General features: G+C 32.6%; 2 protein-coding genes across 10 annotated transcripts; both read left to right on the forward strand.

Annotated features, from left to right (window-relative positions):
* The first annotated feature begins 2,285 nt into the window (after nt 1-2,285).
* On the forward strand, nt 2,286-29,549 carry LOC148607685 (uncharacterized). 5 transcript variants are annotated; one of them, XM_088544527.1, is made up of 15 exons: nt 2,286-2,781; nt 6,367-6,426; nt 7,003-10,201; nt 13,588-13,780; nt 14,773-14,878; nt 15,551-15,871; nt 16,073-16,363; nt 16,646-16,942; nt 17,357-17,791; nt 18,237-18,371; nt 19,031-19,070; nt 19,326-24,236; nt 27,671-27,715; nt 28,373-28,711; nt 29,434-29,549. In XM_088544527.1, the coding sequence occupies exons 5-12, from the start codon at nt 14,827-14,829 to the stop codon at nt 19,741-19,743; spliced, it is 1,989 nt and encodes a 662-aa protein (XP_088400653.1). In that variant the 5' UTR covers nt 2,286-2,781; nt 6,367-6,426; nt 7,003-10,201; nt 13,588-13,780; nt 14,773-14,826; the 3' UTR covers nt 19,744-24,236; nt 27,671-27,715; nt 28,373-28,711; nt 29,434-29,549. The 5 variants fall into 5 exon arrangements, with proteins under 5 accessions (XP_088400653.1, XP_088400658.1, XP_088400654.1 ...); XM_088544532.1 differs by having other exon boundaries at nt 13,588-14,878; nt 28,417-28,711; XM_088544528.1 differs by lacking the exon at nt 13,588-13,780.
* A 6,459-nt stretch (nt 29,550-36,008) lies between these two features.
* On the forward strand, nt 36,009-48,604 carry LOC148607686 (uncharacterized). 5 transcript variants are annotated; one of them, XM_088545922.1, is made up of 7 exons: nt 36,010-36,187; nt 38,990-39,201; nt 40,238-40,312; nt 40,688-41,026; nt 42,472-42,596; nt 45,579-45,756; nt 46,446-48,604. In XM_088545922.1, exons 3-7 carry the CDS (start codon nt 40,246-40,248, stop codon nt 46,655-46,657), a joined length of 921 nt encoding a protein of 306 aa, XP_088402048.1. In that variant the 5' UTR covers nt 36,010-36,187; nt 38,990-39,201; nt 40,238-40,245; the 3' UTR covers nt 46,658-48,604. The 5 variants fall into 5 exon arrangements, 4 of the variants coding, with proteins under 4 accessions (XP_088402048.1, XP_088402051.1, XP_088402047.1 ...); XM_088545925.1 differs by having other exon boundaries at nt 38,990-39,064; XR_015915302.1 differs by lacking the exon at nt 38,990-39,201 and having other exon boundaries at nt 36,009-36,187; nt 45,579-45,830; nt 46,446-46,573.
* The last annotated feature ends 3,527 nt before the right edge of the window (nt 48,605-52,131 follow it).

Consider the following 52,131-nt stretch of genomic DNA (forward strand, 5'->3'; position numbering starts at 1 on the left):
GACTACGCAAACTGTCTGGCTGTCCCAAAGCAATCATAGGTGGTTCGGGAAAGACTTCTAACATACCACCCCTGCCTTAAAAACAGCCACAACACCATTCGTGAGCACTGGGCCTCTGTCGAGAGAAACTCAACATTATCCAAAGTCTTTCCCGAATCACCTATGATTGCTTTCAGACAGCCAGACAGTTTGCGTAGTCTAGTTGTGAGGGCTGAAATATCTAAGCCCAACTTGACTCCAGGCGAGTGTCGCTCCTGTGGTGACAAAAGGTGTAAATGTTGCAACCAAATGCACCACTCGTCATCATTCACCAGCACAGTCACGGGGAAACGCTACAAAATATTTTGCAACATGCACTGCAAGAGTGCTAATGTAATATATTTGCTCCACTGTCCCATTTGTGGCCTTCAATATGCTGGTGAATCTAAACAGCCTTTTCACAAGCGCTTGAACGGACACAGGAGCGACCTAACAAAAAAGCCTTCCCTCCCAGTCAGTCAACACTTCAGATTACTTAACCACTGCCTCGATGATTTCAAAAAAATGAAAATCTTCATCGTGGAACAAAACACGATCTGGAGCAATCTACAGAGAGTGAAGAGGAAGGGATTTTGGATAAAAGAACTCCGTGTTTTACACCCACACGGAATTAATAAAAAACATTAAGTTCTTCCTATTTTGTACAGTTTCTTAAAACATTGTTTGTAAATATTTTTATTTTTATAGTTCAGTATTCAAGATCAACACACAACGTGTGTCTATAGCACAATGTTCAAGATCTTTGTTACTGTCGGTAAAATATTTTATACGTCACAGGTATTCACCTGATTAGGTAGTGAGTTGTGTTCACAGACCATTTACTTTCATACATACTCAGTTTATTTAAGGCACTGAAGAAAGTCATTTGTTGACTGAAAATTTTGCCCATTATATACTTTATTATAGTGTGTTAACATCTTTATCGGTATCGTTCTACAATCCTTTAGACTTATATAACTATGTTTGTTTGTGCTGCATCGTCATGACCGGACGATCCGATACCCATTAAGTTTGCTGGTTGGCAGATTCCTTTAGACTTTATATATATTTTTATATAGCCTAGCTGGCTGAGTGGTCTAGGGCGCTGGACTTTGTGCAGGCGGTGTTGCCATAGATGTCATAGCGGTACGAGTTCGAGTCCCGCGGAGGGAACGACCAAAAATTTGCATCGCAAATTTGACAGTTCTAACATCGTTGGGAATTTTTCAGACCTTTCTATACGTTTATATATCTTCCCTGTATCAATTTGATCCGATGGAGCAGTGTAGCAAATAGAGTCGTCACATTCTGAGACGTTGTATATATATATATATACAACGTCTCAGAATGTGACGACTCTATTTGCTACACTGCTTTATCGGATCAAATTGATACAGGGAAGATAACGTAAACTTGTAGAAGGGTCTGAAAAATTCTAGGGCGCTGGACTTAGTGCAGGCGGTGTTGCCATAGATGGCACAGCGGTACGAGTTCATTACATAATGTGTAGAAGCCTAAGTGTTAAAAATGTTAAGTTGCTTAGTAGTTGTCATAAATCTTTCGTTTGATATTGGTGTGTTTTAACATTATTATTTATAAAATCCTTGACGTTTTTGAAATTCATCATCTATAAATTTGTAACATGTGTTTTCATATTTTCGAAATTATTTGAAATAAATGTGTTTTGGGTTGGACGTTTATAAATCATATCCATATAACTTAATTTGAGATAAATACTGTGATCTGATTGGTTAAATATGTTTGTATATATCAATGGATAAAAAAAAGTATTGACACGCCCCTATTCAGTTAAATTCAAGGCTACTTTTCTCATGTTTAAAGATAAAAATATGTTTTGAAATCAATTGATTAGATAATTTTTGTTATTTTTCAATTTTTTTATTATTGCCAATTTGTAAATGCAAATAAAAACCGCTTTTTCTGTGTTGGCCAATATATAGTATATTTTGTTATTATTCATATAGTCAGTGTTCTAAAGCAAATTACATTTGTCCCCTTTAAACTACATATATCCGTTTTACCTTGTTTTATCAAAAAATTAATGAAATGTGATCTCGTTATAATACATAACAAATCAGATGTTATTTAATAAAGCAATGTCTTGCAAAACAATTGGCAACATCAGCCTATGGAAGAGTCTTAAATAAATCAGACAAAACATAGCATTATCAATATTGTTTCATGTTGACAAATTCTACACAATCTAGAAACAAAACAAAAAACAAAAACAAAAAAAAACAACAAACAAAAACAAAAACAAACAAACAAACAAATAAAACAAACAAAAAAACAACAACAACAAGAACACTTAGTGATTGTTTGTGATTGTAAGCATAAGTTCGTGAAGATATTTGGAACGATTTTGATTCAAAAATATTCATTTTAATTCATCGAAACACACTCAATAGGATCTTTGTGGCCTTTTAATCGATAAGGTATATGTATGTATAACACAAAAAGCTAGTTGCATTGTTAATATGTTCCCGTTGCTGAATGCACTTTTTAGTTCAAGCCATCATAATTAAATTTCCTGGAATAGTTAAAACAATGTTTTTGCCGGATAAATGGCGCCACAGAACTGAAAATCTATGTTTGTTTAACTTTTATACGACTGTTTTATTTCCTTACTCTGTGATATGATTCAAACAATTACCAATTATTTATATGACGGAAATACTACATCCCGGAAAAAAAAATTGGAATTTTAAACAAATGGTGGATGCATTGAAAATTTGAAGTTTGGTATGTTATGATATCTTATTATTTTACAAACTACTGTTTGATACCCTTTGAATACTCTGATAGAACTAAACAGTGCTTTATTTTGGGTTCCTAAATCGAAATTGTTGGTTATAACTACTTCATTTACGCAACTGTAAGTTTTAAACCATAAACTTCCTGCGTATTTTGTTCTATTGCAGCTGTCGGGAGGTTAATACTTGAAACACATGTACAGCTGACCAATTTTTGCTCAGGACTTCGAGGTTAATTAACCCTGATGTCTCGAAGTCAACTTATTAGTCGTAAAACTAATTGACAAACTCCCCTTACTCCAATCCCATTGTACCTTGGATGACTCGAACTCGGGTTAATCGAAACCTCGGATAACTCGAGGTAATCAATCAGTCTCCTCGACAGGACTTCGGGGTTAATTAACCCTGATGTCTCGAAGTCAAATAGTCGGAACAATGATTGTTTATTACAAACCATGCCGGAAGTGTGTGCTTTAACAACAATTAGCTTGGCTTTTAACATTAATATTTGTTGACCCTTTTTGGATTAATTTGTGTATTTAATTAATTTAAAATTGCTCGTGTATTAAAAAGAAACAATTATTTTAAATTACACGTCGGCATTAACACTAACAGTGATATCAGATATTATGATATTGTGATATAATTTAAAAGCAAAATACAGATGAGTTGTAATAGTATCTGACCTATCAATGAAACAATAAACAGACGATAGTAAAGTCATGTAGTGTATTTCAACGACTACATTCGTTTCGCTAGTGCATTTGAAATCTTATCTTAACAACGTATAGCACATGGTTTGACGATATCCTGATTGGGAGTCAAACAAAGCAGCATGTTATGAACTATGACGTTTTCGATGCATAAAAAAATATTAAAAAAAATTCACTAACACATTCGGTGCCGTTCAGTATTTCAAATATGGTATACAACATACAAAAAAAAAATTCCTCCGATGTGAAACGCAAGACATTACGAAGTACCGTGTAAAGTAAAGTATATGTACATGTACAACCACAACGAATGATGTAAATGCAGAAACAAGTATTGACCAAACTACTGGTATTTCCGGTTTATACTCGACCTCGGATTACTCGAACCTCGGATTCCTGGAATATTTTTGATGGTACCTTCGATTTCGACTTAACGAGGTTCCACTCTATTTATATGGTGGGCATATGTGTATCTTGCAAAAAGAAAAAAAAGCCTTATCACGCTCTCAATAAAGTATGAATTTTGGATGGTAAAATCAAATTATTGACAAAAATATATGACATGCACATTGACTTTTCATTCCGTATTGTCTACTTTCATTTCATCTGTGGCAACATCCCGTCAGAACTTGAGATTTTAGCTACTATATTATGCCAGAACTGTTCTCCATACTCAGTTAACATACCGACTCAATACATTATACATTGTTATTACTAAAGCAAAATAGTACACCTAGATACTGGTATGTAGTAGATTCTTCATGCTTTTTAAAAATATTTTCCAAATCATCTTCCAAATATACTGCAGAAAATGTTTCCAAAATGCTGGAATTTTAGTCGACAACATATTTGTCCACTGTGGTGGTTACGTTTTTTTTAACAAACGGTCGGCATTCCATGGGAACAAATTGTACTTCTCTACTCCCTGACTTTACTTTCACCAGTAGCAGCACCCTCTCTGCACCTGCCCATGAGTTTTCATATCACAAATAATACGCTATTCCAGAGCTTACTGTTACTACGTAGATTTTTTGTACCGCGATAGACTTCTTACAATTAGTTTCTTGAACAGGGTAACATTGCTTAAAGATTCATATTATCACTACACAATTATATCATGAACTCTTGGGTCGTTACGGTAGATTCAGCTGCACCATTAGAACTTATTTTGTACAATGAATCTGTCATTGCGTATCGGTGCACCTGGTCCATGCTCTCAGTTCTGTGTGGAGTCCGGGTTGCTCATGTAGTTTTGTTACTTTGTACGTATTATTTTGGTCAGTTTTTATGTTCTTTGTTGTGTGCCTGTGTGTTTTCTGTTTACCATGTCTGGTCTCTTCCTTGGAAAGTATGTTTTTATTTCCGCTAGAATTTTGGTTCGATTGATTACTCTATTCAAAACAAGTAAATAAAAATACGATTGCAGTCTATTGATTCATTGAAATTGTAGTCATCTGAAGGTTCTGCGGCTTCTGAGCTAGTTTCTAAATTCCAGTTGAATTTTTTTTAGTTCTGTATTTGCACTCCGCTTTTTCCTAATTTCTATTTTATCTCTATCTGAACTCATCTGGAATTTAATTTTCCATTATATTTTCATATGGAATATCAATTTTTCTACGTTTATTTTCAAGAAATATATCAGTTTCACTTAAGCAGGACTAGATATTTTTGTGTTTGTAGCACATTTGAAAGAGTAATCAAGGGAACTAATGTTTATTGAAATTGATTTATTTAGATACATTGGTTTACGACAATTGTGGTTGTTAGATTGTTTGGTTGCGAAAATTCCCTCTTTCTGTCATTTTTATTATTTTTACAAGATGGTGATAAAGTATCACTATCATATATCTGTGTTTAAAAATTTACATTTTTCCATTAGAAGTAAATGATTTCTATTTAATGAAATTTAATAATATTTTTACAACTTTTTGCTATAACGTATTGCTGTTGACAATACATGTTTTATTTCTAGCATTAATGGCATGTAGCCTTGTATTTATATCATTACTTTTTGTCAACCTGGCTGCCAACCCTATTTATGAGCTTGTTTCTCATTCATTGCCTACTTTTGACTTTTTATGAGCAACTCTGTGGGTGTTTCTAGAAAAGCAGAGGACGCTTACTCTAGCGGTGCACCTGGTCTATGCTCCCATTGTTTAGTGGAGTCCGAGTTGCTCCTTTGCTTTTGTTAGTTTGTATGTATGATTTTAGTTACTTTATGATCTTTTTTGTGTATGTCTGTTTTCATTGTCTGGTCTTTGTCCCTGGATTACATTATTTGAATTACTGCTATAACCTTGGTAGCCATGATTACTCTTTGATATAACAGAATGGTGACTTATCTATAGGTCACTATGAAAAGTTTCAAAGATGTTGTAAATATCTGAACAAGTAAGACACATATACGCCAAAGTTTACGAAAGATCACCATCAAATACTTTACTAAGAATGTGGGAAAAAAACATTGACCTGGAACATCATGTATGTCATAAAGGTTATATTTGATTTTCACTATCAGGTATTAGATTTATTTTCAATAATATTTCTATAGTGACAATGTGGTTTGATTCTATTTCAATAGGTGCTATGTTTAGTGCCGGTTTGTTATCACTTTTGGATTATCATCAATTGTCTTTTCTTGTGATAAGGATACAATAAAGTAAAAGTAGTTTAGCTCATTACATTTTAGGATTTGACTACTTCCACATCAGAAATTTTGTGATTGCCTGATTTGTTGTGTTAAGGCAGGGGGTAGGGATATGGGAGGTTTCGTAGTAGAAAAGGTTGGTAAGATAGAATAAATTCGAAAAGAGAAGACATTGCACAAGAATTAAATGTAGCAATATGATTTTTTTATGTAGAGGAAGACTGAGTTTTTCATATGCTAACGAGACAATGACTATGGCTTTATTATTGTGTGGGTGAGTATTTATGTAAGGTGGGATAAATAAAAATAATGTTAGAGAAAGAATGCTAATCCCGGGCTCATATTTTCCTTTAAGTTATTTGCTAGACTTAAGACCATTTAACCGCAAATTATTAGTTATGTTTTTTATAAGCTTCATACATGTAATAATTGTCCGATGTAAGCTACAGGTTTTTAACTACGTGGATTTGTGGGGAATGAATCTTGTGATCTGTTGTATCGTTGCTTTTCACCGCTGAGAACACAAACAGTAGTGCCACAGCGACACTCCTTATGCCAATAATGACAGAACTAGTAGGAACCATTTATACAGACTGTGTAAATACTTTACTCTCGCCGTGTACATATCTAACATTTCCATCTATTGTAGTCCATTCTTTTCCTATGATAAAATAAATTTTGATTTTTTCGACGGTAAGGACGTTTAAAACCTCAAACAACTCAGTTTATATATGAAGAACCTGTATGTTAACTATGGGGAACATCTCTCTTTCCTCGACTCAATATTTAATGCTTTTTAAAAGTAACTTGGCAGAGCAGTAGTTATACTGTATTTTAATCTTTATTGTAGGCAGTTTATTTCGGAAAACATCCTCTATATTTGATGATCTCCACAGTGGTATCTTGTTCATTTGCATTTTGGTTACCGTTTCCAAATTCCATTGTTTTCTCCAACGGTTGTTATATAAATTCCAGACTATGTAAGGTTTAAAACATGTAGTTTTGTGTAAGTATTACATAAGTCATGTCAAATGTTAATGCGCTATTAGAACGATGCTTATTTTACTGCCTGATGGAACGTAATTTTAGATTATTATATACAAAGACTTCAATGTATCCATTTTTGGAATTTTCAATTATGTTTTACAATTTTAAAACAGAGAAAGTTACAAGTGTATGTTAATTTCCTCCCAACGATTTAAACGTACTTTTAAAAGGATATTATTAACAAAGTTATTTTGTGAACGTTTTTTTTTTTTTTGTTGTTGTTGTTTCACTGGGATATGATAAATAATATGTGTTCAATGTGATCATTGATGCACGCGTTAAATTATAAAAGATAGTATTTTTGTCCGATATAATAATGACATTATTAACGCTACGAATTTAAAAATTATTTTCGATTTCTTTCACTTTCCATATCTACTTATATTAAGTCTACTATACTTTCGTTAGTACATAAAAAGTCAACACATGGACGGGTTGTGTTATTACTTCCTTTATTTCGTGACCTGCGTTTGATAAAAAGTCGCACCCTTATCACGGTTTTGAAACAGTATAACTCTATTATGTATACTTAAATTTCACAATTTTATAATGTAGTTTGAATCTCAAGAAGTTCTTTTTTATTGGACCATTTGTTACTTTGTCTTTAGAGCTTCATTATTTCATTATTTCAGCTAGACTCTTATATGATTATTCTTGCAATGTGACGGATAAAAGCATGCTTGCTTACCCTTCTATGGCAGCTAAGTACGTTGTCTGTGTGCAGGTCTGTTTTGAGGAACCTTGTTTAGTAATGAATTTTAAAACTGAGTTTGAACTGTTGGAATGGCATGGTTCTAGATACATTGACCAAGGAAGTCTACTTCGCCCAGATTTAAACAGTATGATCAAAACGAAGTAATTGTTACCAGTATAACGGTGTCTCAATTCAGAAGTTACACATATACAGTATTACAATGCATATCTTTAATAGCCCTATGTTTATATGACAATTAATTGTAAATTTGTGTAAGAAACAGGTAAAATGGGAAAAATCAGAAACATATATGTCAAAACCCACTGTGTCAAAACCACACCAATCTGACAATATAATTGCACGCAAGGATGCTTTCTGTATTTAAAAAAAAAACAAAAACAAAAAACAAAAAACAAAAAAAAAAAACAAAAAACAAAAAACAAAAACAAAAAACAAAAAAATAAAAACTCTGCATCCAATAGAATGTTTGAAAAAAAAATGAAATATTTGACAGAGATATCTGTCCTTGAAAAGTTTATTTCAGTGCATTTCAATGCATTATAACGCTATTTACCAAAGTCATATGGATGATACGGAAAATCGTGTCTTCCTTTATTCATGTTGTGCTAATAGTTAAAGTTAACCTTAAAAAAATAGTTTGTTTTGTCATACCATGATTCTTACAGACACTGTTACTTTCTTAATACGGTACCTTCATACCTTTAAGTTACTTCTCTATATAATTCAGTTTTGAATTAATATGTTCTTATAATTTGATAGTTATATATTTAAAACATTAGGATTAAAGAATAATAATAAAAAAATATATAAAAAATAATTGAAAGTGTAAAATGAAATATATAATTGCAGACACTACACGATGCGAGGACATCATTTGTATTTGTTTTAAATATATTTATTTTTTTTTAAACCATCGACTTCGAATGAAATATGGGAATATAGTACACGGGGCTTGATCACATAGATTGCCATCTAAACCGTCTGATTTCAGAAGGGTTTTGCAAATAATCAGTATTATTCTTTGTTTATTTCTATATAATGCCAGTTATAGAACTAAATCAAACAAACAAAACATAAAACAAAATAACAATAACAACAAAAACAAACAAAAAATCAAAAGAAACCTAAAATAAAAAAGAAAAGAGAAATAAAAAACAACGAAAAAAAAATAATAAAAAAAGACACACATGTGAAGTTAGTAACGTTGACGTATTGCCAATTAAACTGTCGAATTATTTGTTCTCTTTATAATCGCGAACAATTAAACCGGTTTGACAGTACGTGACATGCTATTGTAATGCTCTAATACTGTTACGACAATTATGTCTACTTTCTAATTCTATTTTATACATATAAATACAGGTCTGGTAAACGACAAAACAATTTTCTTTTAAGACTTAAAATGATTTATTGAAGTTAGTGATCTTAGGAAATAGTCATTGATTGTTTAAACGGTAGAATAACTCAAACAATAATGACCCAAAGACTATAACATTCATAATATCAAATAAACTTAAGTACTTAAGTACAATTCTAATAATCATTGGCTTTTTACAAAGAATACCGAAAGTAAACACTGCATTTTCTTATTGTGTCAAACACATAACAAAACTTCCTTAACTACCAGTTTAGATTGACAAGAACAAGCTCGTATAAATTAGAGGTTATAAAGTTAATGTTTGCAAAACCAAAAAGCAATATCCAAAGATGTAATTTTCCTAAAATGTTTATCTATTATAAAGGAATATTCAAAGTAAATAATTCACCCTTGGTAGTTTCCATATCTTACAATCATTAATAGAAATACGCATTCCAGTGATTTCCAGTTTGGTCTATATAATCAACCAAAAGTTTCGAGCATATTTATTTGGTCATAGCAAAAACATTGATTTGAATTCACTCGTAAATTTACTGGGTACCGTCATAACCTTATCAGAGTGCAGAATGAATAGAGCACATTTCCTGAGAGTAATACTAGTGATGAAAATATGAAAAGTAAAAATGTTAATTGAATATTTGTGCTGCAGCCCTTTCGAAAATGCATTCTGAAATAAACAAAAAAGTACATACAGTTTGGTATTTTTGCCACTGCTACTTTTATAGGAATTTCCAAAAAGCAACACATTTTGATTTGTTTTATTATTAGTTTTCCTTATGTTTACTTAGATAAAGATATTCCTATTCGTTTGAAATGTTTCTGATGAGAAATTACTTCTTACTCTTTATAGAGAGCCTTTACTGAGGCAACCAATCAGAACAGAATAACGGTTGAGTTGAACTAAGTGAGGTATGTTTTACCTACTTTGTTGGAGTGAAACACTGACTACATTAATATAACTTTTGGATAGGAACCTTACTGTATGGGCAATATCACAGTAGTTATTGAAGTTCGGTTAAATGGTTCGGAAATTATACGAAAGTGGTGCTAATGAATTTAGATACTTAAATTCCATATGCTGGAGCAGCCGAAATGTTACCACATAGGAAAAGATACTTTGCCATGTCGTTGCATTTTTCAGACAGATAAAAGAGTAGTTAAGGGAACCAAGATTCTAGCGGAAAACAAAAAGATATAATCCAAGAACAAAGACCAGACATGGAAACAAGAAACGCACGACAAAGAGCATAAAATAACCAAAAAATTACGTATATAGCAACAAATGAGCAACTCGGAATCCCCCCTCCCCCCAAAAAAAAAAAGTAAGCATAGACCAGGTGCACCGGAAAGTCTAGCGAGTTCCTCTTAACAATTCAAGTCTTGATTCGACGAAAGACCTAAGGAAAACTATAACATGTTGAACAAATCTGTTTTCATGGTGCAGATGCATATACCATAACGATCTATGATGACGACTATAAAACTTCTGTACTCATGACTTCAATCTTCCTTGTGTTTCTATGGCCACGATTTTGTATTTTTGTCTTTATATTTCACTATGACTTTTTAATTTTAACTTCTTTGGTTTTCGGCGGATTTTCCATCGTGTTGCTTTCTCGGACAAGCATTCGTACTTACTCGTATTTACGAATTTAAAATGTGGACTGCATACAATCATAGAATTGTCACATATTTGTTTCCTGTTAGTTTCAATAAAACATTAAATTACAAAGGAAATTATTCACCTATTACTTATGCTGTATTTCCGGTTGTGCTTTATTGATTTTTACAACGAAACAATCATGAATCCTGTATTTAAAATATAATGTCTGAAAAATTCCCAACGGTGTTAGAACTGTCAAATTTGCGATTCTCGTACCGCTGTGACATCTATGGCAACACCGCCGGCACAAAGTCCAGCGCCCTAGACCACTCGGCCAGCTAGACTATATAAAAAATAGTTCATTTCAGATGTTATTGTGTAGGATAAAGAATCAAATTAATGATGCATGTCACAACAAATCAATATTATACAAACGTCTCAGAAAGTGACGACTCTTTTCGCTACACTGTTCCATCGGATCAAATTGATACAGGAAAGATATGTAAACGTATAGAAATTCCCAACGATGTTAGAACTGTCAAATTTACGATGCAAATTTTTGGTCGTTCCCTCCGCGGCACTCGAACTCGTACCGCTGTGACAAATATGGCAACACCGCCTGCACTACGTCCAGCGCCCTAGACCACTCGGCCAGCTAGGCTATATTAAAATATAGCTTTCGCTGAACGGGTGATTCCTCCTCGTAGGATTAATCTAGAACTGTAACTTAGTACACGATGTATGGTAGTACGGGACAGTTCATCTAGGTGTTATTATGTAGGATAGAGGATCAAATTAATGATGCATGTCACAACAAATCAATATTAAACAACGTCTCAGAATGTGACGACTCTATTCTCTACACTGCTCCATCGAATCAAATTGAGGAGGAATCACCCGGCCAGCGAAAGCTATATTTTTATATAGCCTAGCTGGCCGAGTGGTCTAGGGCGCTGGACTTAGTTCAGGCGGTGTTGCCATAGATGTCACAGCGGTACGAGTTCGAGTCCTGCGGAGGGAACGACAAAAATTTGCTTCGCAAATTTGACAGTTCAAACATCGTTGGGAATTTTTCAGACCCTTCTATAAGTTTACGTTATCTTCCCTGTATCAATTTGATCCGATGAAGCAGTGTAGAGAATAGAGTCGTCACATTCTGAGACGTTGTATATATATATATATATATCAAGTCATTACATAATGTGTATTAGCGCCACATGTCTAAGTCGTTACTTCGTTTTAGGTTCCGTTGGTTGATAGAAGCTTACGGTTTAAAAATGTTAAGTTGCTTAGTAGCTATCATAAGTCGTTCGTTTGATATTAGTGTGTTTTATTATTATTATCATAAAATCCTTGACGTTTTTGAAATTCAACATCTACAAATTTGTAACATGTGTTTTCCTATTTTCGAAATTATTTGAAAAAATGTGTTTTGAATTGAACATTTATAAATCATATTCATGTAACTTAATTTGAGATGAATACTGTAATCTGATTGGTTAAAATATTTTTTGTATATATCAATGGATGAAAAAATATTGACACGCCCCTATTCAGTTAAATTCAGGGCTACTTTTCTCATGTTTAAAGATAAAAATATGTTTTGAAATTAATTTATAAGAATTGGCAATAAAAAATATGCAGATGGAAAATGTATGTTATTTTTCAATAGACAAAATGTTTTATTATTGCCAATTCTTAAATTCAAAAAACCGCTTTTTCTGTATGTACCACAAATATATAACAACAAAATGATACTATATATATCATTTTGTTATTAATCATCATGTAGTCAGCGTTTTAAAACAAGTAGCATTTGTTCCCTTTAAACTACATACGTCTGTTTTACCTTGTTATATCAATAACTTAATGAAATGTGATATCGTCATAATACATAACAAATCAGATGTTATTTAATAAAACAATATCTTGCAAACATGGCAACATCAGCCTATGGAAGAGTCTTAAATAAATCAGATAAAACATAGAATTATCAATAACTTTTTTTATGTTGGTAAATTCTACACAATCTAGAAACAAACAAACAAACAAACAAAAAACAACAACAACAAGAAGAACACTTAGTGATTGTTTGTGATTGTAAGCACAAGTTCGTGAAGATATTTGGAACGATTTTGCTTTAAAAATATTCATTTTAATTCATCGAAACACACTCAATAGGATCTTTATGGCCTTTTGATTAATAAAGTATATTTATGTATAACACAAAAAGCTAGTTGCATTGTTGATATGTTCCCGTTGCTGAATGCACTTTTTTTATAATTCAAGCCATCATAATTAAATTTCCTGGAATAGTTAAAACAATGTTTTTGTCCGATAAATGGCGCCACAGAACTGAAAATCTGTGTTTTACTTTTATTCGACTGTTTTATTTCCTTACTCAGTGATATGATTCAAACAATTACCAATTATTTATATGACGGAAATAATATATAGCGGAAAAAAAATTGGAAAATTAAACAAATGGTGAATACATTGACAATTTGAAGTTTGGTATGTTATGATATCTTATTATTTTACAGACTACTGTTTGATACCCTTTGAATACTCTGGTAGAACTAAACAGTGCTTTATTTGGGTTCCTAAATCGAAATTGTTGGTTATAACTACTTCATTTATGCAATTTTATGTTTTGAACCATAAACTTCCTGAGTATTTTGTTCTATTGCAGCTGTCGGGAGGTTAATACTTGAAACACATGTACAGCTGACCAATTTTTGCTCAGGACTTCGAGGTTAATTCACCCTGATGTCTCGAAGTCAACTAATTAGTCGTAAAACTAATCGACAAACTCCCCTTACTCCAATACAATTGTACCTTGGATGACTCGAACTCGGGTTAATCGAAACCTCGGATAACTCGAGGTAATCAATCAGTCTTCTAGATGGACTACGAGATTGATTAACCCTGATGTCTCGAAGTCAACTAATTATTCGGAAAACTGATTGATTATTACACACCATGATCGAAGTGTGCTTTAACAAAATTAACTTGACTTTTAAAATTAATATTTGTTGACCTTTTTTTTGATTAATTTGTGTATTTAATTAATTTAAAATTGCTCGTTTATTATAAAGAAACGATTTTGTTCAATTACACGTCGGCATTAACACTAACAGTGATATCGGGTATTATGATATTTTGATATAATTTAAACACAAAATACAGATGAGTTGTAATAGTGTCTGACTTTTTAATGAAATATTAAACAGACGATAGTAAAGTCATGTAGTGTATTTCAACGACTACATTCGTTTCGCTAGTGAACTTGAAAATTTATCTTAACAGTGTATAGCACATGGTTTGATGATATTCCTGATTGGGATTCAAACAAAGCAGCATGTTATGCACTATGACGTTTTCGATGTAGAAAAAAATTTTAAAAAAAGAATTTCACTAACACATTCGGTGCCGTCCAGTATTTCAAACATGGTATACAACATACAAAAAAAATCTTCCGATATGAAACGCAAGACATAACGAAGTACCGTGTAAAGTAAAGTACATGTACAACCACAACGAATGATGTAAATGCAGAAACAATTATTGACCAAACTACGGGTATTTCCGGTTTATACTCGACCTTGGATTACTCGAACCTCGGATTCCCAGAACATTTTTGATGGTCCCTTCGACTTCGACTTAACGAGGTTCCACTCTATTTATATGGTTGGCATATGTGTATTTTGTAAAAAGAAAAAAGCCTTATCACGCTCTCAATAAAGTATAAATTTTAACTAATATAGCAAAAATAAATTGACATATTTAGGTACGTTACCTGAATACCTTCTGAATTAATAACATCGTATTAAGCTAGCACTATCAAATTTCTCAGTACTCATTATGTTTAATTTAGGATATTCGTTAGCAAACCCATAAGTATTGAAAATCAACTTATTACACAACAGAAATGTCTTTTACTGCATGTACAATAATCCTGATGGTACACGTTCATTGCCTGGGTAAGTATAAATAAATATTCAAATACAAATACTTGTAAATTATTAATTAATTTTCATTTGTTACGAGGATTATATATATTGTAAGGTTTTCTACCAATTTTACCACACAACTTTGATTTCCGGTTCTTTTAAATAAAAGAAACCCCGATACTGCAAACGTAGTTTATGAATTCGAAAATGGATGTTATTGTAATTAAAATAAAGTGACATTAATTTGATGGAACTGGCAAACTATTTTTTTAATTGGCAACAAAATGAATGTTAAACCTCAATCAAAATATAAGTATTCATATGTTGCTTTTTTTCGATTAGACGTGGAACTACGTTATTTCATTAATTGCTTATTGCGTATTACTGTTTCTATTATATATTATAATCTGAGAGAGAGAGAGAGAGAGAGAGAGAGAGAGAGAGAGAGAGAGAGAGAGAGTTGTCCTTGGCTTTGGCTTTTTATGCTTGGAAATATACATTAAAAAGCCAACCTAAATACTGATATGTTTATACCTTCAACCAAACTCATGTACAGTGCTGTGGCATTTATTGATTTATAGTTTGTGTTGCTTCTTTTAGTTTATTTTAATAATGTTTGATTTTTATCACGGCTATGTTTATTGGATGTTTCGGTATTACTAGTTTTGTAGCTAGAATCAATTTCTATCTACTTTTAAACAGCACAGGCATCCGCAACACAGCATAAACGTATACATGTATATGGGCGAGTAGGTGAAGATGTCACGCTTTATTGTCAGGATAACTCACATGTTGGTTCATCAAAATGGCAAGGACCACCTTCATTTTCCTTTTATACATATGGTACAGATATTTCAACTAGTATTCAGAATTATGACAAGCTGTCTTTAGTTGGAGACAGTAGTAGAGGGGAGTACAACCTACATATTAGAAATTACACTATAGACTTTGAAGGCGATTATCGATGTATTACATTTATTGATAATGTACCTCTCATCACCAGCTATGTTTTAGTAACCGCAGGTAAGCTAAAATTAACACTTAGATCTAGTGAGTATAAAGTCCTTCGGTCTAAAACGTTAAGCATTTTACAATAAAAGTAATTTCAGTAGAGCAATACTTGTTTAATACTCCTGATATTCTGGCATTTCAGTTATGCCCATTGCATATGTGTGTCATCATTTATCATGGTGACTTGGAGGCTTGATATCTTAACTATTTCAGAAAGACCTGCAGTAGTCAAAGCTAGAACACGTCCGATTTGCTACACATCATTGAAGAGACTGGCAAAAGTATCAATAAACGTAAAGAGTTACCAAATTCCGATTGTTCTATGGTCCGATAGTTCAGGCGGAAAGCTTGGCATTTGGAGCGTTAAAACTACAAGTGAAAGGGATATTTTTCGCTTGGAATCATATATCATACCTTTAGAGTTCAAACACTTTGGACCTTACTCTTTAAGGGTCAGAAACGATGCAGGAAGTCTAGGTATTACCTTAAGACTTCATGACAAAGGTAAGCTAGAGATATTCTGTTTAAAAGTTTTGATAGGTCAAAATATAGTCAACTTCTGTAACTATGAAAACAAAAAATTATAATCGTACGATTCTACTACCTTCTATCAATCGGTTTCTATCGATTCTAAGTTCGGTGTTTTCGTCACATATAAAATGTTTGCCTTGTAGCATACGTTTCATTTCGTGTTAACCAATTTTTTTTTCATTTTGCCTTTGATTTTGTTTAATCATATCTTTTGACTCATATCATGCCTGACTTATTGATTATCTCATTTTTAAGGTCCTTCAAGATTTGCTGAAACAAAAGTCACCCCCCAGGACCATATGTGCAATATGTCGTCTGAAATCAGATTCAGGTGCATAGTACAAAACGTGAATGACAGTGGTCATGGAATATTCTGGTATCACTACTATAAGAAAACTCTCCTACGTATATTGAGCGCTACGCCTGACGGAACAAGAAATGGATATCTGTTGACTATACCAAAATGTCATCATGAAGATATGGGACAATATAGGTGCTCAGGAAATAATATTGATTTACACAGGTCTGGGTGCGCTAGCGTATCCGTTAAAGGTACTAAATATGTTGGAATTTTTTTTAGGGCTTGCGATTGTGTTCTTGTTACTCCGATGTTTTCATGAGCTTAATATGATTTTCAATGTTATAGGCCAAGTTGATATTTAAAATATTTTTACTGTATTTACAAATAACAAATACAAAAAATAAAATATGTTCATTTGCTGTCCTATTATCACTTTTTGTTAAAACTCGTATATGGTTATCTTTAGATAGTTAAACCCACGTTTTTGGCGACAGCTGAAAGGCCTAAGATATATAACAATTTATTGACACAATAACTTAAATCAATGAATATCACATGAGTATTCAAAGGAAAGCTGTTGAGACTACATTATTTACACAAAGCACCATTACAAATTCATATTTCATTTTCAGACAAACATTTTAATTTCTTGTGGTATTTTGTAGGTCTTCCGATTATCACTAAATCAGCATATGCCTATAAAAGGCCATACATCATTCTGAGGGTTTTGTTTTATGCCGATCCTTCTATTACGAGCAATGTTTGGTATTACAATGACAACGAGAAGGAATATATTACGCAAGAGAGTTCTCATGTTTTTCAAGTTAACGAAACTAATGTTATTGTTACAACCCAAATGTACCAAAAGCAAATTTACGTAAATGGATTTCAAGTTCAACTAAAAGTTGACATTTCAAAATTTCCGTCTAAAGGCAAATTTATTTGTCATTTACGAAATGATTTCGGTGCCACTGAAACTTCTTTTGATGTGAAAAATTATCGAGTGAACATGAATTCTGTGTCGAATAATGACACCATGCATACACCACATGTCAACGTCACTGAAATTTATAATGAACCCTGTGGAAGAAATGATGTTGGTAAGATACTGTTTTAGTTTATTACTAATTTAGTTTAACACTATTATATATGTGTTGATAATGTAGAGTCATCTAATGGATTTAGTATTATTAAAACGAACATTTAAGTTAATATCAACAAAGAATTTTTCTTAAAAGTTATTCAACTGTCAGAAGGAGAAAAAATATACATAAATATCGATATTTTGTACAAATGCCCATAAACTGTTTACTGAAATTAGATATTTTAAATTTGTTTTATTATTTCCTTCCCAAATTAAGTCTTCTTGATGCCAATCTCAAAAATGAAATTTAATTTGTGAGTGTGTGTGTGTGTTTTTTTTTGTTTTTTTTTTTGTTCTTGTTTTTTTTTTTTTGTTGGCATGTTTGTTGTTTCAAATTAAACTATTTCAAGTTCCTAGGATATAATTTATATCTATTTTACTCATTGGCGGTTTCGTTTCAGGTAACAAAAGAATTGCATTTTACATGTACGCAGCTCTAGGTTTGGTTGTAACGCTGGTATGTGTTACGATTGTATTGACTGTATTCAAATTTTGTAGTAAAACATATAGGATAAATAAAGAACACAATCGTAAAGGTATGTATGTTTTATTACATTTCGATTTAGTTAATAATGGATGGCCATTTGATGTAAAATGGGTGTTGACCTGATTGATTGTTACAGAAAGCCCTTATAAAATAACACAAAGGTTTCAATCAGTCATTCGTGATTTCTCTGTACCTGGAAAGCATCATGGCGGATGTCTTGCAAGAAGCAAGCTCATCCTATCACATATGAGTTAAGCCTAGTTGTTACTAAGGTTAGTGTTTACTTACCATCATTGAATATAATAGTAATTTAATTTGAGAAAAGCTTTCTGATTGGATTAAAAAATTTGTCAATTTCTTATAGAAAGTATGTAATGTGACTATGGCGTTATCAACATTTTTGATGATATACTCAATTCTGATATTAGAATTTAATTGACTGTCACTCTATTCGGTCGATTTAAAATAACCTCAATGAAATAAGATCTAGTGTCTACGACCATCTCACATTGAAAGCACAGGTTCTCGTCTGATCACCGAGGTCAAGCAACGTCGAGCCCGGTTAGTACTTGTTTTGTAAATGATTTTTACATTTGATAAGCCATTTAATAATTCTTGTACGCCTAAAATAAAAAGAAATGTGTCTAAAGTAAAACATTTCACGTATTGCTACATTACATTTACAAAGAACTTAATTTAAAATTTTAGATTTACAAGCGCAAAGAAGCAGTTGTATAGAAACAAACAGGTACAAACTCTATCTTTGTTTTTTTTATATTACAACGTTTATGTTCTTACCAATATAACATCACATGCAATTTGAATATATCATTTGAATGTTTGAAACGTTTTGTAATTTTTGATCAAATGTCTTTGCATTGTACATAATTTATTTCAATTAGTTTCAAGTTATTTTAACGGGAAATACAAAAATATTTACAAAACAGTCATTTCTAAACTAAAACATCAAATAATTGATATATAAAAATGTTATCCTTTAAAGGTTCAGACCTGGTATGGTTTCTAATGTGTCCGAAGTTCAAGATCACAAAAAACAATTGACGACGGTACCGGTATTTGTTCATGAAGAAGATTACTCTGCCATCGACGATTCAATATTAAGTTCTTCATCCAGCATCAAACATTCTGATGTTGGATCTCGCTATGAAACAATTGAATATGAATATGAAGGTCTTCAGCAAAGCAACTTAGAACCGTGGCCAATCGAAATGAATTCATACACAGCAATAGGGAATGATGAAGTCTACAGTACAAAATATGCCACAAGCATGATTAAATCATCAAGCGCTCCAATACAGACTTGTTATATGGCAAAGACTAATTGTAACAGTGACGTCTTGTTTGCGTCTAGAAACAACGCTATCAAATATAAAGGTTCTCGAAATAGAAAAACCATTTAAGCGGAAGTATAACTATAACCGATAGGTTTGAATAACGATTGGGTTAAAGTGTATGTGTCCTGTGTATTTTGTAATTATCATAGTGCACAAGTTTTGACTCTAGGTATGGTATAATCTAATCATGGAGTGTAAATCCATTGTTGGTTGTATAGTCCCTTTTTTAATATATATATTTTTTTAAATATTTTATCTTATTAATTTTGATTTTAAAAGATCATCCTAACATTTGCAACAAAATTGTTACAATCTTCCCAGTGATGTTGTTCACATAACTAATCCGTAGATAAACATGACTTATTTCAAAGGGACTATGCTGATCAGACATCATTTTATGTTCGTTATATTGTGTCTATAGATCGTCCCTGTTTCCAGTTTCAACAATAGGTGTTGTGCTTGTCATTGACGCTTTGGTCATTTTTATGCCGATATTGCTATCTTACAATAGGTAAGTGTCTCTGTTAGTCCCCGTTTTGTGTAGAATTTCTTTGAATTGAATCACTCAGAAGTGATCTAAGGTTGTCATTTTGACTTGTGGTATACAAGGTAGAAAAATCAAAAGTTAATAAATATTATAAAAGCTAAAGATACAAGAAGAAAGCTAATTATATAGGTCTTTTGAATACATGAGTAAACACGTTTTAAAAGGAGTGTACTTGTGTATTTAACCGACCTATCAACTGAAACCTGTAATAACGACCTTCCCTCACTCTCGTGCCTGTATTTTCTTGTTGAAGTTAATGCAATATATCATGCCATATGTATTATCTGTCATTCATGATTTCACTTTTATAATTTATTATATCAAAGCTTATTGCATTAGGCAATATTATTTAATAGCAAATGTTTACATCCTTGTTTACGCCCGTCAATGGAGTGTGATACGCAAGCAATAATATGCAAATTTTCGTTCAATGTCAATATCTCAATATCTTACGGGTGCAATGACACCATCAAAAGTATAGGAAACCTTACAAGCCAATATAACAATAGCATAAATGTGATGAATTTATTTGACAAAAATCCAAGACGGGAAAAGATCATGGCCATTGCCATTATAAGTCACCTAAGTTACATGATATCTCCGTAGATGGACTCCTTTCTTTCAAAACTCTTGTACTTCATCACATTAGAACCAAACTTTATTCTATACCTCTCACTCTATTACACTCCCTTTATAAACAAGTCTTGACACTCCTGTTTCTGACCTCACCTCATCATTATAAAGAAAGGCTTGTTGCCATCATTTTAGAAATTGGTTTTCAAGGACTCTGTAAACCAGTTTGTGTGAAAAGTCAAGATGAGGAAAAACGATCATTTCTTCCAATACGGTGTGTCAACAATGGTATAGCTGCAATTAATTTGGCTAACGTCCTCCATCAGAAAAACGTTACCAACAAAGACAAACCCATACCAATTATTTCATATTTCTATATTTCGCCCATTGCATCAAAACTTGTGTATTATAAAAGGCTATTGCAGAACCTCGAGGTTGAGGACTTCAAGGCTAAACCACCTGACTGTTCTTGCAAAATCTCTCCATTCAAATATGGTCCTTCCGTTCACGTCGTTACGGGAGATTTAACCATCATCGAAAATGAATGTTTTAGTAATATCTTTTCTACAGGTCCAAAGTACCGTGTACCGCGCTCCATAAATTGGAATTATAACTTTAAATTCTTATGTATGTCGTGGATGACTATGCAAGAAAATAGATAAAACGAGAAAGACATTTATTTTCTGTCAGAGTGGTTAAAAGCCGTGAGGTCTTTAATTTTGAAATGAATGAAAGTTTTATATAGGTCAATGAGTGCCAGGGCTACATTAGTTTTCAAAGACCCCGTCGTAGCAAAAACATTGTTTTTGTCTGAAAAAAACGTTTTACATGCAATGTTTATCATCAGAGGTAGACGTAGAAAATAATAGCAGTGATATGTCCTATACTGCTATCACACTCTCCAAAGAAGAGATTGTGGAAAACCATAAATCTGTGTTATCCTCTTTTGGTCTCTCTACCAAGGAAGATAATTGTGATTTACCGTCTATGTACTGGGTTCCTAAACTCGACAAGAATCCATACAAGAAACGTTTCATAGCTGGATCTGCAAAATATACCACCAAACTTCTTTCAAACCTTTCAACTTCTATCCTCGCAACTGTCAAAACTGTCAATAACTGGTATTAATTCAATGTGGATCTTGAAAAATCCGAAAGATCCTTTTGAGACAATTAGTTCAAGACTATTATCTGAATATAATAGCATTTTAACATATGATTTTTCAACACTGTATACTATTCCCCATACTCAGTTACAATCCCGACTTAAACACATTTTACATCGTTGTTATGTTTTCCAAAAACGATGGTACACCTGGATACAAATATATATTTCTTGATAGAGATTCATCATACTTTATAAGGAATAATTCCAAATAATCTTCCAAATATACAGAGATGCTTATAAAATGCTGGAATTTAACATATTTTTCCAGTGCGGTGGACGTGTTTTTCAACAAACCGGCGGCATTCCAATGGAAAAAAATTGTGTCTCTTTACTTGCTGACATATTCCTGTACTCTTATGAGGCTGACTTTATAGCTGAAATAGCTATGTAGATGACGTATTATCTTTAAACAATCCTACTTTTGGGGATTTGATACATCGCATCTACCCAAAACCTGAGATAAAAGATACTACAGACACTGCGAAGTTAGCCTCATATCTTGACATACACATAGAAATTGATAGTAAAGGAAAACTATTGACCAAACTTTACGTCAAACGTGATAACGTTTCATTCAAAATTGTCAACTTTCCTTTCATCTGTAGCAACATCCCTTCAGTACCTACGTATGGAGTGTTCATTTCAAAACTCATACGTTATGCCAGAGCTTGCCGAAACTACGCAGACGTTTTGTATCGCGCTAGAACTCTAACAAATAGGATTCTGGAACAGGGTTATATTGCTACAAGATTGGAGTGATCACTATAGAAGTTATATGGTCGTCATCATGTACTCGTGGATCGTTATGGTGTATCCATCTGCACCATGAAAACTGATTTATTCAACGGGTCATAGTTTTCCTTTCCTAGTTTCTCTACCCCGAACTTGACTTTTTATGAGCAACTCGGCGGGTGTTTCAAGAAAAAAACAGAGAACGCTTACACTATCGGTGCATCTGGTCCCAGGTATAAGTGGAGTTCCGGTTGCTCATTTGCTTTTGTTACGTTGAATGTATGGTTTTAGTTACCTTATGTTCTTTTCTTGTGCATGTCTGTTTTCCATGTTTGGGTTTTGTTCCTAGGTTACATTCTTTCGATTACTGCAGTTATCTTGGTTTTCTTGATTACTCTTTGATATACTAATAGTTATTAGAGACATCTTTTTTAAAACCATAAGCAAACTTTATTGATTTTAATGGCATATCTATGTATATATGCGTAAGTGATCCTTTTACTTTCGGGATAATGTGTTGATTTACTGTTTTTTTTTTTTGGCACTTATGACTTAAAGTTAAATGCACATAGTTTTATGGATTCTGGTGTTTTTTTCAGGAATAAATATGATTGTTTTGCATTATATATAAAACGCTTAGTTACCTATAAAATCAAGGAATTGTTGTTAATAATAATGTCGGGACCATTTGTCTTCTTAATGTCAAGTCGTTTATTTCTGTTATAGGGAATACGTTTCAAGCTACATGTAGTGTCATTACACATACATGGCATAAGAAAATCTTAATCTAGAACCTAGAATCTAGACAAAATGCAAGCAATCTTTTTCTAATTTCATAAAGCAACGATTTTTTAGTTTTAATTTTCCAAAACTTGGCGTAACATCATTAAGCACAACAACTTGTTTTGATGACGTTACAATGAAATTCAAAACATTTTTGAATTAACAACTTACATGTGGGGATATCAGTATTCACAAAAACGGGTCATAAGTATGTTAAACAGTGCATCTCAAGGACAGACATGTGTCATGTGCCAATATGAACAAATAAATAAAATATAGCTTGGGTTAATTACACATTATATAGCGAATACACACACGCTTTAATTCATTCAAAAAATTATTTTGAAACCACAGCAAAATATATGATCTTCATATTATATGTCTAGTTTAACATAACATTTCCGAAAAGCAACAAGGATTTTATAATCCTATGAAAAATTTCAAAATCTCCATTGACAATTATCTTACGAAATAAACGTGTAGATGGACTGTATTGATATAATACTAAAATGACTTTAAAAGGACTTCTCATAAAGGTAAATTAGAATATCAGTCACGACAATATCATGCTTAACGGAGCATAAAATAGAAAGTTGATTGATTGAAACATTGAAAACTATAAAACCATAAAGTCATTATCCAAAACTACCAAAACGACTTATTGTTCTTCGTAAAATGGAGCTATATTGTAATTGAACAATGTATCGGATATTTACATGGAAACTATTCTTGATAGTTAACATAATAGTCGCTAAAGGTATGTTTTTTTTATTTGTGACAGAAGATACTATCAATTGTTTGGATGTTTAGATTGTATGCTTTAATGTAACGATGCGAATTCTTCAGTAAACAATAAGAATGATAGGTTAATTCGTAATAAAGAAAATTTATATATATATGAATGCATGTTTTTTTTATACGTGCTTAATTTATGTTTTAGATTGTAACTTATAACTTGTGGAATGTTCAGTACGGTCAAACATGTACGCATTATTTCCCCGTACAAAGTGTGGTATATGGTTGAACATCTAACAGAAATTAATCTCCGGTCTAAAGAGTTATAAATTATAAAAATTTGAATTTGAATTTAAGAAAAGATATAAGTGTGTAAATGACACTTAAATAAAACAACAAACCTAGATTTTCGATGTAAATTCTTCCCTTAAAACAAACTAATTGGAATGAATAATTATTTATTTTATAATGAAGATCCGCATAACTTAATATAAAAGTAGCATTTTTGTAGTGAATTACAAAATATAGAATTTGCGTTCATTCTAACAATTGAAGTTTTTACACATACCATTTTAAGACTTGTTTAGATTATTTGAGCTATTTATATTCATCGTTACATAAAATCAACCTAAATTTGCCTAGTTTAACTATTTAACTTCATTTGTCAATTTTATGTTCATTATGGTCGTAATCATAAACTCGTGGATTGTTATGGTGTATGCATTTGCACCATGAAAACTGATTTATTAAACGGGACATAGTTTTCCTTTACCCGTTGGTCTACCCCGGACTTGACTTTTTATGAGCAATTCGGCGGGTGTTTCTAGAAAAGCAGAAGATGCTACCGGTGCACCTGGTCCATGCTCCCAGTTTTTAGTGGAGTCCGAGTTGCTCATTTGCTTTTGTTACTTTGTATGTATGATTTTAGTTACTTGATGTTCTTTATTGTGTATGTCTGTTTTCCATGTCTGGTCTTTGTCCCTGGATTGCATTCTTTTGATTACCGCTATAACCTTGGTTCCTTTGATTACTCTTTCAATATGATGGCATACAGCAATTGCATTTTCGTCATAATCTTTGATTATTGTTGTAATATCACAATATTGGTCATCGATATTTTGGGCAAGGCTTACTTCTACAACGGATTTAGACGTTTCATGCCAATAGTTTTGTGCAGTTGTACATTGATTCAGTGGTGTTTGTTGTTTCATGGGACCAACAGTCAAATGCTCGTAAATCTAAGTAAAGGAGTTTCTCTATCAAATGACTAAAATGCTTTTATTGTTCGAATTATATTACAATGGAAATATCATTCCCTGACCTTTGCAAACTTAAGTTGTGTTTTTTCTGAACTGTGAGTACATAATTTGGGACGTTACGATAAGAGTTATCGTTCCTAGCGATATCGGGGAAGATATCGGTTTTTCAGTGCTCAGCAATATATTTGTTTCAAGGAGGTTTAAAGAAAACAATGATCACATAGAGAAATAGCACAATAAAGAAGAAAGAAAACAGGTTTATAATAAAGCATACTCTCATATAAGACGTGTGTTCAACAATATTTTTGATTGTTTATTTGTTGAAATAAAATCTTGTTATAATCCTGTGAAATCTATCAAACATGGATTCTAAAAAACGATTCCTTGTTTTGAAGGAATACCAACTGAATTCATATAAATAACAAAAAAAAAAAATGAGACTAGCCATGCGCTATTTTGAAATGCATCAAATGACTAAACAGTATTAATATAAAATATAGGTAAGGCATATTATGGTGAGAGGGAAAGACAGGGAATAATAATGACAATACAAAATACGGAAAAATGTGATATTTAAAAACGTCACAAACAAAAAATTACTCTTTTGAAAAAAAAATGCAATGGAAGGAAATCGATGGCTGCCAGGCCGACAAAATAAGGGACTTTTTTTATGCAAAGATCTAGAAAAGTTGCCGTAAGAATAAGACGACAGATGCTAAGTATGAAAAACAGATGATTCAAGTATCTCGTGGTCTGTTGGGCGCCGCATTGTAGAATTGGGATACATTGCTTGTCAACTCAAATAATGTCAAAAACTCAGAAGTCTGCCACTACAACTAGCCAATTGTTTTGAGGATAGATATTGATTTAGTAGCATTTTGAAGATAACATATCGTAGTTTTAATTTTATGAATTCGGGGTACATGGGAAAACAACATTAGAAATAGGAACGAAAAGTTTCGACATGAACACAAAAAAAAAAGCTTTAGGTAAGCTTAATTAAACTTATTTTCTATATTTTTATAGTAGTGTCGTCTCCGTAAAGTGTCACTGTGAAATATTTTTCTGTTCGTCTTCATCAACATCGTCATCAGATCGTGTGCATCGATATGTTATATGTCCCAATGTTTGCTGACTAAAATATATATTATTTATATCCTCTTTTTGCCCCCTCCCGTTTTTTATAAACCGTTGTCAGGCGGGAATTTTTGTATTTAAATGAAGTCCACGCTTAATAAAAACATTCTAGTTAATATGTACATACATGCAGACATCAAAAAATACCTGAGCAAATGATGAGCCAATTATCTATGCTGAATATCCCTTCAATCACAGTAAAGGCTCTAAAAACAGGGAACGGGAAATAGGACAAACACTGGAATTGAGGGCATTATATACTTGCAAAGTGTCAATTGCAGTAGAAGAGAATCTCAGAGGGTCAGTCGACAGGAAACTCTTTTCAGATATCTACCTTCGTCTGGATAAACAAATAAGTTGACCATTTTGACACAAGTTTCCAACTATTAGATTATGGCAGAAATATAAAGAAATGTGTGTATATGCACGCATAAAATGTGTTTGAATTAGAGTTTTTGTGCTCCCGGACTCCCTTAGGGGATTCTGTTAATCTGCCTCTGTGAAGCCTAAAGTTACTCGCCCTCTCGTTCTTCTATCCTGCATCCACCCTTTCTTAAGTATCTCAACTAAAATTATCCTAGACAATTCATATCATTTCATTTTTATCTGTGTTTCGTTCATCTATTAACCTTTTTAAAACCGATTAAAAAAACCATGAATGACAAAAAAAAATAATCATAGAACGAAAAAAATATTTTTGTAAATAAAAATCGTTGGCTACTCATACTTTTCTTATTTCTTCATTACAAAATATTAAATATATATGTATGTATATTTGATACACATTTGTATATCTCATTCACGCCAAAAGTCCGTATGTTAAAACAATAATATGTGAAAAAAGATAGGCATAAAGGTAAAAAAAGAAAAATGGTGGAATGCATTAAAAAAAAAATACAATACTTGTGTAAGATTACTAGATCGTTTAAAAAATATTAAAATCGATTTATTAACTTTGGATAGTTCAAAGCCAAATTTATGAGTTTTTGTTGCATTCAAGTAAGAAAATTGTGGGTACACATTTGTTGGGTTTATTTTCTGTTTTGTGTATTTGTTTTAGGTGGTGGTTGTGGGATATTTTGAGCAATACTTAATCACAGAAAAGGTAATGGCAAATGTTTCACCTAGATTACCCCATGTAACTTAAACATAGCATCGTAACCGGTATTGATCCAAGCATTTTGAATCCAAGGATCTTATTTTTCACAAAACTACTGATATGACTGAAAAAATAATCATGTCTTTCATTACATCATAATGTTTGATATCGATAAAATACAAGGTGAGTTGAATAAATAACAAACTATTTCGCTATATAGTATTTTAACCAGCCTCTACGTTTACTACATAATTTTACTAGGATGTAACATGCATGAAATAATTTGAGTGGTTATGACAAATTCTGGTCAAGTTTTCACATCTTCTCATGGCAATGCACCTTTTATTTCTAGTGTTGACTCTGTTAAGTAAACCACACGTACACTGGATATACATCTGGGAACACATAAAAATAACAGTTTCTGGATGTTTGTAAAACATAAATTTATGTAAACGATTATATAGTCTAGTTTTGAAGGACCATTACTTTAACCTTTTATGGTATCAAAACCACCTGAACTACAAACGAAGTACGTTAGTAACAAATAATTCTGTGTCATCATATGGTTATCACCAATAATCAAAGTTACCTTCACTTAGATATTGGAATAACAGATATACTAAACAATGAATTACCCATCATGCCTCTTTTTATATTTTGTAGCTATTGATGTTGCCGTTATAACCGACCCCATTATTTTTTCACAGACAGTTGAAATTATGTGTAAAGTTGATATGGAACCATTAGTTAACATGACAATACTTTCTTGGTATTACAAAAAGAACAGTCAAATTACGGAACTTTGCAAAAATGAGAAGTGTCATAGAAATGGGAAGTATGACATAAAAGAAGAATATAATGCATTCTACAATCTTTCAGTCCACAATTTTAGTGTATCGGACGTTAATATCGAGTATGGCTGCAGAGCTGAAATAATAAATGACACGGTACACGCATCCGATGAGACTTATTTTCTTCACCTGGACGACAAAAAGTTCGTATGTAAGCATTTTTTATATTAGCATAAAATTCAAGCATTTAAGTTAGAAAACTTTTACACTGAAGGACAGTTAAAAATGGGAAATCTTCTCTTTGTCAATATTGTTTTTTTAAAGATTTATATACATTAAAGAAACTTAAAGACTGGATTTATGTTTTGGTTGAAGATGCATTGTTGTCCCCGGATTTTATAGGTATAAGTCACAACCTTCAAAATGAATCCAAGCATTTTCATAAAATAGGAGATGTGGTATGATTGAACATGAGACAGTCACCCACCAAAAGTCAACGAACAATTAAATTTCTATATGCCACCACATGGTCATCAATGATTGGCAAAATCCATGCCATAAAGCACGCTGTATAAGTAAAAATAAAAAAAATGAATTTCATTATCTTGCGACGTTTCAAACGTAACATTAGTTACAGGAATGTTGCCGCCCTTTTCGAATAAAAAATGTAGTTATTACTTTAAACGTTGTTTCTCTTTTGTAATTTGTGTTGCACTGAAACATAAACCGTGCATGGACAAAAACTTTGATATTAAGATTTGACTTATCGGTTGAAAATGCTCGACACAATCCGTTATTTTCCCCTTCTTCATATCAGTTTTAGTTCGTCAATGCACCATTATTTGTGTGTTGATCGACTACTGTTGATTTCTTTTTGTTGCTGATATGGTGGAATACATTACCTAGACTTTATTGATTTTTAAATGTTGATAGACATCCCAAAAGACGAGGATATAACAACTTATGTTGGCAGAAATAATGCAAAGTTGGACATTTCGATTGTATTTCAAATGGTTTTTCCTGTAGCCGTCTGTGAGATAGAATATTCGGTAAATATTGAAAATTACTTCAATGCTAACACACGCATTTAATTAGGTTTGCAATAATTGTTGCATTACGCATTGAAACCTCTAAAAATGTGGTAAAGAGTGCAAATGTGTTTTAATGGTTTGAAAAATGGTCCATAGAGAATATATATTTCAAACATTTCAACAGAAAAAAAAATTCATACACTCCACTGATTACAGAATATCTTTGACTTTTATATTTACCATGGTCAAACGCATACAACTTCAGCAAAGTGCATTTAATTGTTAGAAAATATATCATTTCTTTACGATTTTAGCATTTGTTTAATTACACAATTCAATCTATTTAGAAAAGAAATCTTACAGACCACGTATTGACCACCATATGGCAGAATGAATTATTTTATTCTGAATATTTGAGACTGCATCGAGTGCCTATTGATAACACCAATGCTACAGTTTCTATAACATGCCATTTCGGATCGACAGAAAAGATTGTACTGCAAAAAACGTTACTGACAGATTCTACTGAACGTAAATATATCTATTGCAGAGACGCTTACTTTTCATAGTTAAAAGGGATAAAAACAATAAAAAAAACTTTTTTTTGTTTTTTTTCCATGTTGAATAAAATTAGTGAAGTTAACAAATATACATTCTAAAGCAAAACGAATTAGACAAACAAAAAATTGTGAATACTTTAATTTGATATTTAAACCGAACAAGCAACTTCAAAGCGGGGAGGTATGTAGTGATAATGATGTTCATTCTTTATCTCATGTTTGTATCAATAGTTGCCCTTTAACTATCAGATTAATTCATGAATTAAGGAAATGACTATTGTTTTGTGTCGTAGTCATGGTTATTGGAATCCCATTTCGCATCTGCAAATCGTCCTATACCGTCATTTATATTTTTATCAAATGTTTGAAAAGTGATAATTAACGTACCCGTGAATATTTAATTAGATTTTTTATCCAAATGTTATAGGCTTTTTCCTAAACTTATATAATTTTGCAAATTGACTTAGTGAAAAGCAGCAAGAGAACTTGTTTTGTATCCACTTAAATCAGTTTATGGGATTGAAAGACATGAACTTACTATCAGGAGGTTATACTATGTGATTTTGAACGACATTTTAGTTTCCAGTAGCGAACTCTAGATATGATATTCACTCAGGTGGCTTTTAAAACAGTATATTGAAGTGGCACATATTCCTTAAATGTTCGTTTTGTTTTGTATAAAACTTCGTTTTTAACATTGTTGTGTCTTGTTTCTAGCTTCCAGCAGCAAGCAGGATCTCACAATCCCATTTCTTGCAATAACGACAGCATTGACATTTCTTATTACGTGGATGGTTTTGTACATTCTAATGAAAGCCAAAAGTGCCAAAGACAAAGACGTAACTCAAACAGGGAAAGATAAACGACAGCTGAAGAAAAGACATATTTCAAACAAAATCTTTTATATTTCAATGTCAGAGCTAACAGACAGAGAACTTGAATCAGAACAATTTATATAGCTTATTTCTTTAAATTTATACACATTATATGTTTTATGAGGATATAAATGGGTTAGACAATATTTTTTTCCTTCAGCAATTCACATTTATATATAGCAGATACATTTTTTGAACAAAATATTTAAAGACTCATAACGTTACTATATATAAGTGTTGTTGTATTTCTACTTAGAACATGTTTTTGATATTTTCATTATCTAAACAAACAAATAAAATAAAACAGATTTTGTAATTAAATAACTCACCAACCTTAAATAATTAAAACGTACACCATTAAAAATAGATGCATAAACTAGCGAACAAACAATAAGCAAAAATGTTAATTTACATGTATGAATGAGTAATCAAGGGAACCAAGGTTATGGCGGTAATCAAAAGAATGTAATATAGGGACAAAGACCAGACATGGAAAACAGACATACACAACAAAGAACATAAAGTAACTAAAATCATACATACAAAGTAACAAAAGTAAATGAGCAACTCGGACTCCACTAAAAACTGGGAGCATGGACCAGGTCCACCGGTAGAGTAAGCGTCCTCTGCTTTTCTAGAAACACCCGCCGAGTTGCTCATAAAAAGTCAAGTCCGGGGTAGACAAACGAGGAAAGGAAAACTATGACCCGTTGAATAAATCAGTTTTCATGGTGCTGATGGATACACCATAACGGTCCACGAGTTCATGATGACGACCATAAAACTTCTGTAGTGACGACTTCAATCTTGTAGCAACATATCCCTGTTCCAGAAGCCTATTTGTTAGAGTTCTATCGAGATACAAAAAGTCTGCGTGGTTTCGGCAAGCTCTGGCATAACGTATGAGTTGTGATACGAACACTCCATACGCAGGAGCCGGAGGGATGTTGCCACAGATGAAAGGAAAGTTGACAATTCTGAATGAAAAGTCATCACGTTTGTCGTAAAGTTTGGTCAGTAGTTTTCCTTTACCATCGATTTCTAAGTGTAGTTCAAGATATGAGGCTGACTTCACAGTGTCTGTAGTATCTTTTATCTCAAGTTCTTTTGGGTAGATGCGATGTATCAAATCCCCGAAATTAGGATTGTTTAAAGACAACACGTCATCTATATAGCGGAAGCTTAGATTTAAGGATCTAGCCAAACAATATTCTTTCTTTCTGATCAGATCAGCTATAAAGTCAGCTTCATGAGAGTGAAGGAATAGGTCAGCTAGTAAAGGAGCACAATTTGTTCCCATTGGAATGCCGACCGTTTGTTGAAAAACACGTCCACCACACTGGACAAATATGTTGTCGATTAAAAAGTCCAGCATTTTGTAAACATCTTTCTCTGTATATTTGGAAGATTATTTGGAATAACAACTAACACTTACCAATTGCTAGTTAGATGTGCCATCAAATTAATGAGACACGAGACAGTATTGCCCAATGATTAGTAGTGTAATCATATTTGTATCATAACCTGGTACAATGTATTACTGTAGATAGCAACAAAATAAATAAAAGGATCAAGAAACAAGCGTCGCCGCTTTTATAAGCCCAAAACTTGTTTAACATATTCATAAAGTATGTATACGAAAATGCATGCCGCAATGAACAACAACAGTTTTTACAAGAAGCGCTTGGAAGATTCACTAAAATGTGCTATGGTCAACGCTTTTACACTCCAATATGAAATATAGAAATGAAACATAATTACTGTGTTTACATTTCATATGTTTCTCATATTTTATTTCTATTCGATTTCTAGATATATGTAGATTTAAGAGAATATAAAGTACTCATTAGTACACTTAAATTCCGAATTTCTCTTTATCTATCACAAAGGGATAAATATAAATGGGTCCTCTTCTTCCACAAATACCATTTGAAGACTCCATTAGACTCCGTACAAATAGGTGTCCGTTTAATGAACCAAAATGTATGTGCAGAATCTTCATGGAATAATTTGTCTTATCCTCAACTAAATATAGAAATAAACCGGAGTTTTTTATTAGACTTTTGTTAATGATCTTTGTTCCAGTACGAGTATAAGGATATTGAAATTGACGATCTACAACTAAGTCATCTAATGAAATTCCGTAAATAACCTAGTATATTGTTTGTCAAAACATGCTTCAGTACAAATAATCTCCGTTATCCAACCATACCGAACGTTTTTCACACCAATTATCCTCATATGTAGTGGCAATGGATGTACCTTTCGTTGCCACTGTGACTTTAATTTAATTACAGGAAATTGTAGGCCAAAATGAAACCCCGTCTTCCAACAGAGGTATAAATGTACTTTTAATGTAAATGTAACAAAATAAGGTTTATATAATTTTAGCTTCTGATGTGCCGTAATAATAGTAATCCATGTGGTCCTACCTTAATCCGTAATTCGATATTAAAAGTCCCAAGTGGTCACGACGTGTCTCTATATTTTTATGCCAAACACGTCCAAAAGTTTTGCGATGCTTATACCACAAAATCAAACGCTTCTTGTCTCTTATCCAACCATACCGAACGTTTTTCACACCAATTATCCTCATATGTAGTGGCAATGGATGTACCTTTCGTTGCCACTGTGACTTTAATTTAATTACAGGAAATTGTAGGCCAAAATGAAACCCCGTCTTCCAACAGAGGTATAAATGTACTTTTAATGTAAATGTAACAAAATAAGGTTTATATAATTTTAGCTTCTGATGTGCCGTAATAATAGTAATCCATGTGGTCCTACCTTAATCCGTAATTCGATATTAAAAGTCCCAAGTGGTCACGACGTGTCTCTATATTTTTATGCCAAACACGTCCAAAAGTTTTGCGATGCTTATACCACAAAATCAAACGCTTCTTGTCTCTTTCTCATCCTATGGTGCTCGGCCAAATTTATTTGTAGTATAAACTAGTTGATGATCTTAGTAACAACACGATTATATCCTGACAGCGTTCCATATATTTAGAGATGATGCAAACCAACGATACAGGTTTGTTTTTATGCTCTATCCTACACAATAACACCTAGATGAACTGTCATGTATTACCATACACCGTGTACTAAGTTACAGCCCTAGATTAATCTTACAAGGAGGAATGAACAGCGAAAGCTGTATTTTTATATAGCCTATCTGGCCGAGTGGTTCCAGGCACTGGACTTTGTGCAGGTGATGTTGCCATAGATGTCAAACACGTCAAGTCCCGCGGAGAGAACGACCAAAAATTTGCTTCACAAATTTGACAGTTCCAACATCGTTGTTGATTTATTTAAACCCTTCTATAAGTTTACATTATCTTCCCTGTATTAATTTGATCCGACGGAGCAGTGTTTCGTAATTGAACTTAATTGAAAGATGTTGATTGTGCACGTGCGATAAAATTGTTTAGTTCTTCTTTGTCATGTGTCCACTTCATATCTACGTCCTCAATAAACCTTTACCAGGACAGAGGTTTTTCTGTAAAGGATTCGAGTAGTACCTTTTCAAATTTTCCCGTGATAATGTTGGCATAAGACGGAGCCATTTTGGTACCCATAGCTGTGCCCTTTATTTGTTTATTTAAGGCACTGAAGACGGTCATTAGTTGACCGATAATTTTGCTCATTAAATGTTTTATTATAGTGTATAAACATCTTAATTGGTATCGTTGTACATGTCTTTAAACTTATTTATATATATTTACAATCAGAGGTTGTCCTATTCAGTTACATCATGTGCTAATGTTTGCGCTCTAGATTTACTTACGAGGGAGTATCACTCGGTTAACGAAAGCTATATTTTTACATAGCCAAGTTGACCGAGTGATCTAGAGTGTTTGACTTAGTGGCGGTGGTGTCGCCATAGATGTCAGAGAAGAGAAGGGGTTTGAATTCCGCTGAGGGAGCGACCAAATTTGCATCGACAATTTGACAGTTCTAACATCGTTGGAAATATTGTAAACCCTTTATAATATTACATTATCATTCCTGTATCAATTTGGTCCGATGGAACAGTGTAGTGGATAGAGGCGTCACATTCTAAGACGTTTGTATAATATTGACATGATGTGACATGTATCATTAATTTGATCCTCTAGGCCGTAGACGATAACAGTCTAAAAACTGAAAAACGAAATTGACTTACTTCAACAGGTAACCGCTTAGATCTTCTGCTACAACTGCTACACCTTGAATGTTCAAAAGAATTTGAGTGAAAAAAACTTTAACCACGTATTTGTTTAAGGCATTAATCTAATATCATCGGCGTCTAAAGTAAGTCGCAAAAACATTGTGTTTTTTTTTAGTTATGAATATCGGAAAAAGATAACGAAGCATATATACAAGACGAATTATAGAAATCAAAGTATGAGCACATGACCAAAGAGATAACAAGAAACAGATACAATCTACATATACAGTGGGATTGACAACGAACTGCAATTTTGCTAAACGCTCACTCAGGGTAGGCCAAGGTTACTACAAGTTTGTTCGGACTTAGTATGTGATTTTTATCAGAAAGTTAAATGACCGATTTTTTTCAGAATGTAAATAATCGAAATCATTTAACAGGGCACATTTGGTAAATTACTACTATCTTGATAATAAATGGGTAAAATCATTTTTTGAATACTTTTATTTATACAATAATGACAAATCAATTAATGCTTGATTATTCTTACATGCGTTTTAAACAATGTAAAATAATATCGAGTAGCCGTCATTATCTAGGTAATCCCAAATTAAGATTTGCTTTGTAATTTTGAAAGAATAGTCATATTATTTGGACATATTTATGCTTGATTATGCTTACATGCGTTTTAAACAATGTAAAATTATGTCGAGTAACCGTCATTAACTAGGTAATTTTATTCGCCACCAAGTTAAGTTTTGCTTTGTAATTTTGAAAGAATAGTCATATTACTTACACTCGGCGTCACATAAATAACATACTGTTAAAATTTGAATAAAAATATTTTCTGCGACTTTCTTGACACCTACCGTCGTTTAAATTGTCTTAAATGACTTGCTCATTCGTTTAGCCAAACGATATTAGGCTGTATTGCCCTTATTTATTGGATCGATTATAGAAAACTGTGTTAAGGTTTAATCTATTTATGTCTTGTCCAAGCATACAAATTTACTATATCATATAATGAATCATTCAAACAAGAAAGTATGAATTTATGATAGTGCCTGGAAGGTAAGAAAGTTTAAAATCTAGTTGTACTTCTTTTATAATTACTCATGGCATCTATCTATCTATATATATGTGTGTGTGTATATAAACAATCCTAGTTTCGGGGATTTTATTTTATACATCTCATCTTCCCCAAAAAGCTTGAGATAAGGGATACTACAGACACTGTGAGGTTATCCTCATATCTTGACCTTAACAACGGCAAACGTTGTGACAACATCTCATTAGCAAATGCGTATGGAGTTTTTATATCACAACTCATACATTATAACAGGGCTTACCATAACTATGCTGACTTTTTGTATTACGTATTTTGTAAACTTCTTACAATTAGGGTTTCGGAAAAGGTGAATGTTGCTACAATATCGAAGTCATCACTATAGAAGTTTTATAAACATCTTTATGAACTCGTGGATCGTTATTTATGTATCTTTTTGCTCCATGAAAACGGATTTGTTCAACGTGTTAAAGGTTACGTTCCTCTTTCGTCTACCCCGGACTTGACTTTTTATGATTAACTTGGTTGGTGTTCCTACCGGTGCACCTGTTCCAAGCTCCCAGTTTTTACGGAGTCCGAGATGCTCATTCACTTTTGTTATTTTGTAAGTACTATTTTAGCTACTTTATGTTCGTTTTGTGTTTTTGTGTTTGTCTGTTTCCCATATCTGGTCTTTGTTCCTGGACTACATTCTTTTGATTTTCGCTAGAATCTTGGTTCCTTGATTACTCTTTCTATAGCTAGATCATTTTTGTTCCATTTCGTAATAGCTTTCTCTACTTTCATGATTATATGAATTTATAAACAGTAAAAAGATTGCTGTTGCTTTTAGTTACATATATATGTCAAAGGATGAGGGTACATAAGGCTCTGTAGCGCCTACTAGAAAAATTATCTCCCTTTAATCAGCTATTTTTTTTCCATTTTTTTTAAATTTAAAACAATGTTTTTTTTTATCTTCCCTTTTGATAAAATAATTTTTTTATATATATATATTTTCGTTAAAAAACGAAATAAAAAAGCTGTATAGGCTGAATTCAGTAAAAAACAATTACACCTTGATGTTTTATTTGACACTATTTGTTTGAGTTATATAGTAACCGTTTGTTGGAATGTAGACTGTGAAACCTAGTCGGAAAGATTTTTCCTTCTGTTTAATGTAAATCTATTTTTTGTGTAATTGATGTCAAGTTTATCGTCAGTACCCGAGGTATATGTGAGAAAAAAAAATGTTGGGTCGTCACGATTTGGTACAGTTACGTATATATTCCTGTAAGGTTGATTGATTGTTGGGGTTTAACGTCCGAGCAGCTATATTTCAGCTATATTCAGACGATGAACATGAAATGGATGATAAAGTGAACATGAAATGATGATGAAATGAAAAATGGGATGGGACACAAGGATAATGGGGTCGACAAATTTGATTGCCACTAGAAAAAAGGAGGGATGGGTAGGGTTGGGCAATTAAGCCTCGTGTGGCGGAGTGCAAAGGTTCCTACTCCTATCGAATACCACGGCAGGGTTCTTTAACGTGCGAGGAACGTGGCATCTTTCCCAACACGGTGCACCACTATGGTTTGCGGTCAGGTTTTCTGTATTATAGCCTGACAACTCCAGCATGTAACACGCCAGAGGTACCACATTCCACCACCTAGGGCACACATCCCAGTTGCTCTGTGGGCAAAGAGCCTAACCCCCGGCTAGGTTCCCAAGCACTATTTAGCCGCCTTTTACGGCAAGCTTAGCGCTGCTTCAGGCCTATTCTTTTGACACCCGGACCTGCACGGGGCTAAAATTGACGCTACGTCAAATCTCCCTCTTCCGAAAAAAAAAGGAGTTTACTTCTATTGAGTTTCCGAATATTTACGCCTATGCAAATGGTATTTCCACTTAAAATGCAAAATAGCTTTTCAAATCTTCTAATCACGTTCAAATTTTTCGTTTAAATGTCAGGTGGATCTTCTTACCACTAAACTTCAAATGGTTCGCTGCCAGGTCAGGCTTAAATAACCTAACAATCCACAAATGTATTGTTGCGCCTTTCCAAACCAACACCCCGCTACGCGCCTGCCTTTGTTGTTCTATATTTGCAAGAAAGACAAGCATTTGATAGAAATGTAAGACAGGATGCAGCTGACTGAAATAAAGGACAACTGTGTTTAACACAAAATATAGACGTTATTCGTAAATACAACGAAAGCTCAACTACTGACAACAAATAACGAGATAGGAGCGCTTCGGCCCAATATCAGATTTGACACGTGACAAATACTAAAATTACATGTAGATAAATTTTACACATTACCGTTGAGGTTTACATGTACATCCATGCACCTCATGAACGATGTTGCAAAGTAATTCATCAGGTAACAGCATCAGCTTTGATACGGGTCAGTATTGGCATATCTTATAAAAAGTGTACACTAAATACGGAAGAAATGTTGAAATTTTATTATAAACAAGAATTTAAAGTAACAGTGTTTTATACACACAAAAATGCGAAAAAAAAAGAATAAATATCAAAACAATTTTGCAATAGTGAATACATGCAGGGACGTGTTTGAGATATAATTACGTTGTGCATATACATGAATTGCAGATGTTTCTTTTGGAGAGAGAAAGCAGTCTTGACTTTAGATTAGATTCATTATTCTCAATCATTTTATTAGATAAACAATTTTTTTTTTTTTTTTTTTTTTTTGGTGGGGGGGGATATGAATCAGGAAAGAGTTAAATTTTAATTTGTTTTAGATATTAGAACCGTGTTTCTAACTTTGCTACATACAAACCATTTTTTTTTATAGAGTGTGATACTGGATTCTATACACTTATGCTTATACGTGTTCCAGCTTATTAAAAGCCTCTCAGTCAACACAAAAGTAAATTATTATGTAGAACACTAAAAGTTTTATACGCATACTGAAACAAACATGTATTGAAAACAAACAGTGTAAAACACGGATGGCCAGGTGTTAAATCATGTGACAATTAGCTAGGTCACATGATACATATACGGGTAAGGTTGGACTAAGTCATTTTTGAAGCGATTTTTAGCGTAAAATTTTGAAAGTGTTTTAAAAATGCATATAGAGATCCAGCGTTAACGAACAAATCTTTTTTTCCAGTAAACAGAATGTAGAAATGGTCACTTTCAGTTTCAATCTTTTTTTGGTTAACATTGGATCTCACTATAGAGTGTCAAAAGAGTGAAAAATTGCTATTTTATTTACTGAGTAGCCTCCAAGACGGTTGTTGTGCAATCGTTTCTCAATCGTTACTTTTTAAATTACAACTTTAATCAATAACATTGAAAGTTTACAAATATAAAATATATGATTATTATGTTTCTTTCCAAATTGTTGACAATTTCTAATTACCAATAATTTCAGTAGGCAGAATAGGACTTATGGGCCCTCATCCTTTTAACATACTGTCATTGTAATATTTTGTCGCGTTGTACACAGGCATATATTTTTTTCAAAATGACATTTGAATTTTTAAAACGACAACCGAATTATTTATAACCTTTCTCTGTATACATCTTAATATGCGTAAACCGGTCCTTTTGTAAAACCGTCTTCAAAACGTTTTTCATAGGTATTGTTATTTTAAAGGTGACATTGCAATATTATCTGATATGCGTTATTCATGTAACCGACCCAACCTACAGTGATCACCAGACTTCATCGCAACATATCGGCTGGTATATTTACGTGATTCAGAATGAAAGTAATAACTTTTTGGACAAGCAAATAAATTATGATAAGCAATTGACCACAAGCTTGCAAACTATCGACGGCATAACCGCGAGTGAGGTACGAGCTACCGCGAAAAAAAGTGCATCAATATTAATCCAAAAAAAATTTTGGAGACAACAATATGCAAATTTCTCCCGAATTTAAAACATTTTCTATTCAATTGGAACACAGCGGCGAAAAGATGTCCTTGTCCTATATATCTATAAATAAAATAATCAAAAGGCATATAAGTCCAGCGGCAAACTGAATATTTCTAAACACAATTTTAACTTATTTTCAATTTCATTTTTTCAGCGGTTTCGATGTTGTGTTTAAAAGCTGTGATATTCGTTCTTATTTCAAGACTCTCTATCTCCGATACTGCAGAAAGTAAGTCATGTACTGGTTTAAGTTTTGTTTGTTATTTACTTGCATGTCAAAAGTGAAATACATGTTCTCGTTAAATATGTTATAATTTAATTCTCAGTAGTACAGTTTTTAAGAATTTGTTACAGCCACATTTTCGTACGCCAAAATTGATATTCGTCAGTTACACAATGCTTTTTAATTTTTATGCATTCATTCCTTTCTGTATTTGTATTTAATATGCAAATCATTTCTGTATCTCATACTTTTGCACATCTGCCTAACAATTCTGTATGCAATTACATTGTACTTTTACTAAACCTACTGATTATAAGTACACACACTGTTATCATTGTTAAACAAACTATCAATGAATAAAATTGTCTCTTTTATGTTCAGTTGAGATCAACCTAGTTCAAAGGCCAATCATCTTAGGAGAAAAAGTAAAACTTTCATGCAAAATTATGAGCAACACCAATGCCTGCCAAGACAAAGAATTCAAATCCTGTGATTACACTTGGGAAAGACAATGTAATGAGGAACGTACTGAACTAATAATGTCTTCCAAGAAAACAAACTATACAGATAAGTTTAAACAGTTGTATAGCGATAACCATAATGAGAGAATTCTTGTGATATTCAACTTTGACCAAAAGGATTTTTATTGCGAATACTATTGTGCATATTACCTATTCAAAACCACTAATCCGATTCAATTTAAAAAGAATGATTGTATACGTAAGTAAGCATAACAGTAGTTGATGCGTACATCTAACTCAACATAACATTAATAATTGTCATAAACTGAATAGAACAGAATAGAATAAAATAGAATGACTTTATTTGCATAAGCAACATAAATGCTATAGCATATAACATAATATATAATTTGATTATATGGCAGGGAACAAGCAGGTGAATACATTTGTACTTTATGAAATATGTAAGATAGATATGTAGTCGGAGAGCAACATATTTGAAAGTATGATATAATAATCATCCAGCAATACACATCTACGTTTCCAGGCAGTTTTGTGGAACAAGCACTTTTTTAATCAACCCTTGGGAAAGAGACCGCAAATTTGTATGCTAGGCCAAGAACAATCAGATGAATATAACAGCAAAAACAAAATTACCGGTAGCCGGACTTTACCGAAATATCTGATCGATCGCTATTAAGATGCAAAACTATTTTAACAATGCCAAGAAGACCGACATTTAGTAAAGGCAAAAATAAAATAAGTCTCGAAGAAGAAAAAAAAAACAAATCGGTTTTGAGACCCTAATCATTGATAAAAACATATATCTGCCATAAAAAGATGACCGCTCCTAAATATAGTTAACATTAAAAAAGTATTAAAAACCAACGAGCTGTCTAAAAAACCTTGTTCAGCAATGGACAGAAGCCGTGAAAAAATCAATATAGATTTGAGAAAAACCCACAGCAATGATCAACGTACTGTTATTAAAAAATAATAAAAAAAATCCCGCATTTTATGATGGTCAACAGCTAAAAAATTAAAAATAAATAAAAACAATTCGAATAAAAAAATGAATGATCATGGAGTCCTGGAATTTATTACAATTTTTCTCCTACGCTATATCGAATTTGAGCAAACACTAAGATAGTAATGATAAGAATAAAGGTCTTATCAATGATAAGAATGCATTGTGTGAAACACTTATTATAAGCGTTATAATATAATCGCAGGTATTTTGTCCTCAACCACGATTTTGTTCGAAAAGTTTATGCAACAACTGACAATGAAGGTAGAACTTAACAGATAAATTGAGCTGCTTTGTTTTTTATTAAACACACCTTAAAATGTTTTTTTTTATGAAATCCTTCTTATTTTGCCGGTTACTAATTAAGACAAAACCTGTGAAAAATCAAGAGACACCATTTTTTTCCGTCAAAATTGCAATTGCTAATCTCAAAAACAAGCGAACTGACCCATCATTTTTTTTCACTTAAATATTTCGTTTTACAAAAGAGTCAATGATTTCAAAACCATTTGAAATCCTTATTCTTAGACAAGGCAGTGAAATTCTAAAATACCTAAAATCCGAAGGCTTAAAGCAGTGAGGTAGTTGTTGCGTTGTATTGAATGGAATGAAGTCATATAAATATATTTGTATATAGAGCAAAAAACCAAGATCAGGTCTCTGTTTTTTATTTACAGGCAAGCCAAAAACTAATAATGTTATGGTTTTACCCGAAATTAAAAATGACATTTTATATGTTGACTTTCGAATCAAAGAAGTTTATCCTAAACCGGATTGTAGAGCAACTTTCAGCGAAAATAAGGTACATCTATATTTAATCAATAACATTCAAATGTTTCAATCATAATGTTTGCAATAAAAAGCGATACATAACGGAAGTAAGCAATTGTAGTGATAATGTGTTCTACTGGAAATATGCATTTTCCTCAAAAAGCATATTTGTACAAAGTTGTGAATGCATGCAACTATTGCATTGTCTGCATTGCTGGGTTTTTTATTTAATGAACAAAAATACTGCACGGCTAAATTTGGTATCCATTTAAAAGTGTTTAAAAGGAGCTTCGAATAAGGTCTGTTGTAGAAGTTTTGCGTGTAACAATTTCTGAACAATTGAGGTAAAAAGTCAACATCAATGCCTTAATAGGGTAGCATAATTTTGGTTTTTTTTTATTTTGCTTTTATTTTTTCTCATTTTCTTTGCAAACGGTTGACTAAAGTTGACGAAATTTGAAAATGGATTTATTCAGGCATTTTTGCCAAGTCCAAATTGGCCAACATGTTATCTTTTGCCTTTTTACCTTTCAAAAAATACGCCTCCGCCTGGAAGATCCAAGAAATTTTGAAATCGTAAAAACAAATTCAAAAACTATCAGAATGTTGTGCATAATTTTCAGATTTTGTATTAGTAATACAATCAATGATATATTAGGACATTTTGTGAAAAAATCCTAAATAACATAGCAACAAGTTAATCGGCTCATAACATTTTAAACAAAAATATCAATTTTGTGAATGAAATGGTATTTATTATGTTAAGGATGTCACCATTCGGACTAATTTGTGGCACATAATATTTTTACTTATATTAAAGTATAAAGAGATGATGAAATCAATTGTGTAAAAGGAAAGGCACGAATAAAAACATATGATTAAAAATAGCCAGTAACTTTCCGGAATGACATCCTTTTTGAATTCTTCATTATATTTTTGAGGTGTTCTTTTCCCGCTAAAATTTAGTACATGTGAAGTAAAAACCTAGGTGTGTAAATGTTAAATCAAAGAGAAAATATGTTTTGTAAGGGAGTGTTGCAAGCAGCATTTTCCTTGTAAACTACTGATAGAATCCCTGTGGCAAACGAGAATAGTATTTTGAATAAAATTGGAAGGTATGTTATGATTGACAATGAGACAGTCATCCACTAAATGTCAAACGACAAACAATTAAACCTATACAGGTCACCACACGGTCTGCACTGATTGACAAAACCGACATCATAAAAAAAGCTGAAAAGGCCCAAAAATTATTAAGTGAAACTATTCATAAAAGACGAAAATCGATCTAATTTGTAGAAAAAAACACGTAAAACGAATATCAATGGACATAAAAATACAACGCCAACCACTAGACTACAGGTTCCTGGCTTGGGAAAGGCACTTAAAATGTTTGGCGGGGTTAAACATGTTTGTGAGCGCTCTACCATCCACAGTGGTGGGAAAATACAATAAAAAAATGACCTTACAAATCTGAAGGATTCGTATTTAACTCTTGTGTTTGTCGTCATGTTTCGGTATGACACTCAATGTCAAATTGATCATTATATGCTTTATGGAGCTTAGAATAATAATAGACTGATACAACATACAAATTGTTATCAATTGTAAACAGTTTTGAAATCTTAAAATATATTTTGATCTATAAGAGAAATATTTGCCACGAAATTAAGAATCTACGAACTGGTCATTTTTCCATACCCAACGATAAATGAAAACAACGAATAAAAGTTCTCTCACAGTATCCAAAACTTTTACCTTTGAGACATCATATGCATATAAAACGCAATTAAGCCTGTTTTCATTCGAACAACATTCGGGTTTATAATTCGACTCTTTTTAGACTATAACTAAATACAGGACCTGCGTGGGATAAACTGCCCACTTGTCTCATACCTCATTGCCCTATCTCCCATTCCCCATAGCCCCTTACCTCCATTTCCAATAGCCCCACCCCCGTTGCCCCATCCCCCATTCCCTATAGCACCATTCAAAATTGCCCTATCCCGCATTGCATCGCATTATTTCCTGTTGTCCAATACCTTTTCCCCATTCCGTAACAGAAAAATTGTGAAGTAAGTGTTTTATCAAACACATATAATGCGCATACAAAGTTTTGTGAAGTCAATATCGATTTTAGGATCTCGCAGCCGGGCTCGGGCATTACCGAAATCACGCCATACTTGCATTGTGTATTATCGCTAGTCCGAGCTGCATGAGAAATAATCATGCAAAATATCACAATTATAGATATATATACAAAATATGAACAAATTTAATATTTAAATGATTCTTAATAATGTATTTATAGATATTTTTTGCTTTATTTCAAATTTAAAATGGGGAAACACCTATTCCAAGTTTAAATATTCAGTCTCAATTCCACAAAATAAGATAGTCTTAGAGTTTGAACGCCGCTGACATAATGACCAAATTTGCACTCGCATCGATTGCAGATTTTGAGTGTAGCTTAGGCTAGAAATCTATCCTCCATTGATAAAAATATTTGATTGAAAAATATGCAAATTACCAAAAAAGGAAAATCCATCTATCAATGAGAATGACGTTGAGACTAATGCAGTACTTTCCAGCAATTCTTCCTGAATGTTGTGACAAAGATCATTTTACCTAGTAACCACCGAATGATTTTAAAACAAAACTTCGAAGATCTATAGTCGATATAAAGATTAATTTATGTCCCGTTAATATGAATAAGCAAAATCGTACAAAAATGTTATAAGCTCTCGTAACCGTCTATGAATATTTAGAATCTCCTGACTGTCTAAATTACCAAAGGCGGTCATCTGGGAGCCTATAACTTATAATACATACATGCCTCTCAGTTTTTTTTAATGCTGGTTCTATTTGTCTAGATATAATCATGCAATAACAGTAAGAATATATATACCCGTCTTAAGTTGATATTGTCATCCCGGTGGGGTCGTTGTCTCTTTGATATATTCACCTTACCTATTATCGTTATATTCATATTTATTTGGTCTTTTTTTTATAGAATGAACAGATTAACATTAAAATTGACTTCGAAGATGAAGAGACAAATACGCTATCTTTGACACTTCAATCAAATTTTGAGACACAAATACATTCAGATGTAATGGACTTATCTCTACGTATCATATGCAGGGTCAATAAGACAGTTATTTTTATCGACACTACTCGTATACTCCCATGTAAGTAACAAGCTAAAATGTGTCATGGAAAGAATACTGTCCTGGTATGTACAACAGTTTAACATCATTACTAGGTATGTATCAAAGTTGAATCCCGCGGGAAAGTGTAATGAATGTAGCACAAACAATGCCCTAGCTGTCGGTGGGGGCATTGAGGTGTCGATGTTTAGGAGTCAGTGATTCCTACCTAAGTGCCATCATTGTTCGAAAGTGGCTAAAACACACATACATATTTTGAAAATTTCCTTTGAAAGTTCTTTCATTGATAAAATTTCATCAAATAAACAGAAACAAGAAACTTTCCGTTATTTTTTTACTTGAGCTAATTATTCAAATAAATAAAATCCTGCAACTCATATAATTGCTCGTTTTTATTACGACAAAATGACGTTTCTAATATGATCTGGTGAGATTCACACAAAGATTCATCAATTCACAATAAAAAGTACTATTTTTCCATGTGTATTTCGGATGTAAAACGATATTTTGTATACCTTATTTCATATCGGTGTTTGTTTGTTTGTGTTTTGTTTTCTTTTTTGCAATAAATAAAAATAACAAACGAATAAATTAAAAGCTCAAAGAAACATTTAAATTGTGTTTAAGAAATTCCTTTAACAGAATTGTTGATTCAATTCTCAATCATGCACCTACATTTAAATTTTGATTTTCATTTATTCTATTTGTAGATCACGGAGATAACTGTGCTTACAATTACAGTACAATTACAGTTTTAGTGCTTTCCATTCTACTAGGAATTGCTATTATCAGTTTGATTGTTTGTGGTGTGTATACTTTTTTTCGGCATTGGATTCTAATGATATGTAAATCAATGCCTAAAGTGAAAGAAAATTGTAACGACCAAACAAGAGTCCAATTATTAGAATGTACACATTTCTGATTTTACAAATGTTACAGTTGGTCTACTGGCCTACAAACAACAACTCCAGAATTGGATCTAACACATTATTACAGCAATTAACTTCGATGAAATTGTGGTTATTGAAAGGAGGATGCGACTGCATCAAGATTTGGGGTTAGACCAATACTCGAATGGTTTTTCCAACAATAATTATCAAAACATAGAACTTCAAGGACGGACAACATCCGATCGAAGTGATCTCGAAGTTTCATAATACCAAAAATGTAAATCCGAACCTTATGACTAAACTTGCATAATCTCAAATAGTTTGTTTGTTTGGGTTTTTGTTGTTGTTGTTGTTGTTTTTTTTGTTGTTTTTTTTTGTAGTTAATATTGCTTATTTTTATTATATATCCGAAATTATTATGCGATTTTCTTTGTGATAAACCCTACAGTATTTCAACAGTAAACTTGCTAGTCTAAATACTATCAGATCCATACGATTGTTTACAAATAAAACCATTCCATTGAAATAGACATTTACCGCTTTGGTTACATTTCAAACACCCTTGACCTCACTGAATATGCTAAATCACTTTGCTTGTCTTTCTTTTTCTATGAGCCATGTAAATTTTATGTGCAGGTCTAAATGAATATTTTTTTCGGTGTTTCTTACCAACTCTTATCAGATTTCACTAATAGCTTTTTATGTAATTTTTCGTAATTCAAAAAAATCAAAAAAACAATAGACCACCCTGTTCGCATTTCAAATACCTTTGACATCTTTAATTATGAAAAAAAAATTGTTCAGTTACATCTAGTCATTTAAAGTTATGGTAGAATGGCTTTAGAATATACCCTTGGTCATTATTTTCTCTTTCACCACTTTGCCTGTTTGAACTTGAGAACCTGAACCCTGACCTACGCGTGTATTATACCTGCCGATTTGGCATGTTATTATATGAAAACAGAAACGCCATTTATTTTTGAAATTACTGTTTTTACCATAAGAATATATTTTTCTTTTATGTATGTTCCGTAAAGTACAGTACAGTTATTCACCATAGTAATAGTATGTATCATAAACAGAACTATGTTCCGAACTTTTTTTGTCGGGGTGGGGGATGCTAAAACTCCTAACAAATTAAAAATCATTCCTTCTTTTTAATTTAGATGGTGATCACATTTTGTTGCCAATAGTTAGACAAATAATAATAATAAAATAAAAAAAACAAACCAAAACAGTAGCCACTACCAATAGTCATATCTCATATGAATATAATCAAAAAGATCTTATGAATATCTTTATGTGTATATATATCAGTATTTACTTTATAATTATTACTATTATTACTACAACATTTGTCAACTCATGTTGATTATATAATTTGTGTTCTAATGTAGCAACTCGGCAACGATTCGACTGTGTTTATTAACATTATACATTTGCCATTTTCATGGGGTCCATATCTTAAGAGATGCATGTGTACAATACATGTGCGACAATTTGTTTTTTTTTTTTACAATATCATTTTCCTTACTCTGATTGTTTATTTTGAAATGTGTAATACATTTTCTTACTACCTTTTCTTTATGTGTGATGTGAGTGTACTGATTCTGGCAGATAGAAATGTTGCTGCTCGATATTGCTTACATGTTCCAATTATCTCAACCAATGGGTAATAGTGTTGAAGCGTACAGGGCAGCAATAGGACTGTTTGATATCAGCAGGGGGAGTCTTAAGCAAAGTTTTTTTTTACACAGTAACTTTTCTCCGTCGTTCGTTACAACATTACTTACCAGTGTTAGGTGTTCAATTCTTGTGGATTCACTTTCGGTCTTACAATCTGCTGCCCAAATATTAAGGTATTATTTCTACTATACGTACTACACGTTATACTTCTCATAGGTAATGTCGAGCAAATTCGTGGTCCTCCAAATCATGACAATATCCATATTGCTGAAAATTCGTTATCTATTCACAACATAAATATCCGTAGTGTTCGAAATAAATTAGAATTTTTGGACAATTTTGCGGATGTTTTGATATTCTGATAGTCACTTAGTCAAAATGTGACGATGGCATAAGCGAAAAAAATCGGAATAGAGCTGGAGGTGGAATATTAATCTACTCCAAAAACAAAGTAAATATATCCAGATTAAATCACTTAGAAAATCAAGATGAAATTATATGGGTAGAATTTAAATCACGTGGTATACATTGTCTTTTGTGTGCCACTTACCGACCGGAGTGGACAGATCAGGGCTATTGGTTACGATTAAAGCATGCTATTGAATTGGCCTACCAATGTAATCAAAATATTATCATTGCCGGTGACTTAAACTCTGACCTCCTCGTCATTAACAATAATAAGCTAATAGATACACTGAACATTTTCAATCTAAGTAATGTAATAGATAAAACTACTAGGGTAACTGACCATAGCCAGACGTTATTAGACCCCATCATAATATCTGACTCCTTAAATTCTTTATCCTCGGACGTATTAGATGCTCCAAGAAACATCAGTGACCACGATGCCGTAATAGCACTAGTTGAATGTCCTGAACCGACTTTTCGATCTTTTAAACGGAAAATCTGGTTATATGATCATGCAGATGTCAATAAGTTTCCGAAAAGGTGCGCGAATAAATCTGGTTTGAGTTGTTTAAAAACAAATCTTTAGACGACACTTTTTTGACAGCATACCATCAAAACACATTACCATCCGCAGTAGTGACAAATCATGGTTTAATAACCAAATTCGTAAAGAAATTCGTACAAGAGATAGACTGTGGGAAAAAGTGCAAAGGTTTGGACGCGATTCCGATAAAGCACGGTATGAAAAAACCAATGAATTGAGTTAACAATCTTAAACAATCACTGAAAGAAAAAAAATTAAAATAATTTAGATAATATTATCTTAGAACACACATCGAATCCTCAGGCATATTGGAAAATAATGGAATATTAATCAAATCAAACAAAGGCTCCAATGCATTGCCACCCTTACAAAACAATGACCGCGGTGTAGAAGTTAACGTTTATAGAGACGAAGATAAGTGTAACCTATCAAACAAGTATTTCTCATCGATATCACAAATTGATGATGATAACATAAATCTTCCTGATAAAACTCACGCCAGACTTGATATACCAACAGCAACTATACAGGACATTGTCGACGTCATTCCAACTCTCATGCTAAATAGCGCATCAGGACCAGACCTGGTAAATCATAGGATGTTAAAAATATGCGCCGAAATTATTGCTACGGTATATTTCCCACGCAGTGGAGACATTCAAACATGATTCAAATTTTCAAGAAAGGTGATACTTCATTACCCTCTAATTACAGACCCATTTCTCTTATAGGCTGTGTTGGGAAAGTAATGGAAAGGGTTGTTTATAAGTACATTTACAACCACCTTCATTCAAACAGTTTACTATATAAGTTTCAAACGGGATTTCTACCCGAACGTTCCACAGTTAATCAGTTAATTGAAATGTATAACAATATACTCATTTCATTAGAAAAGAACGAAGAAATATCATGTTTTTTATTTTCCGATTTCTCAAAGGTTTTTGATAAAGTATGGCATCGGGGCTGCATAAAATGAAATTATATGGCATACAAGGTACACTTTTGGATTGGTGTCATAGCTATCTTAAAGATAGGAAACAACAGGTAGTCATAAAGACTTCTTCGTCAGATCTTTGCAATACGTCGGCCGGAGTGCTGCAAGGCTCAATATTAGGACCCCTCTTATTCATTTATATTTATATAAATGACATAGCAAATAGTCTATTTTGCCATTGTAAGATTTTTGCCGATGATACATCTTTCGGCTACTCAAGCAACAACATAACATAAATAAAAACAATGTTATTGATCGCGATCTTTTATCGTTGGACAAATGGTCAAAAACGTGGTTAATGGACTTTAACCCAAATAAAACAGATATTACGATGTTTCCAAAAGTCGATCTTCCAACTATAAATTACAATCTGAACGGAAAAGACATTCCGCTTAACAAAACTCATAAACATTTGAGAGTTACTTTTAGTGACGACGTAAAATGGAACTATCACATAGAAAATCTAGCCACCTCGATTAGAAAGCATCTTAGTATTCTTCGAAAATTAAAATTTAAACTTTCTCGGAATCACATAGAAAAACTCTTCACAGTGTATATCCGACCTTTATTTGAATATGCCTCAGAAGTCTGGGATAATTGTGGGATAGTAAACACTCAAAAGCTAGAAACTTTACAATTCGAAGCTGCTAGAATAATAACTGGCTTACCGATATTCACCAAATCGGAGCAAGTATATCGGGAAAACCTAGAAGATCGAAGAAAACGTAAAAAAATAAATTCATTTCATAAAATGTGTAATAAAATGGCTCCGGATTATTTACAAGGTCTAATGCCACCCAAGATTCAATCTACTACAGTATATCCGCTTCGGAATGGTGAATATATCATTGTTCCCTTTCGTAGGTTGTCGGTGACTCGTGAATCCTTTTTTCCATCAACAATTATAGTTGAATGGAATAAACTAGATAGAACATTAAGGGAGATTCAGGCACCCAAACAATTTAAATCGTGTTTACTGAACACCAGTGATAAATTAACCGTTCCCAAACATTTGTGCTATGGCCCAAGGAATAAATATGTTGATAACTTCGTAATTCTTCATCCTTTTTAAACTTTGATTTGTATAGAGTCAATATTATACAAAGCCCATCGTGTCATTGTGGTCATACGTATGAGACTGCTAACCATTAATTTTTGTATGCCCACTTTATAGCAATGCAAGAACCAAACTAATGAGCGACCTAGAGTGGGTTCTTGAATATTTGCAATATAGATCTACATCTACTTGTTGATCTTGCAGAAAGTCTATCAGAAAAACAATATCAGATTGTGCTGGACTGTGTATATTTTTTGTTAAATGCAACGAAAAGATTCTTTATTGCTTGAGCTAAATTAGTACATATCACAGCACATCACATCTCACCACATCACCTACTGTTATATTTTTACTGTCCCGTCTTAACTTTGTAAAACATAAATAGCACGAATGAATTTGTATGTCTATACTTTATTGTAATTATTATTATTTCAGGAGAAAACTTCATGAGTATGTTATTTTACTTGTGTCTGATCCATGTTGTTTATTACATTTGTGACCTATCAGTATCCGACAACTAAAAATCAGGAATATCAAATTGTGACAGCAGGGGAGGTAACTGCTTTTTTATCATTTCGGCAAGATATGTTACTTTCCATAAACTAACTTGGTAATGTGACTTCATTAACGTCGATCGGTCCACAGTCCGCAATTCAAATAATTCCAAACTAAATAAGGCTTTGATGAAGGGAAAAATCTTCATTTTGGTTTTAATGGATTAAAAAATAATCAAAAAAATTGTGTTTAATTTGTGACCAAGTTAAGCTTGGTCATTAACCATTTTGCAGATCATAATGTATAAACTGTCCCAAAAGTT

Source organism: Perna viridis, chromosome 9 (genome assembly GCF_037379345.1).
Source record: "Perna viridis isolate PV_CMFRI_1.1 ecotype Kerala chromosome 9, ASM3737934v1, whole genome shotgun sequence".
In the NCBI taxonomy this organism is placed as follows: domain Eukaryota; kingdom Metazoa; phylum Mollusca; class Bivalvia; order Mytilida; family Mytilidae; genus Perna; species Perna viridis.

Bases quoted from the DNA above. Each gene is read 5' to 3' on its own strand.
- LOC148607686 (XM_088545922.1), top strand. From the start codon at position 40,246: ATGTTGTGTTTAAAAGCTGTGATATTCGTTCTTATTTCAAGACTCTCT. The intron at 40,313-40,687 runs GTAAGTCATGTA...TTTTATGTTCAG, and splicing joins TATCTCCGATACTGCAGAAA to TTGAGATCAACCTAGTTCAA. The intron at 41,027-42,471 runs GTAAGTAAGCAT...TTTTATTTACAG, and splicing joins TAAAAAGAATGATTGTATAC to GCAAGCCAAAAACTAATAAT.
- LOC148607685 (XM_088544532.1), top strand. From the start codon at position 14,827: ATGTCTTTTACTGCATGTACAATAATCCTGATGGTACACGTTCATTGC. The intron at 16,943-17,356 runs GTACTAAATATG...GGTATTTTGTAG, and splicing joins CGCTAGCGTATCCGTTAAAG to GTCTTCCGATTATCACTAAA. The intron at 19,071-19,325 runs GTACAAACTCTA...TATCCTTTAAAG, and splicing joins AGTTGTATAGAAACAAACAG to GTTCAGACCTGGTATGGTTT.